The sequence below is a fragment of the Rhinoderma darwinii genome, unplaced genomic scaffold (assembly GCF_050947455.1).
Source record: "Rhinoderma darwinii isolate aRhiDar2 unplaced genomic scaffold, aRhiDar2.hap1 Scaffold_130, whole genome shotgun sequence".
In the NCBI taxonomy this organism is placed as follows: domain Eukaryota; kingdom Metazoa; phylum Chordata; class Amphibia; order Anura; family Rhinodermatidae; genus Rhinoderma; species Rhinoderma darwinii.
The window spans coordinates 563,515-635,603 of NW_027461962.1; the positions used below are offsets into that span (position 1 = coordinate 563,515).

General features: G+C 43.0%; 1 long non-coding RNA gene across 1 annotated transcript; it reads left to right on the forward strand.

The window, feature by feature from the left end:
* Positions 1–13,301: 13,301 nt before the first annotated feature.
* On the forward strand, positions 13,302–20,892 carry LOC142699112 (uncharacterized). The gene is made up of 3 exons (XR_012865998.1): positions 13,302–13,626; positions 20,446–20,566; positions 20,705–20,892. It is a non-coding gene; the product is annotated as an uncharacterized LOC142699112 (long non-coding RNA).
* The last annotated feature ends 51,197 nt before the right edge of the window (positions 20,893–72,089 follow it).

The following is a 72,089-nucleotide window of genomic DNA, read 5'->3' on the forward strand; positions in this document are numbered from 1 at the left end:
GAGTGCAGGTAGGTATATAATGGATGAGTGTAATATAATGAGTGCAGGTAGGTATATAATGAATGAGTGTAATATAGTGAGTGCAGGTAGGTATATAATATATGAGTGTAATATAGTGAGTGCAGGTAGGTATATAATGTATGAGTGTAATATAATGAGTACAGGTAGGTATATAATGGATGAGTGTAATATAATGAGTGCAGGTAGGTATATAATGTATGAGTGTAATATAGTGAGTGCAGGTAGGTATATAATGGATGAGTGTAATATAATGAGTGCAGGTAGGTATATAATATATGAGTGTAATATAGTGAGTGCAGGTAGGTATATAATGTATGAGTGTAATATAATGAGTGCAGGTAGGTATATAATGGATGAGTGTAATATAATGAGTGCAGGTAGGTATATAATGTATGAGTGTAATACAGTGAGTGCAGGTAGGTATATAATGTATGAGTGTAATATAATGAGTTCAGGTAGGTATATAATGAATGAGTGTAATATAGTGAGTGCAGGTAGGTATATAATGTATGAGTGTAATATAGTGAGTGCAGGTAGGTATATAATGTATGAGTGTAATACAGTGAGTGCAGGTAGGTATATAATGTATGAGTGTAATATAATGAGTGCAGGTAGGTATATAATGGATGAGTGTAATATAATGAGTGCAGGTAGGTATATAATGTATGAGTGTAATATAGTGAGTGCAGGTAGGTATATAATGGATGAGTGTAATATAATGAGTGCAGGTAGGTATATAATGGATGAGTGTAATATAATGAGTGAAGGTAGGTATATAATGTATGAGTGTAATATAATGAGTGCAGGTAGGTATATAATGTATGAGTGTAATACAGTGAGTGCAGGTAGGTATATAATGTATGAGTGTAATATAATGAGTGCAGGTAGGTATATAATGGATGAGTGTAATATAATTAGTGCAGGTAGGTATATAATGGATGAGTGTAATATAATGAGTGCAGGTGGGTATATAATGGATGAGTGTAATATAATGAGTGCAGGTAGGTATATAATGTATGAGTGTAATATAATGAGTGCAGGTAGGTATATAATGGATGAGTGTGATATAATGAGTGCAGGTAGGTATATAATGGATGAGTGTAATATAGTGAGTGCAGGTAGGTATATAATGTATGAGTGTAATATAGTGAGTGCAGGTATGGTTTGCTGTCTCCCTGGTGCCAGGGTTCGGCATGTGGTGGAACGGGTGGACAAATTGCTGGGAGGGGCTGGTGATGATCCAGCTGTTGTGGTCCATGTCGGTACCAACGACAGAATAAATGGTAGGTGGAGGAGCCTTAAGAATAATTTTAAAGAACTAGGCTACAAGCTGAAGGGAAGGACCTCCAAAGTAGTATTCTCAGGAATACTGCCTGTGCCATGCGCATCACAGGAAAGACAGCGGGAGCTCAGGGAGTTAAATGCATGGCTGAAGTCTTGGTGTAGAGGAGAAGGATTTGGGTTCCTAGAGCATTGGGCTGACTTTTCATTGGGGTACAAACTGTATTCTGCAGATGATTTGCACCTAAATGGAAGGGGGTCCGCTGTGCTGGGGGAGAGAATTCTAGCTGGGGTGGCGGAGTGCTTAAACTAGGGCTGAGGAGGGAGGTCAATGTAGAAAAAAAAGGGGTAGCCAGGTTAGAGAGGGGTCAGACTATATTGGTGGGGGGAGAAACAGAATGTGGGGAGAGGACTAGACAACAAGATAAGGAGATCCTTTTGTTACAAAACATCAGTGTAAATAAAAAGGCCCGATTAATGTCAAATCACATTTCTAATAATAAAAGTGAAAAACTGACAGGCAAGTTAAAGTGTATGTTCACAAATGCCAGAAGTCTAGCAAGCAAAATGGGGGAGCTGGAGGCCTTGATACTGGAAGAAAATATAGATATAGTTGGTGTTGCTGAAACATGGCTGGACTCTTCACATGACTGGGCTGTAAATCTACAGGGTTTTACACTTTTTCGTAAAGACAGGACAAATAGGAAAGGTGGTGGTGTATGTCTGTATGTGAGAAATGATATGAAGGCGAGTGTGAAAGAGACAATAGTGGGTGAATACTGTGAGGAGGTTGAAACCTTGTGGGTGGAACTAGAAAGGGAGGTAAACACTGAAAAAATTACTTTTGGTGTAATCTATAGACCCCCCAATATAACTGAGGAGATGGAAGTTCAGCTATATAAACAGATGGAGCGGGCTGCACAGGCGGGTACTGTAGTGATAATGGGAGATTTTAATTTCCGGGATATTAATTGGTGTCATGGTTCGGCTTCAACTGCAAAGGGGAGACATTTCCTCAACCTGTTGCAGGAAAATTTTATGGGCCAGTTTGTGGAAGACCCGACTAGAGGTGAAGCTCTGTTGGATCTGGTCATTTCTAATAATGCAGATCTTGTTGGGAATGTCAATGTTCGTGAAAACCTCGGTAACAGTGATCATAATATAGTTACATTTTACCTATACTGTAAAAAACAAACGCAGGCTGGGAGGGCAAAAACATTTAATTTTAAGAAAGCCAATTTCCCCAGGATGAGGGCGGCAATTCAGGATATAGACTGGGAAGAACTAATGTCAAATAATGGTACAAATTATAAATGGGAGATTTTCAAATCTACTTTGAGTTATTATAGTGCAAAATTTATTCCTATAGGTAACAAGTATAAACGACTCAAATTAAACCCCACATGGCTTACACCTTCTGTGAAAGGGACAATACATGACAAAAAAAGGGCATTTAAAAAATACAAATCTGAGGGTACAGCTGTAGCCTTTGTAAAATATAAAGAGCTTAATAAAATCTGTAAAAATGTAATAAAATTAGCAAAAATACAAAATGAAAGGCAGGTGGCCAGGGATAGTAAAACAAATCCCAAAAAATTCTTCAAGCATATAAATGCAAAAAAGCCCAGGTCTGAACATGTAGGATCCCTAGATAATGGTAATGGGGAGTTGATCACAGGGGATCAAGAGAAGGCAGAGTTACTAAATGGGTTCTTTAGCTCTGTATATACAACTGAAGAAGGAGCAGCTGATGTAGCTGGTGCCAGTGCTGTTAATATATCAGTTGATATACTGAATTGGATGAATGTAGAGATGGTCCAAGCTAAATTAAATAAAATAAATGTGCACAAGGCCCCGGGACCAGATGGGATACACCCTAGAATTCTTAAAGAGCTTAGTTCAGTTATTTCTGTCCCCCTTTTCATAATATTCAGAGAATCTCTAGTGACTGGTATAGTGCCAAGGGACTGGCGCAGGGCAAATGTGGTGCCTATTTTCAAAAAGGGCTCTAGGTCTTCCCCGGGTAATTATAGACCAGTAAGCTTAACATCCATCGTGGGGAAAATGTTTGAGGGGCTATTGAGGGACTATATACAGGATTATGTGACAATAAATAGCATTATAAGTGACAGCCAGCACGGTTTTACTAAGGACAGAAGTTGTCAAACTAACCTAATCTGTTTTTATGAAGAGGTGAGCAGAAGTCTAGACAGAGGGGCCGCTGTGGATTTAGTGTTTTTGGACTTTGCAAAGGCATTTGACACTGTCCCCCATAGACGCCTAATGGGTAAATTAAGGACTATAGGTTTAGAAAATATAGTTTGTAATTGGATTGAGCATTGGCTCAAGGACCGTATCCAGAGAGTTGTGGTCAATGATTCCTTCTCTGAATGGTCACCGGTTATAAGTGGTGTACCCCAGGGTTCAGTGCTGGGACCACTATTATTCAATTTATTAATTAATGATATAGAGGATGGGATTAATAGCACGATTTCTATTTTTGCAGATGACACCAAGCTATGTAATATAGTTCAGACTATGGAAGATGTTCATGAATTACAGGCAGATTTAAACAAACTAAGTGTTTGGGCGTCCACTTGGCAGATGAAGTTTAATGTAGATAAATGTAAAGTTATGCATCTGGGTACCAACAACCTGCATGCATCATATGTCCTAGGGGGAGCTACACTGGCGGATTCACTTGTTGAGAAGGATCTGGGTGTACTTGTAAATCATAAACTCAATAACAGCATGCAGTGTCAGTCAGCTGCTTCAAAGGCCAGCAGGATATTGTCGTGTATTAAAAGAGGCATGGACTCGCGGGACAGGGATGTAATATTACCACTTTACAAAGCATTAGTGAGGCCTCATCTAGAATATGCAGTTCAGTTCTGGGCTCCAGTTCATAGAAAGGATGCCCTGGAGTTGGAAAAAATACAAAGAAGAGCAACGAAGCTAATAAGGGGCAAGGAGAATTTAAGTTATGAGGAAAGATTGAAAGAATTAAACCTATTTAGCCTTGAAAAAAGACGACTAAGGGGGGACATGATTAACTTATATAAATATATTAATGGCACATACAAAAAATATGGTGAAATCCTGTTCCTTGTAAAACCCCCTCAAAAAACAAGGGGGCACTCCCTCCGTCTGGAGAAAAAAAGGTTCAAGCTGCAGAGGCGACAAGGCTTCTTTACAGTAAGAACGGTGAATTTATGGAATAGTCTACCGCAGGAGCTGGTCACAGCAGGGACAGTAGATGGCTTTAAAAAAGGGTTAGATAATTTCCTAGAACAAAAAAATATTAGCTCCTATGTGTAGAAATTTTTCCTTCCCTTTTCCCTTCCCTTGGTTGAACTTGATGGACATGTGTCTTTTTTCAGCCGTACTAACTATGTAACTATGTAACTATGTAACTATGTAACTATGTAGGTATATAATGGATGAGTGTAATATAATGAGTGCAGGTAGGTATATAATGTATGAGTGTAATATAATGAGTGCAGGTATGTATATAATGGATGTGTGTAATATAGTGAGTGCAGGTAGGTATATAATGGATGAGTGTAATATAATGAGTGCAGGTAGGTAAATAATGTATGAGTGTAATATAGTGAGTGCAGGTAGGTATATAATGGATGAGTGTAATATAATGAGTGCAGGTAGGTATATAATGAATGAGTGTAATATAGTGAGTGCAGGTAGGTATATAATGTATGAGTGTAATATAATGAGTGCAGGTAGGTATATAATGGATGAGTGTAATATAATGAGTGCAGGTAGGTATATAATGAATGAGTGTAATATAGTGAGTGCAGGTAGGTATATAATGTATGAGTGTAATATAGTGAGTGCAGATAGGTATATAATGGATGAGTGTAATATAATGAGTGCAGGTAGGTATATAATATATGAGTGTAATATAGTGAGTGCAGGTAGGTATATAATGTATGAGTGTAATATAATGAGTGCAGGTAGGTATATAATGAATGAGTGTAATATAGTGAGTGCAGGTAGGTATATAATATATGAGTGTAATATAGTGAGTGCAGGTAGGTATATAATGTATGAGTGTAATATAATGAGTGCAGGTAGGTATATAATGTATGAGTGTAATATAGTGAGTGCAGGTAGGTATATAATGGATGAGTGTAATATAATGAGTGCAGGTAGGTATATAATGGATGAGTGTAAAATAGTGAGTGAAGGTAGGTATATAATGTATGAGTGTAATATAATGAGTGCAGGTAGGTATATAATGTATGAGTGTAATATAATAAGTGCAGGTAGGTATATAATGTATGAGTGTAATATAGTGAGTGCACGTAGGTATATAATGTATGAGTGTAATATATTGAGTGCAGGTAGGTATATAATGTATGAGTGTAATATAATGAGTGCAGGTAGGTATATAATATATGAGTGTAATATAGTGAGTGCAGGTAGGTATATAATGTATGAGTGTAATATAATGAGTGCAGGTAGGTATATAATGAATGAGTGTAATATAGTGAGTGCAGGTAGGTATATAATATATGAGTGTAATATAGTGAGTGCAGGTAGGTATATAATGGATGAGTGTAATATAATGAGTGCAGGTAGGTATATAATGGATGAGTGTAATATAATTAGTGCAGGTAGGTATATAATGTATGAGTGTAATATAATGAGTGCAGGTAGGTATATAATGTATGAGTGTAATATAATGAGTGCAGGTAGGTATATAATGTATGAGTGTAATACAGTGAGTGCAGGTAGGTATATAATGTATGAGTGTAATATAATGAGTGCAGGTAGGTATATAATAGATGAGTGTAATATAATGAGTGCAGGTAGGTATATAATGGATGAGTGTAATATAATGAGTGCAGGTAGGTATATAATGTATGAGTGTAATATAATGAGTGCAGGTAGGTATATAATGTATGAGTGTAATACAGTGAGTGCAGGTAGGTATATAATGTATGAGTGTAATATAATGAGTTCAGGTAGGTATATAATAAATTAGTGTAATATAGTGAGTGCAGGTAGGTATATAATGTATGAGTGTAATACAATGAGTGCAGGTAGGTATATAATGAATGAGTGTAATATAGTGAGTGCAGGTAGGTATATAATGTATGAGTCTAATATAATGAGTGCAGGTAGGTATATAATGTATGAGTGTAATATAGTGAGTGCAGGTAGGTATATAATGGATGAGTGTAATATAATGAGAGCAGGTAGGTATATAATGGATGAGTGTAATATAATGAGTGCAGGTAGGTATATAATGTATGAGTGTAATACAGTGAGTGCAGGTAGGTATATAATGTATGAGTGTAATATAATGAGTTCAGGTAGGTATATAATGAATGAGTGTAATATAGTGAGTGCAGGTAGGTATATAATGTATGAGTGTAATATAGTGAGTGCAGGTAGGTATATAATGTATGAGTGTAATACAGTGAGTGCAGGTAGGTATATAATGTATGAGTGTAATATAATGAGTGCAGGTAGGTATATAATGGATGGGTGTAATATAATGAGTGCAGGTAGGTAAATAATGGATGAGTGTAATATAATGAGTGCAGGTAGGTATATAATGGATGAGTGTAATATAATGAGTGCAGGCAGGAACTAGAAAGGGAGGTAAACACTGAAAAAATTACTTTTGGTGTAATCTATAGACCCCCCAATATAACTGAGGAGATGGAAGTTCAGCTATATAAACAGATGGAGCGGGCTGCACAGGCGGGTACTGTAGTGATAATGGGAGATTTTAATTTCCGGGATATTAATTGGTGTCATGGTTCGGCTTCAACTGCAAAGGGGAGACATTTCCTCAACCTGTTGCAGGAAAATTTTATGGGCCAGTTTGTGGAAGACCCGACTAGAGGTGAAGCTCTGTTGGATCTGGTCATTTCTAATAATGCAGATCTTGTTGGGAATGTCAATGTTCGTGAAAACCTCGGTAACAGTGATCATAATATAGTTACATTTTACCTATACTGTAAAAAACAAACGCAGGCTGGGAGGGCAAAAACATTTAATTTTAAGAAAGCCAATTTCCCCAGGATGAGGGCGGCAATTCAGGATATAGACTGGGAAGAACTAATGTCAAATAATGGAACAAATGATAAATGGGAGATTTTCAAATCTACTTTGAGTTATTATAGTGCAAAATTTATTCCTATAGGTAACAAGTATAAACAACTCAAATTAAACCCCACATGGCTTACACCTTCTGTGAAAGGGACAATACATGACAAAAAAAGGGCATTTAAAAAATACAAATCTGAGGGTACAGCTGTAGCCTTTGTAAAATATAAAGAGCTTAATAAAATCTGTAAAAATGTAATAAAATTAGCAAAAATACAAAATGAAAGGCAGGTGGCCAGGGATAGTAAAACAAATCCCAAAAAATTCTTCAAGCATATAAATGCAAAAAAGCCCAGGTCTGAACATGTAGGATCCCTAGATAATGGTAATGGGGAGTTGATCACAGGGGATCAAGAGAAGGCAGAGTTACTAAATGGGTTCTTTAGCTCTGTATATACAACTGAAGAAGGAGCAGCTGATGTAGCTGGTGCCAGTGCTGTTAATATATCAGTTGATATACTGAATTGGATGAATGTAGAGATGGTCCAAGCTAAATTAAATAAAATAAATGTGCACAAGGCCCCGGGACCAGATGGGATACACCCTAGAATTCTTAAAGAGCTTAGTTCAGTTATTTCTGTCCCCCTTTTCATAATATTCAGAGAATCTCTAGTGACTGGTATAGTGCCAAGGGACTGGCGCAGGGCAAATGTGGTGCCTATTTTCAAAAAGGGCTCTAGGTCTTCCCCGGGTAATTATAGACCAGTAAGCTTAACATCCATCGTGGGGAAAATGTTTGAGGGGCTATTGAGGGACTATATACAGGATTATGTGACAATAAATAGCATTATAAGTGACAGCCAGCACGGTTTTACTAAGGACAGAAGTTGTCAAACTAACCTAATCTGTTTTTATGAAGAGGTGAGCAGAAGTCTAGACAGAGGGGCCGCTGTGGATTTAGTGTTTTTGGACTTTGCAAAGGCATTTGACACTGTCCCCCATAGACGCCTAATGGGTAAATTAAGGACTATAGGTTTAGAAAGTATAGTTTGTAATTGGATTGAGAATTGGCTCAAGGACCGTATCCAGAGAGTTGTGGTCAATGATTCCTTCTCTGAATGGTCACCGGTTATAAGTGGCAGTGGCGGATTATAATATAGGCGTTTCGGGCGGCCGCCCGGGGCCCAAGCTTTTAGGGGGCCCATCGCAACCCGAAACGCACATCATTTTAAATCCGGTCGGACTCACTAATGGCCGTTCACAAGAAGCGCCGCTAATGGCCGTTGAGAGGGAGGGGCGGGCGGACTGCAGCAGAGGGCAGCGCAGTGCTGATGAGGAGGAGGGGGATGGATATCAATGTCTGGATAGGACTAGCAGACGTGCGTCTGCTAGTCGTGGTAGAACACGCCCCTCTGACGCTTCACGTACCGCCAGTGAGGAACAGACGAGAAGGGCGGTGGTCGAGCAACGAGGAGGTTAGTGTTCATGTTCGTCTCCATCTTAATTTACATCTAAGTGACTCCAGAGGACTCCATGAAGGGGGGAATAACCCCCCATCCCATCCCCCATAGAGCTCTCAGGATTTCAGTATTTATTATACAGCAGGGGGGGTTTGAGCGGTGTAACTCACTGCAGAGGACTCTATGGGGGGACAATAATTTCCCTCCATAGACACTCAGCAGTGAGTTACACGCTCAAATCTCCCTGCTGTATAATAAATACTGAAATACTGAGGGCTCTATGGGGGATGGGATGGGGGGGTTATTCCCCCCTTCATGGAGTCCTCTGGAGTCACTTAGATGGTTAGAACCCCCCTCCCCCATTCAGTATAATCCCCCCTTCTCATAGAGCCCTCACTAGTTACTAATATATTACAAGGGTAAGTCAAATTGTCTGACTTCTGGGGGCTGTATAGGGGGGTCTGAGCGACGGGCTCTATGGGGGGGGGGGCTACCCCCCCCCCCCACAGAGATGTCAGAATCAGACACTCAGACCTCCCTATAGAGCCCCCAGAAGTCAGACAAACTCACCTCCCCTTGCAATATAATCCCCCCATACAGCCCTCAGTTTTCCCATAAGAAAAATGTATGACATATCCACCATCCGTAAGTCCCATAAAACTGAATGATGGTTACGGAAGCAGTGTCTCTCGCCGACTCCCTCTGATCACTAAAAGTAAGCGGCGGAAGCACTCGTGTGAGCGCTGAGCCACTTGGTTTCTGTTTCCGGAAAGCTGAGCAGCTTATGTACGGTCTCATAGAAAGTCAATGAGCCCGTACACCGCTACTTTGGCTTTCCGGAAAAAGCCAAACAGAAATGAAGTGGCTCTTTGCTCACATGAGCGCTTCTGCCGCTTAGTCTCCGCACCCGGACCCCCACCCATCAAAAGTTCTGACATGTCACTATGACATGTTAGAAGTTTGTTAAAAATTGACTTACCCTTTAGGCCTCATTTACACGAGCGTGTGCGTTTTGCTCACGCAAAAACTGCGGCGTTTTCCGTGCGCAAAAAGCACTTAACGGCTCCATGTGTCATCAGTGTATGATGCGCGGCTGCGAGATTTTCGCGCAGCCGCCATCATTATGACTAGAGATGAGCGAACTTCTGAAAAGTTCGGTTCGGCTAGTTCGCCGAATTTCACGAAAAAGTTTGTTTCGGACCGAACCTGTAATTTCCGTGCGCCGAGCATGGTACTGTCCAGGGTGCTGATAGAGTTAATGGGCTGCACTAACTCTTTCAACAACCTTGACAGTACATGCTCGGCGCACGGAAAATACAATTTTAATGTAATAAAAAAAAAAAAAAAATACGTTCATACTTACATTCCTCCTGTCCGGCCTCCAGCGGTGACGTGTCATCCATGTCGCCGCTGCAGCCAATCACAGGCTGTAGTGGCGGTCACGCACGTCAGGATGACGTCAGAAGGCCGGCCTCCAGGGATGACGCTTCATCCCACGTGACCGCCTCTGCAGCCAATCACAGGCTGCAGCGGCCTCTGCAACCAATCACAGGCTGCAGCGGCCTCTGCAACCAATCTCAGGCTGCAGCGGCCTCTGCAGCCAATCACAGGCTCCTCTCCTGAAATACTCTGTGCTGCCTTAAACTCTGTGGACAGGTCAGGATCCTGTTTCTTTTAAATGCTGCTGGGGAACCCGCTCGATCCATTATATAAGGCTGCGCTACAGTGCAGCATTTAAAAAAAAACAGGATCCTGACCTGTCCACAGAGTTTAAGGCAGCACAGAGTATTTCAGGAGATGAGCGTGCAGATTCAGTGCTGCTGTAAACTCTGCTCTTACCATTACGTAGCTCAGTCTGTTACCACTCCTCCACTCCTGTCCTCAATAACACCTTCAAATGATTGGCAAGTCACCACGTAATGGTAAGAGCAGAGTTCACAGCAGCACAGAGTATTTCAGGAGAGGAGCGTGCAGATTCTGTGCTGCTGTGAACTCTGTGTGAGGGGGGCCCAAGTTGTATCAACAGCCCAGGGCCCATGGTACACTTAATCCGCCACTGATAAGTGGTGTACCCCATGGTTCAGTGCTGGGACCACTATTATTCAATTTATTAATTAATGATATAGAGGATGGGATTAATAGCACGATTTCTATTTTTGCAGATGACACCAAGCTATGTAATATAGTTCAGACTATGGAAGATGTTCATGAATTACAGGCAGATTTAAACAAACTAAGTGTTTGGGCGTCCACTTGGCAGATGAAGTTTAATGTAGATAAATGTAAAGTTATGCATCTGGGTACGAACAACCTGCATGCATCATATGTCCTAGGGGGAGCTACACTGGCGGATTCACTTGTTGAGAAGGATCTGGGTGTACTTGTAAATCATAAACTCAATAACAGCATGCAGTGTCAATCAGCTGCTTCAAAGGCCAGCAAGATATTGTCGTGTATTAAAAGAGGCATGGACTCGCGGGACAGGGATGTAATAATGCCACTTTACAAAGCATTAGTGAGGCCTCATCTAGAATATGCAGTTCAGTTCTGGGCTCCAGTTCATAGAAAGGATGCCCTGGAGTTGGAAAAAATACAAAGAAGAGCAACGAAGCTAATAAGGGGCAAGGAGAATTTAAGTTATGAGGAAAGATTGAAAGAATTAAACCTATTTAGCCTTGAAAAAAGACGACTAAGGGGGGACATGATTAACTTATATAAATATATTAATGGCACATACAAAAAATATGGTGAAATCCTGTTCCTTGTAAAACCCCCTCAAAAAACAAGGGGGCACTCCCTCCGTCTGGAGAAAAAAAGGTTCAAGCTGCAGAGGCGACAAGGCTTCTTTACAGTAAGAACGGTGAATTTATGGAATAGCCTACCGCAGGAGCTGGTCACAGCAGGGACAGTAGATGGCTTTAAAAAAGGGTTAGATAATTTCCTAGAACAAAAAAATATTAGCTCCTATGTGTAGAAATTTTTCCTTCCCTTTTCCCTTCCCTTGGTTGAACTTGATGGACATGTGTCTTTTTTCAGCCGTACTAACTATGTAACTATGTAACTATGTAGGTATATAATGGATGAGTGTAATATAATGAGTGCAGGTAGGTATATAATGTATGAGTGTAATATAATGAGTGCAGGTAGGTATATAATGTATGAGTGTCATATAATGAGTGCAGGTAGGTATATAATGGATGAGTGTAATATAATAAGTGCAGGTATGTATATAATGGATGTGTGTAATATAGTGAGTGCAGGTAGGTATATAATGTATGAGTGTAATATAGTGAGTGCAGGTAGGTATATAATGTATGAGTGTAATATAGTGAGTGCAGGTAGGTATATAATGGATGAGTGTAATATAATGAGTGCAGGTAGGTATATAATGAATGAGTGTAATATAGTGAGTGCAGGTAGGTATATAATGTATGAGTGTAATATAATGAGTGCAGGTAGGTATATAATGGATGAGTGTAATATAATGAGTGCAGGTAGGTATATAATGAATGAGTGTAATATAGTGAGTGCAGGTAGGTATATAATGTATGAGTGTAATATAGTGAGTGCAGATAGGTATATAATGGATGAGTGTAATATAATGAGTGCAGGTAGGTATATAATGGATGAGTGTAATATAGTGAGTGCAGGTAGGTATATAATGTATGAGTGTAATATAATGAGTACAGGTAGGTATATAATGTATGAGTGTAATATAATGAGTACAGGTAGGTATATAATGGATGAGTGTAATATAATGAGTGCAGGTAGGTATATAATGGATGAGTGTAATATAATGAGTGCAGGTAGGTATATAATGGATGAGTGTAATATAATGAGTGCAGGTAGGTATATAATGGATGAGTGTAATATAATAAGTGCAGGTAGGTATATAATGGATGAGTGTAATATAATGAGTGCAGGTAGGTATATAATGGATGAGTGTAGTATAGTAAGTGCAGGTAGGTATATAATGGATGAGTGTAATATAGTGAGTGCAGGTAGGTATATAATGGATGAGTGTAATATAGTGAGTGCAGGTAGGTATAAAATGGATGAGTGTAATATAATGAGTGCAGGTAGGTATATAATGGATGAGTGTAATATAATGAGTGCAGGTAGGTATATAATGGATGAGTGTAATATAATAAGTGCAGGTAGGTATATAATGGATGAGTGTAATATAATGAGTGCAGGTAGGTATATAATGGATGAGTGTAGTATAGTAAGTGCAGGTAGGTATATAATGGATGAGTGTAATATAGTGAGTGCAGGTAGGTATATAATGGATGAGTGTAATATAGTGAGTGCAGGTAGGTATATAATGGATGAGTGTAATATAGTGAGTGCAGGTAGGTATATAATGGATGAGTGTAATATAGTGAGTGCAGGTAGGTAGGTATATCAGTAATACACTGCAGAATTAATGCAGCATGTGATCAAGATTTTTATAAATATTATTCTCTTGTATTAAATAGATTTCTACTACATGTAAACATAAAGGTTTTCTATATTTTCTTTGCTATCTTTTCTCTACCCCACATGGCCACTCTATGGTGATGCAGGTGGGGGCGCTATTTCACTGTTTACCTCCGGCAGCAGAAGGGCGAGGTGCAGCCCTGCCACACAACAACAATCCTGGTTCCGCAGTAGAATGTTCAGTTTTTTTGGTGTAAACTTTTTGCATAGATTTTCATTGTAGGATCTGTACAAAGTGGAGCTGCCAGGAGATCGGAGACTTGATGAGATGGACGCATGCAGCTCCCGTCAGGAACATACTGGTTAGGTGAGTCGTCCCACCTCATAATATCCATGAAAATGGAACTAAATAGGTTTTGGACAAATATTAAACTATCACTGCCAGGCAAAAGACTTTAAAACCTAATTTTTAATAAATATTAACTGTAAAAAAAATAATCAAATACCAATTTAATTTTACTACAAAACACATGTCACCTCGATCAGTGGTACAAGCATCTTTGGCACTGGCGTAGCTATAGGGGTCGCAGCGGTCGCAATTGCGACCGGGCCCCGAAGCCAGGGGGGCCCACGGCCCCCCGCACCACATCAATAAAAAGTTACTATAGTAACTCGGGCCGCGGGCCCCTGTTACTATAGTAACATACTTTACTTACCTTCCTGGTTCCGGATCGCAGCGGAGGTGCTGACGTCAAGCGCTGTGCGCAGCGCATGACGTCACAGCGCTATGCCGCCGCGCACAGCATCGAGACGACAGAACTCCCGCCGCGGCCGAAGAGAAAGGTAAGGTTATCCCTGACTGGCGGGGTCTGACTCCCGGGACCCGCCAATCAGCTGTTTTGAAGGGGCCGCAGCACTCGTACGAGAGCTGCTCCCCTTCATTCCTGTCACTTCATTCCGGTCACACTGTGAATCGGTGTCGGCGATTCACAGTGTGAGCGAGTAGTGAAATGAAGGGGAAGCAGCTCTCGTACGAGTGCTGCGGCCCCTTCAAAACAGCTGATTGGCGGGTCCCGGGCGACACATCAGCTATTGATGGCCTATCCTGTGGATAGGCCATCAATGTTTAGGGACTGCACAACCCCTAAGCATACGATGTAGCAGGCTTAGGGGGCCCATGAGACAGGATCACAGATTGTGTGATCCTGTCTGCTGGGCCCTGTATCTAAGCCAATCACATGGTAGGCTTAGATACATGGCCCATGCGTGATCCTGTCTGCTGGGCCCTGTATCTAAGCCTACCACACTGTAGGTTTAGATACAGGGCCCCAGCACTCAGTAATCTTATACTGTATAAGATTACTGTCTGCTGGACCCTGTATCTAAGCCTACCTTGTGGTAGGCTTAGATACAGGGTCCCACAGACAGTATCACACATGGGCCCTGTATCTAAGCCTTAGGGTATGTTCACACGGCCTATTTACGGACGTAAATCGGACGTTTTTGCCCCGAATTACGCCCGAAAATAGCGCCTCAATAGCGCTGACAAACATCTGCCCATTGAAAGCAATGGGCAGACGTTTGTCTGTTCACACGAGGCGTATATTTACGCGCTGCTGTCAAATGACGGCGCGTAAATAGACGCCCGCGTAGAAGAAGTGACCTGTCACTTCTTTGGCCGTAATTGGAGCCGCTATTCATTGACTCCAATGAATAGCAGCGCTAATTACGGCCGTAATTGACGCGGCGTTCAAGCGCCTGCACATGCCGGTACGGCTGAAATTACGGGGATGTTTTCAGGCTGAAACATCCCCGTAATTTCAGCCGTTACGGACGCCCTCGTGTGAACATACCCTTAGGGTATGTGCACAGACACTAATTACGTCCGTAATTGACGGACGTATTTCGGCCGCAAGTACCGGACCGAACACAGTGCAGGGAGCCGGGCTCCTAGCATCATACTTATGTACGACGCTAGGAGTCCCTGCCTCGCTGCAGGACAACTGTCCCGTACTGTAAACATGTTTTCAGTACGGGACAGTTGTCCGGCAGGGGCTCCTAGCATCGTACATAACTATGATGCTAGGAGCCCGGCTCCCTGCACTGTGTTCGGTCCGGTACTTGCGGCCGAAATACGTCCGTCAATTACAGACGTAATTAGTGTGTGTGCACATACCCTAACACATGTGTTACTAATCATTTTTTGTGTGTTTTCTTACAGGTTCGGTCGTTGGACTACGGCGGATTCCAGGACTACTTCGATGACAGCTTTTTTTTTTTATTAATAAAATGGTTAATGAGGGCTGTGTGGGTTTTTTTTTTATTTCAATAAAATATTTTTTCTATGTCTTTGTGTTTTTTTTTTTAAACTATATTACTACCGCCTTAGTAATGGCCGCCGGCTGATTGACAGCATCCATTGCTAAGGCGGGGCTTAGTGTTAGCGGATGCAGAGGCTAACACTAACCCCCTTTATTACCCCTGTACCCACCGCCACCAGGGGTGCTGGGAAGAGCCGGGTACGATCCAGTACCTGACCATCTGTAGTGATGGTCGGCCACTGGGGTGGCCGCAGGCTGGTATTATCAGGAGGGGAAAGGCCAAAAACAGTGGCCCTTCCCATCCTGGTAATGCTGCCTGCTGCTGCTTTATTGTATCTGGCTGGTTATGAAAATGGGGGGGACCCCACGTCATTTAAAAAAAAATAAAATAAAAAATAATTGGAAAGAACGATGTCGGGTCCCCCCCAATTTTCATAACCAGCCAGATGCAACACAGCAGCAGCAGGCAGCATTACAAGGGTGGGAAGGGCCACTGTTTTTGGCCTTCCCCAGCCTAATACTACCAGCCTGCGGCCACCCCGGTGCCTGCCCGTCACTACAGATGGTCGGGTACTGGTTTGTACCCGGCTCTTCCCAGTACCCCTGGTGGCGGTGGGTACCGGGGTAATAATGGGGGTTAGTGTAGCCTCTGCACCGGCTAACATTAAGCCCCGCCTTAGTAATGGAGGTTGTCAATCAGCCAGCGGCCATTACTAAGGCGGTGATAATAAAGTTTAAAAAGATACAAGCACATAGAAAAAATATTTTATTTAAATAAAAAAACACAACCCTCATTAATCATTTTATTGAGAATAAAAAAAACGCCGTCATTGAAGTCCTCGTATCCGAAGTCCAACAACCGAACCTGTAAAAAAAACACAAACACAAAAATAATCAGTAACACATAAAGAAGCAAAATTATTATTCTTACCTATCCTGGGTCCAGCGCTGGAGACGCAATGTCAGCGAGCTGGGCCCTGTATCTAATCCTATCATGTGTGATACAGTCTGCTGAGCTGTGTATCTAATCCAATCATGTATGATACTGTCTGCTGGGCCCTATATCTAATCCGATCATGTGTGATACTGTCTGCTGAGCCACTGTATCTAATCCTATCATGTGTGATACTGTGCTGAGCTGTGTATCTAATCCTATCATGTGTGATACTGTCTGCTGAGCCACTGTATCTAATCCTATGTGTGATACTGTCTGCTAAGCCACTGTATCTAATCCTATCATGTGTGATACTGTCTGCTGAGCCACTGTATCTAATCCTATCATGTGTGGTACTGTCTGCTGAGCCACTGTATCTAATCCTATCATGTGTGATACTGTCTGCTGAGCCACTGTATCTAATCCTATCATGTGTGGTACTGTCTGCTGAGCCACTGTATCTAATCCTATCATGTGTGATACTGTCTGCTGAGCCACTGTATCTAATCCTATCATGTGTGGTACTGTCTGCTGAGCCACTGTATCTAATCCTATCATGTGTGGTACTGTCTGCTGAGCCACTGTATCTAATCCTATCATGTGTGATACTGTCTGCTGGGCCACTGTATCTAATCCTATCATGTGTGATACTGTCTGCTGAGCTGTGTATCTAATCCTATCATGTGTGATACTGCCTTCTGAGCCACTGTATCTAATCCTATCATGTGTGATACTGTCTGCTCAGCCACTGTATCTAATCCTATCCATAGTTTATAGGGTCGTAGTGCTATAGATATGCTGTGCTGTCTCATATACACACTTTTTTTTGGGGGCGGACACATATGTATTGGGGCTATTTCCCGGACATTTTAAGCCCTGAGGGTATGTTCACAAGGCAGCGTCTGTTACGGCTGAGACTACGGTGCTGTTTTCAGGAGAAAACAGCACAGTAATTTCAGCCGTAATGGCATGTGCAGGCGTCTTTCGCTGCGTCCATTACGGAAGTAACTGAAGCTGGTTTTCCATGGAGTCCATGGAAAACGGCTCCATTTACGTCTGAAGAAGTGACAGGCACTTTTTTACGCGCCGCCTTTTGACAGCGACGCGTAAAAAAAATGACCGTCGGCACAGAACATCGTAAGACCCATTCAAATGAATGGGCAGATGTTTGCCGACGCTTTTGAGCCGCATTTTCGGACGTAATTCAATGCTAAAACGCCCGAATTACGTCCGTAAATAGTGTGTGTGAACCCAGCCTTAGTGACGCCCCGGCTGCTAGTGCTGCATTGTTGGGTCACTTAGGAGACCCAGAGATGCAGCTGAAAGCGGACCGTCGGCCATGAGAAGTTTGCGGGGGGGGGGGGGGGCCCAGTAAGAATTTTTGCATCGGGGCCCATGAGCCTCTAGCTACGCCCCTGATCTTTGGGGTACTCCAGCGGGTAAAGTTCATAGAACAGGGTATAATACTAGTAATACCAGTTCAGTATCAGGGCATAATAAATGAGTAGTCCCACCTCCCCTTTCTCATCCATATTAGGCTCTGTTCACATCTGCATTGGGGTCCCGTTCTGACGTTCCGTTAGAGGTTTCCGTCAGAACGGGACCCTGAGCAGGCACTGACGAAAACCAGGGGTTTCCGTTTCCATCACCATTGATTTCAATGGTGACGGAGCCGGTGCCCGTGGTTTCCGTTTGTCTCTTTTGTGCACCGGACCCGTCGTTTTGCCGGAAGCAATAGCTTAGTCGACTACTGAAATCAATGATGATGAAAACGGAAACCCCTGGTTTCCGTCTGGGTCAGTTTGTGTCTGCTCTGGGTCCTGTTCTGGCGGAAACCTCTGACGGAACGTCAGAACGGGACCCCAATGCAGATGTGAACAGAGCCTTAGGGCATGACCAGACGTGGCGGAATTGCTCTGGAATTCCGCTGCAGAAAGTCCGCAGCAGAAATCCGCAGCGTACACGTTTCTCCATTGCTTTCCACAGCTTTTTAGTTGGGTTCGTTTACACGTTGCGGACAATTCGCTGCGGAGCATAGGCTGCGGTGCAGAATTTGGTGTCCGCAGCATGCACTGACTGTTGTGGACGTGTAGCGGACTTGTTGCGGACTCATTGCAGAATTTCTAAATTGACTTCAATGGAGAGTCAAAATTCCGCAATGAAGTCCGCAGATGTTATGTGTGCTGCGGAGCCTGCTGGTTTTACTAACATGATAGTTCTTCATTCTGGCTGGACCTATGTATCTCTAGGTCTACAGCCAGACTGAGGAAGTCAATGGGGCTCCCGTAATTACGGGTGACTACGTGTGTGCACCCGTAATTACGGGAGCGTTGCTAGGCGACGTCAGTAAATAGTCACTGTCCAGGGTGCTGAAAGAGTTCAACGATCGGCAGTAACTGTTTCAGCACCCTGGACAGTGATTCCAATAACAATATAGAGCAACCTGTAGAAAAAAAATAGAAGTTCCTAATTACCGAGAACTCCCTGCTTCTTCCTCCAGTCCGGCCTCCCGGGATGACGTTTCAGTGCAAGTGACAGCTGCTGCCAATCACAGGCTGCAGCGGTCACATGGACTGCCGCATCATCCAGGGAGGTCGGGCTGGATGTCAATGGGAGGTCAGAGACGGAAACGCTTGAAGAAAGGGCTTGACGCTGCTTTTTCCTGTGAGTGTTTTTTTCTCGTGGGAAAAACGCCTCTGCATCCCATTGAAATCAATAAGATTAGTTTTCGGAAGTTTTTTGATGCAATTTTCGAATCGGTTTACACGTCAAAAAACGCTCCAAAAAACTCTGTGTGAACTAGGCCTAATATTTCTCCATATATTACATGTGGCTTTTGCAGCATATTTGGCTGTGCATCCTTTGCATTACAATCTACTGCAGATTGTTACTGCTGCAAGTTTATGCCGTTTTCTAGAACCCTATTCACATTCATACTTTATGTGTCAATTTGACCATGGAAATCTGCAATAAATATGTAACATGTGAACATAGACTTAGGAGCTACACGTGATGTTTCAGGCTACATTTACACACTGCAACCAGGTTACATCACACTTGTCTTCTCTCCCAGATTGTCCTGGAGACTTCCAAACTAGGGAAGATCTTACATGATGTAGCTGCATAAAGGAAGGCACTCTGCTGGGACTATTTGTGAGGGGGAACTCTGCTTGTAGTGCTTATTGGGGGCAGTCTGCTGGCACTAATTATTGGAGGCACTTTGCTGGCAATATGGTTTATTGAGGGGTCTCTGCTGGTAGTGTTGTTTATGAGGGGGCAGTATACTGGCACTGTTTAAGGGACAATACTCTGCTGGCACTGTATGGGGGCACTCTGCTTACTCTGAGGCTGGGTTCACACGACCACATTAACGTCCGTAATGGACTGACGTATTTCGGCCGGAAGTTCCGGACCGAACTCAGTGCAGGGAGCCGGGCTCCTAGCATCATAGTTATGTACGATGCTAGGAGTCACTGCCTCGCTGCAAGACAACTGTCCCGTACTGTAATCATGTTTTCAGTACGGGACAGTAGTTCCACGGAGAGGCAGGGACTCCTAGCATCGTACATAACTATGATGCTAGGAGCCCGGCTCCCTGCACTGAGTTCGGCCCGGAACTTCCGGCCGAAATACGTCCGTCCATTACGGACGTTAATGTGGTCGTGTGAACCCACCCTAATTATGGGGTCGCTCGCTGATAACTGAGGCTTCTTAGCTGTCCTTATCGGTGGCGTTTACATAGGAAAGAAATTCTCAAACCATATCTCAAATCTCCCTGTAGTTGATTCTAAAAACAGACAAGTATGGCTCAGAAAAACGGCTGCAAACAAATAACCATTGATGTGAATGGAAATGAACAAAATGTTTTTCGCTTTCTGCGATTATTATTGACATGTTTTATAAGACATGTTACATCTCGTGTTATACACAGCAGGAGGCAACAGCACACGTCTTATCACACAGGAAGAGGAAATACATCAGAAAGGGAAACGGGAAGAGGAAGAGCAGCCATGTCATACAGGAAATACCGGGAAGTGACATCATCACAGGAGGTAACGTATATCCTGTGTGCGGGACCCCAGAAATATGATGACACTGACGTATCAGGGCTGATACATAGTAATGTTATGTTAATGTTATGTTATTATATATCATTACGTGTGTGCTTAGGCTGTGCTTATATATGTTAGTAGGTCGGACCAGAAGGATCGCGTGTTCTGTATACAAGCTCCAGATAAGAAGAACATGGATCAGCACATCAACACCAGCGCTCCTGGGACTGCGCTCCAACCACACAGCATTTCATCCGGAGGATCGACTGTTCCGTAGTCCAAAACGTCACTTCTCGGGTTCTTTTCCTACAATGGAGGAAAAAGTCAATTACATATTTTCAGTAATTATTGTTACAATATCTCCATTAAGGAAATCTCTTGTATGGAATATTTTTTTGTATCACCTTAACTTCTGGTTACACCTGAAATGCCCTATAAGGGTATTTAGATATCATAGAGGGGGTATCACGCTGGAGACCCTCTCTAAGACCCAAATGGAAGCTCTGCGCCACCTCTGTTCAGAGGCTGTGTGTGGTATTGCAGCTTTTCTGTATTGAAATGTATAGGGCTAAGCTGTCCACACACCGCACATCACCTGTGGACAGGTGTGGCTCTGTTTTTGGAAGACGTCAGCTCTATTTTTCTAATTATGTACAACCCCTTTAATGAAATAATCTCTTTAGAGGGGTTTCTCCATCTCAGACGTTTATGTGATATCCACCTGTGCGCATGCACGCAGCTCTCTCCGTTCTGTACTATGGGAGTTACACAAATAGTTCAACAGCGCTCAGCTGTTTCCGAAACTTCCATAGAACAGAATAGAGAGAGGGACGTGCGAGGCCTTTCCCAAGTCATTCTCCACCTGGAATCAGCAGCCATTAGACGGGACAGGGATGTGGGAAAAAAGCAGGACAGGGTCAGGGAGAGACCTCCGTTTTCCACATAGGTGTGAGTCCCAGAGAAATAGTAAGATGGGAGTACCCCTTTAAATAAAACTTCTTGGTGATGATCCATTTTCTTAAGGTGTTTAATTAAACTATGGACAGTGGGGTCGAAGAACCGGCACCCAAAATATCTATACTGGAGTGACATGCCTGTTACTAACGCTGTATACAAGCTCCCCACGTATAACAGACAGGGCCCTCACTGAGACTTTGTAGGGGCTCCTAGAGACAAATATATATTGATGTACAGACATTTTCCCCTCCGTTATTGTGCAGCACGACCTCCCCACATATAACAGGCAGGACCCTCACTGACCCCCTGGACAGACACATAGGCCTGAATATATTTATATCTTTATATTTTCCATTATTCACCTGCAGGAAATGTTATTTTTAGAAATGGGGAGAAATACTTGGAATTGTGTTTTTTAGTTTCTGATGTTATTTTTGTTACTTCTCAGGTATGAGGAGAAAAGTATCCGGCACATACAAGATGAGACGTGGATGAAGATGTGCGGAGGACTGTACCCCACCGGGAAAGAGCGGGCTGTCACTGGTATTACCATGGGGCAGATTTACTAAGGCCTCATGCACACGACCATAGTGAGGTGCATTGACCGTGACTTACGGCTCGTACGTCCGCGGAGTGTCACCCACGGCCGCCCTCAAATCGCGGGCCGTGCATATGACCGCGTGCATTATTTTCTATGAGCCTGTACCGCAAAACACGACCGTAATAAGACATGTCCGTTGTTTTTGCGGTCCCGGTTCCTGGGCAATGCACGGACCGTGGAAACCACGGTCGTGTGCATGGGCCCATTGAAATGAATGGGGCCGCAATTCACCTGCAGATTTGTGGGTGAATTGCGGCTGCAAAAATACGTTCGTGTGCATGGGGCCTAAAACTATCTGAGTTTTACACAGTGTAAACTGATACAAGGAAGTCAGAAATTGCGCCAAATTTATCACAGTGGTGCACGATGTATGATAGATTTTACTAGACATGTTAGACACTTTTCTCTTCCTTATACCACCTCTTGGTTGACTTAGTTTAAGACACGCCCCTTTATTATAGGCCACGCCCCTTGTCAAGCACGCCACAAAATGTGGCTAAAACTATTAACCCCTTGCGTACCTTTGACGTAATAGTACGTCGCTAGCCGCTTATTCCAGCGTACCTACGACGTACTATTACGGCGCAGGAATAAACTGTCACTATGTGAAATCACATAGTGACAGAACAGCGGCGGCAGCTGTCATTGACAGCTAACCGTCTCTGCTACCGGCCTGGGGACCAATTAGCAGTCCCCAATGCCGGCGATTGCTGTGATTGGTCAGTCTCTGAAGACTGACCAATCACAGCCGTCTGTGACGTCGTCTGCAGGAGAAAGCTCCTGTCACTTTCTCTGATCTCCTCACTTCTGTGAGATACGTGAGGAGATCAGAGAAAGCGGTGTAAAAAAAAAACAAACACTTTTTATTAACCCCTTCCCGAAAATGGGCGTATAGTAACGCCCTGAGGATGAAGCGGGCACAGGAGCTGTGCTCGCTCCATCTTCATCGGATGTCGGCTGTAATATACAGCCGACATCCCACTGCAACTACAGCGATCACTGTCCTCTCCGATCGCTGTAGTTTAACCCCTTAAATTCCGCTGTCAATAGCGACAGCGGCATTTAAGTGATTGATACAGAGGGAGGGGGCTCCCTCTGCACCCCATTGCCCCCCCCCGCGAAAAATCGCGGGGTTCTGATGGTTGCAATGGCAACCAGGAAGCCTAGCAACGGCTTCCTGGTTGCCAGGTACGGGAGCCTATTAGGTCCTGCCCAAGGCAGGACGTAATAGGCTCAACTGTCAGTTGTAAAGTGACAGTTACAATACACTGCACTACACAAGTACATACAGAAGTAGTGCAGTGTATTGTGCAGGGGATCAGAAGATCAGATCTTCCAGTCCCCTAGTATGTGTAAAATAAAAAGTGAAAAAAAAGTAAAAAAAAAAGTTTTAGATAAAAAAATAAATACAAGTTTTACGTAATAAAAACAATAAATGCCTTGTTTCCCCATTCAAGCCCTTTATAATTAGAAAAAAAATGAAAAAAAAGACAAAAACTAGACATAATAGGTATCGCCGCGTTCGTATCGGCCTGACCTAAAAAAATATCATATTATTTATCCTGCACGGTGAACACCGTAAAAAAAATACCATAAAAAACAATGGCAGAATTTCCTTTTTTGGTCACGTTGTTTCCAAAAAAATGGAATAAAAAGTGATCAAAAAGTCGCGCGTAGCCAAACATGGTACCAATAAAAACGACAGTGTGTCACGCAAAAAATGTATGTACTCCGCACAGATTACATATGCCCCCACATTATAAACTGAGACACCAGTAAAACACTAAACAAAACTACCAAGCAAAATCTGCGCTCCAAAAGCCAAATGGCGCTCCTTCTGGGCCTGGCAGTGTGCCCAAACAGCGGTTTATGACCACATATGGGGTATTACCGTACTCTGGAGAACTGCTGAACAATTTATGGGGCGTATGTCTCCGGTGGTACCAGCTGGGCCCAACGCATTGGGCACTGAAATAGCATATATGTGGAAAATGTCAATTTTCAATCTGCAACATCCACTGTGCACTAATTTCTGCAAAACTTTTGGGGGTCAAAATGCTCACTACACTTCTAGATGAATTCCTTGAGGGGTGTAGTTTCCTAAATGGGGTCACTTCTCGGGAGTTTTCACTGTACTGGTACCTCAGCGCAATGCAACATGGCGTCAAAAACAAATTTTGTAAAATCTCCACTCCAAAAACGAAATTGCACTTTTTCCATTTAGACCCTTGCCGTATGTCCAAATAGCCGTTTACAACCACATATGGGGTATTTCCGTAATCAGGAGAAATTGTGTAACACATTTTGGGGTGTCTTTTCTCCTGTATTCCTTGTGGAAATGAAAAATTCTGAGCTAAAGCTACAGGTTATTGGAAAAAAAAAATGTTTTCATTTTCACGGACCAATTCTAATAAAATCTATAAAACACATGAGGGCTCAAAATGCTCACTACACCTCTAATTTAATTCTTTCAGGGGTATAGTCTCCAAATTGGGATCACATCTGGGGAATTTCTACTGTACTGGTACTTCAGGGACTCTGCAAATGCGACATGGCCCCCAGAAACCAATTCAGCAAAATCTGAGCTGCAAAATCCAAATGGTGCTCCGTCCCTTCTGAGCCCTGCCGTGGGTCAAAACAGCAGTTTATTACCACATATGGGGTATTTCCGTAATCGCGAGAAATTGCTTTACAAATGTTGGGGTGCTTTCTCTCCTTTATTTCTTGCAAAAATTAGAAATGTTTACGTTTTTCCAGAAAAAAAGTAGATTTTCATTTTCACAGACTAACTCCAGAAAATATAGCAAAATACCCGTGGGGTCAAAATGCTAACTATACCCCTAGATAAATTCCCTGAGGGGTGTAGTTTAAAAAATGGGGGTCACTTTTGGGGGTTTCCACTGTTTTGGCACCACAAGACCTCTTCAAACCTGCCATGGTGCCTAAAATATATTCTGAAAAAAGGAGGCCCCAAAATCCAAGAGGTGCTCCTTTGCTTCTGAGGCCTGTGTTTCAGTCCATTATCACACTAGGGCCACATGTGGGATATTTCTAAAAACTGCAGAATCTGGGCAATAAATATTGAGTTGCGTTTCTCAGGTAAAACCTTCTGTGGTACAGAAGAAAATGTATTACATATGAATTTTGTAAAAAAAAATGAAATTTGAAAATTTCAGCTCTACTTTCCTTCAATTCCTGTAAAACGCCTAAAGAGTTGAAACACTTTCTGAATGCTGTTTTGGATACTTTGAGGGGTGCAGTTTTCAAAATGGGGTGTTTTATGGGGGTTTCTAATATATAGGGCACTCAAAACCACTTCAGAACTGAACCCGTCCCTGAAAAAATCGCTTTTTGAAATTTTCTTAAAAATATGAGAAATTGCTGCCAAAGTTCTAAGCCTTGTGAGGTCATAGAAAAATAAAAGGATGTTCAAAAAACGATGCAAACATAAAGTAGACATATGGGAGATGTTAATTGGTAACTATTTTGTGTGGTATTACTATCTGTTTTACAAGCAGATACATTTAAAATGGGAAAAATCATAATTTCTTCATATTTTCGCTAAATGTTGGTGTTTTTCACAAATAAGCAATGAATTTATCGACCAAATTTTTGCACTAAACTAAAGTACAATATGTCACGAGAAAACAATCTCAGAATCAATTGGATAGGTAAAAGCATTCCGGAGTTATTACCACATAAAGTGATACATGTCAGATTTGAAAAAATGGGTCTGGTCCTCAAGGCCAAAATGAGCTGGGTACTCAAGGGGTTAATAAATATGGCGCACAACGTGTACGCCATAATTCTGGCTCAATTTGAATAGTAAATCTGCCCTACTATAAATGTAATATAAATTTGGGGTTAGTATTCAGGGCATATTCCCTATTTAAAGAATTGATAAGAGTCGGGAATCCTTCAGCTTAGTCCATTCTCTCTACTATCAGTCAGTACAGGGAGTAGTAGTACATATAAAACATTACATGGTCACCATGTCAGCTTTATTCTGCCTGCACTGACAGCACAAAGTCTTCATGGTGACTGCAGGACTGGAAGTCAAGGACCACCTCTATGATGTCCGCGGGACCTAATAGGGATATGGCGCTTTTTCCATTTATTTGTTGTTGTACTGTAATGAGAATATTATTTACATGCAGTATTTATTGCTAGGGGAATTTTTTTTCTGAAAATTCTATAAAGAGCAAGTGGCGTAGGATTGGATAAGACTGGTGACATCAAGACACAAATGTGACCTCAAGAATTCGTCAATGAGCTGATAATCCCGGTGCCAATTCTGGCTGCAAGTAATATGTAAAGGGGCACACCTACCTCAAGTACTGGCACAGTATAAGGTCATCAGGGTGACTGCAGGACTGGAATTAACGCTCTTTTATGAAAAGGGTGTTTTGCAATGTTCAGCACATGGCAGCTTTGTGTATACAGTAGTATATAGACCCTACTGCACTGATTCTTCATACTATACCCTAATATAGCATAGTTGACAATATTTGGAATTTCTTTCTAGGGACACTTTAGTTTCAGATGGATTTAGACAGGACTTGACAGGGCGTACCTTTGACAGAACGTGGTTCATTGGGCATGGCTTGTCATGGGGCAGGTTCAGTGAGAATACGCTTTGTGTACCAGATATTCCCTGTATTCTATCCTCACTATAAAAACATTGCAGTAAGGAGAGTATAGAGGGAGGGTATCGCCTGCAGAAGTGATCTAAGTAAGTATGGCACGTGACCACTGTGGCCAGTGATTGACTAGTGCGATCATGTGCCGATACGGGACATCACTGGTGCAGCCTGTGTAAACAGGCCGGCAGGCGGATTGTGAACCGCCGGCACTGGAGCCGCAGAGAATTAGAAGGTGGGTATTTGCTAAATGGTGCAATTTTCAGTTTGAATTACAATTTTTATAAAGCCTGGAAAACCCCTTTAATAACAAACCCTAAAATGTATTCAGACCCCGGACAAATCCCCTTTATGTACTTTCCGCTCCTTCAGCAGCTCTGGGTCCCATTCGGCTCCGGACCCCACCTCTGCTGGCTGAGCCAGGAGCTGTTAGTGATATTGGCCTTTACATATTGGAGTAATCCAATAGATAAAAGCTAATTTTTTTAATTAAATGTTGCGATGTAGTTTGGGTGGGCACTGCGCCTTTGATTGCATGACACATTTTTCTTGGAGTTCCCCTTCAAAAATAGATAAGCGGCGGGTAACACAAATACTTCACACGGGGACAGTAAAGTAAAGCCCATTTTATTTTGACTGTGTTTCTGGACTGGACTGGTCCGGGACTAAACTTGACTGATCCCTTCGTCAGTTTAACACCAGATAAAGGGACCAGTCGTGCCAGAAACGGGTATTTAAATAAAATTCTACCATTGCTTGGCGCCCTATCTGTCCCCGTTTTTAAACATTTCTGTTAACCGCATCTTAAAGTTGAGCAGATTTACTTGTGAATTTATTTAACTTAGTTGAACATAGAACGCACTATCTACCTACCTGGCAGACAAAGGGTCTTGGTGTGGGTCACGGGGAATATCTTCAAGAGAGCAACTCTTCACTAGGACATTTTATTTATTCTTGTTTCAGAACTGAAGGGAATGTACCGTACAACATCAGCAGGAGGAAGCCCTGGTGTCGGGAACGTCAGCCATGGAAAGGGATGTGCCAGATCAAGGCCTGAAAGCTAAAGAGGCAGCAGATATGAACCACTAATGTCCATCTAAGAATGCCGTAACGTCATCCGTCCACACCTCCTCCTTCCCATCCCCCACTGTCCAGAAGGGGTTTTTAAGATCCATCCAATTAAAAGACAACTGTCGAGAAGTCTTTGAAAATGAAGCCTTGTCCATGATTCGCAGGGCTGCGGTGAAGTACAATGGTTTTGGGTGTTTAATGGCAAGTCTCTTCAGATGCCCGGCAATGGACTGCCTCCCCTCGTCCTGTTTGGTAGGGTCTCTGCACTCCCTTTCCTGTAGAAAAGCTGCCCCTACAGATTCCCAAGGCCTTCTATATTTTTTTTCCTGTCTGGCTGATAGCAACACATGTCAATAAAAACATATCTCAATGTATTTATTGTATTTCTAATAAAAATGGATAGACAAATACATAAAAATAATTTGTTTTAATTCCAAAGAACTATCATGAAATCTATATTATACATGTGTAATCAATTGTGGACATGGTCACTGATTCATTGAAGAATGAGTAGGCTGGGTAACCCGTGGAGTAACATCTAAACAAGAAAGACATCCTGCTACAAAAACAGGTCATAATCAGGACGAACGTACACCACCATACAACAAAGTCCAGCAAAGAGATCCCCCAGCCTGAGACATACTGTACTCCGTGTCAGAAGAACAAGAATCTACAAAAAGAGAGACAACTGCATCCAGTCGATGTTCTTATCAACCAAGAGGTTCACAAGGTGAGAAGACTAGTTTACATTTTTTTTCAAGGTATTACCCTAGGGAGCGCTCCAGTTAACATCTTTTTCTCACACTGTATTTTCCTAAGGTACTGTATACATTTCACTCATTAATGCCGACCTAGCCAAGTGAGCACACAACAAAGTAAGCCTGCGCACCCAAATAGAGTACCAACCATCTACATATCATGCCAATAAAGGAGTTTTGCCTTTGCATAGTGCTCCAAGGGGAGCACAATACAACTTCAATGCTACAAATACCTAACCTGAACGTCACATCTGCACCTTCCTCTTCTCTTTTGAAGATGTTAGTGTACAGAGTAGTAGGGGAATTGACCAGACATGATGTGCTACCTCGTGGACTGTCCTATATTTCCAGAGCGAAGGAAAGATAGGTGGTCTGGCCAGTTGTAGACTTCATCCCTAACATCTGACACAGACCAAAATAAGTATTTGGCACTCAAAGCTAAAGTTTTAAGAAATCTCAAGTGCGCCAACTACAGTGGTCAGCCGCCATTCGGAACGAAGCGCCAACTACTGGATGTACCAGCAACCAGAACGGCACAGTGCCTGATGAAGGTCATGTAATGACCGAAGCGTCGCACTAAGGCTGGGTTCACACGAGCGTGTTACGTCCGTAATGGACGGAAAGTATTTCGGCCGCAAGTCCCAGACCGAACACTCTGTAGGGAACCGGGCTCCTAGTATCATAGTTATGTATGATGCTAGGAGTCCCTGCCTCTCCGTGGAACTACTGTCCCATACTGAAAACATGATTACAGTACGGGACAGTTGTCCTGCAGCGAGGCAGGGACTCCTAGCATCGTACATAACTATGATGCCAGGAGCCCGGCTCTCTGCAGTGTGTTCGGTCCGGGACTTGCGGCCGAAATACTTTCCGTCTATTACGGACGTAACATGCTCGTGTGAATCCAGCCTTAGCCTCTGGCATCTACAACCACTTGAAATAAAATCAAGATTTATTCTTTAAACCTCAGCTTTGTGTGCCGAATACTTATTTTGACTACGATTGGGTTGGGACCCTATTCGTGCACCTACATCGTCCAGTGCGTTCTGAACCACTACTTATCTGACACAGACCATCCTGGAGCTGAATGTCTCTGAGGCTGCTCTTTCAAAGTTGCTAATGTAGCTCATCTGGGCTCCATAGACCCAACCTTTATATATGACTCCTAGAGAAATGGGTTAGTGAAAGAAAAATGTATAATTCAGATCCTGGAGGCCATAGAGTATGTCAACCTTTGGACCTTGATTGGCACCTACAACATATTTTCAGAGTAATCCATCAGATGTCTCAAGAAGAACATTTTATGAGGAAAGGACAATGTTGATGAGATTGCAGGTCCTCCTGTTTCTAACTCACATAATTATTACCCAGCATCCAGGTAAATAGTGCATACAAAGTCCAGAAAAATAACCAGGCGACTGTCCAGATAAACATTGGATACAGCACCCAGAAATGGTGCATTGTGCCCCGATAAATATTTCCTTAAAAGGATTGTCCGAGAAATGAAACTAGTTGCATGGAATGTTTTGAAATGAAAAAACAGCCATTACTCTCCTGTTAAATCCCCTGCGCCCATGATCTGGTGGTCAACCCGATGGGTTGATTGAAGAGACTACCCTACGTGGATCGACACCAGCTACAAAATTCTCACCCAAAAATTAAGATATGGAATATGTTACCCCCTTCTATGGCAGATCCAATAGCCGTAATTAAAATGATAGTATTACCCCAGTTGTTGTATCCACTGATTAACAGTCCCATGTGGATAGGAGAAAAGACATAGAAATTTTAATGAGGGAGCTAATTTGGAGAGGAAGGAAACCCAGGGTAAAGTTAAAATACTTGATGGATAGAGGAGAAGAGGGTGGACTGGCAGTACCTGACTTGAGAATATATTTTTTGTCAGGACAGTGGAGAAATATTTTGAGTGGGAAACAATCTCCATTTATACAAAATATTACTAAGTCTAGTAGGGGCCATCTTCAGAATATACTTGAGGTAATGGAGTCCGGGCAATTGAGAAATTGTAAGGAGTATCCAACAATATATATGATGCATGAAATTGGGGTTAAATTAAGAAAAATGTTTCATTTAAATGGAGCATTGAGTTTCACAACATTAATTGGCAACTTTAATATATTAGAGGTTAATAAAATAACTGATAACTGGAGTGGATGGTCCAAATATGGATTCAGGTTGGTTAGACATTTTATTTTTTTTCTCTGTGGGAGCTGGAGGCCTTGGTACTGGAAGAAAATATAGATATAGTTGGTGTTGCTGAAACATGGCTGGACTCTTCACATGACTGGGCTGTAAATCTACAGGGTTTTACACTTTTTCGGAAAGACAGGATAAATAGGAAAGGCGGTGGTGTATGTCTGTATGTGAGAAGTGATATGAAGGCGAGCGTGAAAGAGACAATAGTGGGTGAATACTGTGAGGAGGTTGAAACCTTGTGGGTGGAACTAGAAAGGGAGGTAAACACTGAAAAAATTACTTTTGGTGTAATCTATAGACCCCCCAATATAACTGAGGAGATGGAAGGTCAACTATATAAACAGATGGAGCGGGCTGCACAGGCGGGTACTGTAGTGATAATGGGAGATTTTAATTTCCGGGATATTAATTGGTGTCATGGTTCGGCTTCATCTGCAAAGGGGAGACATTTCCTCAACCTGTTGCAGGAAAATTTTATGGGCCAGTTTGTGGAAGACCCGACTAGAGGTGAAGCTCTGTTGGATCTGGTCATTTCTAATAATGCAGATCTTGTTGGGAATGTCAATGTTCGTGAAAACCTTGGTAACAGTGATCACAATATAGTTACATTTTACCTATACTGTAAAAAACAAACGCAGGCTGGGAGGGCAAAAACATTTACTTTTAAGAAAGCCAATTTCCCCAGGATGAGGGCTGCAATTCAGGATATAGACTGGGAAGAACTAATGTCAAATAATGGGACAAATGATAAATGGGAGATTTTCAAATCTACTTTGGGTAATTATAGTGCAAAATGTATTCCTATAGGTAACAAGTATAAACGACTAAAACTAAATCCCACATGGCTTACACCTTCTGTGTAAGGGGCAATACATGACAAAAAAAGGGCATTTAAAAAATACAAATCTGAGGGTACATCTGCAGCCTTTGTAAAATATAAAGAGCTTAATAAAATCTGTAAAAATGTAATAAAATTAGCAAAAATACAAAATGAAAGGCAGGTGGCCAAGGATAGTAAAACATAGTAAAAAATTCTTCAAGTATATAAATGCTAAAAAGCCAAGGTCTGAACATGTAGGACCCCTAGATTATGGTAATGGGAAGTTGGTCACAGGGGATCAAGAGAAGGCAGAGTTACTAAATGGGTTCTTTAGCTCTGTATATACAACAGAAGAAAGAGCAGCTGATGTAGCCGGTGCCAGTGCTGTTAATATATCAGTTGATATACTGAATTGGATGAATGTAGATATGGTCCAAGCTAAATTAAACAAAATAAATGTGCACAAGGCCCCGGGACCAGATGAAATACACCCTAGAGTTCTTAAGGAGCTTAGTTCAGTTATTTCTGTCCCCCTTTTCATAATATTCAGAGAATCTCTAGTGACTGGAATAGTGCCAAGGGACTGGCGCAGGGCAAATGTGATGCCTGTTTTCAAAAAGGGCTCTAGGTCTTTCCCGGGTAATTATAGACCAGTAAGCTTAACATCTATCGTGGGGAAAATGTTTGAGGGGCTATTGAGGGACTATATAGAGGATTATGTGAAAAAAATAGTATTATAAGTGACAGCCAGCACAGTTTTACTAAGGACAGAAGTTGTCAAACTAACCTAATCTGTTTTTATGAGGTGAGCAGAAGCCTAGACAGAGGGGCCGCTGTGGATTTAGTGTTTTTGGACTTTGCAAAGGCATTTGACACTGTCCCCCATAGAAGCCTAATGGGTAAATTAAGGACTATAGGTTTAGAAAATATAGTTTGTAATTGGATTGATAATTGGCTCAAGGACCGTATCCAGAGAGTTGTGGTCAATGATTCCTACTCTGAATGATCCCCGGTTATAAGTGGTGTACCCCAGGGTTCAGTGCTGGGACCACTATTATTCAACTTATTTATTAATGATATAGAGGATGGGATTAATAGCACTATTTCTATTTTTGCAGATGACACCAAGCTATGTAATATAGTTCAGTCTATGGAAGATGTTCGTGAATTGCAAGCGGATATAAACAAACTAAGTGTTTGGGCATCCAGTTGGCAGATGAAGTTTAATGTACATAAATGTAAAATTATGCATCTGGGTACCAACAACCTGCATGCATCATATGTCCTAGGGGGAGCTACACTGGCGGATTCACTTGATGAGAAGGATCTGGGTGTACTTGTAAATCATAAACTAAATAACAGCATGCAGTGTCAATCAGCTGCTTCAAAGGCCAGCAGGATATTGTCATGTATTAAAAGAGGCATGGACTCGCGGGACAGGGATGTAATATTGCCACTTTACAAAGCATTAGTGAGGCCTCATCTAGAATATGCAGTTCAGTTCTGGGCTCCAGTTCATAGAAAGGATGCCCTGGAGTTGGAAAAAATACAAAGAAGAGCAACGAAGCTAATTAGGGGCATGGAGAATCTAAGTTATGAGGAAAGATTAAAATAATTAAACCTATTTAGCCTTGAAAAAAGACGACTAAGGGGGGACATGATTAATTTATATAAATATATTAATGGCACATACAAAAAATATGGTGAAATCCTGTTCCATGTAAAACCCCCTGAAAAAACAAGGGGGCACTCCCTCCGTCTGGAGAAAAAAAGGTTAAACCTGCAGAGACGACAAGCCTTCTTTACCGTGAGAACTGTGAATCTATGGAATAGCCTACCGCAGGAGCTGGTCACAGCAGGGACAGTAGATGGCTTTAAAAAAGGGTTAGATAATTTCCTAGAACAAAAAAGTATTAGCTCCTATGTGTTGAAATTTTTTTCTGACCCTTTTCCCGTCCCTTGGTTGAACTTGATGGACATGTGTCTTTTTTTAGCCGTACTAACTATGTAACTATGTAACTATGAGAAAGGTTATCTTGGATGGCGGATAGAGAATTAAAGGGGTCACAGACTGCCAGGAGCACATCATCAGCCTAAAGACCAATTTTATGAGCCTTAGATCGTACTTTAATGCCCTGAACTTTTGAATTAAGTCGTATTCGTTCTGCGAGGGGTTCCATCGCTAAGGCAAACACAATGGGAGAGAATGGGCAACCCTGAGGCGTACCGTTCTTTATTATAAAAGGGTCAGACAAAAACCCCGAAGAGAAAACTCTAGCAGAGGGAAATGGGTATAATGCAAGAATGGAGGATTTTATACGACCCTTAAATCCAAAATATTCAAGAAGCTGAGACAGATAGCCCCAATGTACTCTATCGAACGCCTTCTCTGCGTTCAAAGCAAGAAGCAGAGAAGGCGTCCGAGAGGTCTCTGCACACTGAACCAAGTCCATAAACTGCCGAGTTCCATCAGGGGCCTGACGTCCCGCCACAAACCCAACTTGATCTGATTTAACCAGTTGAGGAATAATATGATACAACCTAGTCGAGAGGATTTTTGCATATATTTTAATAGCTGAGTTTAACAGAGAAATAGGACGAAAATTAGCTGGGGACGTGGGATCCTTATCTGGTTTAGGAGGGGTGACTACCATATTGTAAAGGGCACTATAATAAGATTGGAACTGTTCGGCTGTCGGCCTAGGATCTATAACTTTATTACCCTTTTTATCCAAGAGATACACAATGCGGGAGCGTGGCGAGGACTGTTTTTTATTTTTTTAGCCAAAAAAGCACCGGCTCTATTATTATGTGCATAGGTAGTCATTTGCATGCGTTTGAGATAAATGTCATACTGAGACGCAAGCAATGACTGTAATGTCAAACGCAAGGTCCTCAATTCTGAAGGGTAAGCAGGTGTGGGCGTAGCTTTATTTTTTAAATCTATAACTGCTATCTGATTAGTGATATTAAAAATCTCCTTTTCCCTCTTTCTCTAAGGGCTCATTTACACGAGCGTGTTATACGTCCGTGCAGCGCTCGTGATTTTCACGCACGTCGCACAGACCTATAATAGTCTATGGTGCCGTGCAGATAGGTGCGTGATTTTTACGCAGCGTGAGTCCGCTGTGAAAAACTCACGACCTGTTCTATATTTGTGCGCTGTTCGCGCATCACGCACCCATTGAAGTCAATGGGTGCGTGAAAACCACGCATGTCACATGGAAGCACTTCCATGGGACAAGCGTGATTCGCACAACAGCACTGAAAAGGATGAATGAAAACAGAAAAGCACGTTTACAAACATCCAAACGGAGTGTCATAATGATGGCGGCTGCGCGAAATTAACGCAGCCGTGCATCATATTCTGATGCCACACGGAGCTGTTAAGTGCCTTTTGCGCACGCAAAACTGCACTTTTTTTGTGTGCTCGTGTAAACCTGGCCTTAGCCTGAGAACAAGCTTTAATCAATAACCCTCTCATAAATGCTTTATGCGCATTCGACAAAATGTAAGGACATGAAACAGAACCCACATTGTCTGAAAAATAATGCTTCAATTCTTGTAGCAAGGTTGGGGCATGATCAGAGTGATGGAGTATGTAATCATTCAAACGCCATTGTGAAGGAAGAGAAGACGACATTTTCTCATTTATGGAAAGCGAGATTGGAGCGTGATCAGACCAGGTTATCTGTCCAATTACAGAAGATTGTGACTGTAGGAGTGCCCTGTTATTAACCAGAAACAAATCGATCCTAGAATAAGAAACATGAAAGAAAGTATAATCCCTCTCACGCCCATGTTGGCATCTCCACACGTCATACAGGCCTCCCTCTAACAAAGACGATGCAAAAGGAGAAGACTGTCTAGTTCTAGCAGTGGAGTCTATATCTGGGTCAATAGTCATATTAAAGTCTCCACCTACAACTAGCATACCTTGTGTTAACGCCTTGATTTTCGGGAGTAGGGAATTCAAGTAATGATGTTGCAGTTTATTGGGGAAATACACATTAAAGATAGTATACAGTATGTTATTGATTTCACACAAAAATCCCAAGAATCTTCCTTGGGGATCTTTAATAAGAGATTTAAAAGTGAAAACTACCGAGTTTTTAATAGCAATCATAACCCCCTTACGTTTAGCCGGGCACGAAGAGGTGAAAATATGTGGGAAAAATTTATTCGAGAATTTAGGAATTTTCTCCACATGAAAATGTGTTTCCTACACCAATAGAACGTCACATTTTAAAGCCTTGGCCTCACGCCAGAGCAAGCTTCTTTTAAAGGGGCTTTTAAGTCCTCTGACGTTAATTGAGGAAAAGCACAGTACCATACTTAACCCCTTAAGGACGCAGCCTAGTTTTGGCCTTAAAGGAACAGTGTCATCGCAAATAATTTTTTGATATGTTAAAGATGTTAGTGCTTTAATAAAAACGTTTATATTCATTTGTGTGTTTGTGCTTTACTGTTTCTTATTTTTACACTTTTTCTTCCCTATGGGGGCTGCCATTTTTTGTTCCATTTCTGTGTGTGTCGATTAACGACACACACAGACATGGAATACGGCAGCCACAGTCCCATAGGGACTGCGAACGGCTCCCGTCCCATTGACTGCCGTGTACGGCGTCTGTGTGGGAACTGCGCATGCGCCGCTCCCACACAGTCCTATTCGAAATTGGCGCCGTCCGGCGCCATTTTCCTGTGGACCGGAAGTCGCGGCCGGACAGTAATATTACTACTTCCGGTCGCGGCTTCCGGACTTGTGCACATGGAACAGCGGCAGCAAACGGAGCGGACGGGCCGGAGGGAGCCGCGGCGGCAGGAGCAGGTAAGAGATTTCAATGTATGTTAGTGTTTGTGTGTGTTTACTACTGTATGTAAACCTACTACACTGTGGGTTACCTCAAAAAATTGCGACACACAGTGTAGGAGGTTAAACCTTTCAAACCCCTCGTTTATCCCGGCACTAGCCAGGATAAAGGAGGGGGGGATGCTGAGAGCTCACTAGAGCGAGGGCTTTTAACCCAATGTTGCAATGCTGCAATTTGGGAACAGCCCCATCTAGTGGCCAAAAATGGGTATTATTATAAATTAGAAATAATTTATAATATTTCCTGGCTCGTGCCAAAAAAAAATAAAAAATTTGAACAATGTTTAATCACCCACACACTAAATGTTTAATTTTTAAAAAAAAAACATGTTTTTCTGGCAACACATTCCCTTTAAGGCTCAGAGCCCATTTTTCAAATCTAACATATTTCACTTTATGTGGTAATAACGTCGGAATGCTTAAACCTACCCAAGCGATTCTGAGATTGTTTTCTCGTGACACATTGGGCTTCATGTTTGTGGTAAAATTTGGTCGATATATTCAGTGTTTATTGGTGAAAAATTGCAAAATGTAGAGAAAATTTTGAAAAAATTGCATTTTTCAGAATTTAAATGCATCTGCTTGTAAAACAGACGGTTATAACACCCAAATTAGTTACTAGTTCACATTTCCCATATGTATACTTTAGATTGGCATCGTTTTTTGAACATTCTTTTATTTTTCTTGGACGTTACGAGGCTTAGAACATAAACAGCAATTTCTCATATTTTTAAGAAAATTTCAAAAGCCTTTTTTTTAAGGTACCTCTTGAGTTCTGAAGTGGCTTTGTGGGGCCTATCTATTAGAAACCCTGATAAAACACCCCATTTTAAAAACTAGACCCCTCAAAGTATTCAAAACAGCAGTTAGAAAGTTTTTTAACCCTTCAGGCATTTCACAGGAATTAAAGCAAAGTGGAGGTGAAATTTGCAAATTTCATTTTTCTTGCTGAATTTCAATTTTATTCATTTTTTTTTCTGTAACACAGAAGGTTTTACCAGAGAAACACTACTAAATATGTATTGTCCAGATTCTGCAGTTTTTAGAAATGTCCCACATGTGGCCCTACTGCGCTCATGGACTAAAACACAAGCCCTAGAAGCAAAGAAGCACCTAGTGCATTTTGAGTCCTCTTTTTTATTAGAATATATTTTAGGCAGCATGCCAGGTTTGAAGAAGTGTTGAGGTGTCAAAACAGTAGGAATCCCCCAATAGTGACCCCATTTTGGAAACTACACCCCTCAAGGAATTAATTTAGGGTTGTTGTTACCATTTTGACCGCACAGTTTTTTCACAGCACGTATTTGAATTGGGCTCTGAAATGAAAAAAATTTCATTTTTTCCAATAAAATGTCATTTGTGATCAAAATTTCTTATTTTCACAGGGTCCTTAGTGTGGCAATACCCCATTTGTGGTGATAAACTGCCATTTGGGCCCATGGGAGGGCTCAGAAGGAAAGGAGCGCTATATGTTTTTTGGAGTCCAGATTTTGTTGGATTGGTTTTCGGGTGCCATGTCGCATTTGCAGAGCCTCAGAGGTATCAAAGCAATGGAAACCCACCAAAAGTGACCCCATTTTGGAAACTACACCCCTCAAGGAATTAATTTATAGGTAATTTGACCATTTAGACTCCATAGTTTCTTCACAGAACTTATTTGAATTGGGCTGGGAATTAAAAAAATATATATTTTTTCCAATAATATGTCATTTTAGCTCAAAAATTCTTATTTTCATAAGAAATAAAATACTCCATTTTGTTGCCCAATTTGTCCTGAGTGCGGCAATACCCCATTTGTGGTGATATACTGCCGTTTGGGCCCATGGGAGGGCTCAGAAGGAAAGGAGCGCTGTGTGTCCTTTGGAGTAAAGATTTTGCTGGATTGGTTTTCGGGTGCCATGTCGCATTTGCAGTGCCCCAGAGGTATCAAAGCAATAGAAACCCACCACAAATGACCCCATTTTGGAAACTACACCCCTCAAGGAATTCATTTATGGGTGTTGTGACCATTTTGACCCCATAGTTTTTTCACAGAACTTATTTGAATTGGGCTGGGAATGAAAACAAAATAATTTTTTTCAAATAATATGTAGTTTTGGCTGAAAATTTCTTATTTTCACAAGAAACAAAATACCCCATTCTGTTGCGCAATTTGTTCTGAGTGCCGCAATACCCCATTTGTTGTGATAAACTGCCGTTTGGGCCCATGGGAGGGCTCAGAAGGAAAGGACCACCATTTGGCCTACTGGGGATTTTCTAGTGCGAAGTCATGTATGCAGAAGCCCCTGAGGTACCAGTACAGTTGAAACCCGCAAGAAGTGACCCCGTTTTAAAAACGACACCCTTAAGGCCAAGGGATGTATGATAAATTTTAAAACACTTTCATACAAAGCTCTGGTTATTCGGGACACGTGTCACATTGATATATTGTGTCATCCATTATCGTCCTCTTATAGCAGACTTTGCACCTCTTTTGACTTTTTCCCTTCTTGCCAGTTTGGGAAACTTCTCCTGGAAAGTGTTACCCTGGTACGATGCGTGTGGGCTCGCTTCCAGAAGTACTGGGTGCCCCCCCTTCTTGGTCCCTAAAGATTAGGTTCTTGATAATCACCTCTTGAAATTCCAGGAAAGTTCCCGTCTGGCCTGCACATCGACGTAGCATGTACGCATTGTACAATGTCATCTGTATGATGTGCCCGGCCAGCTTCTTATACCACACCGCATGGCGCTGTAGGGCTTCAGGGCTTGATCTTACAAGTCCATCCCTCCCATGTACCTATTGTAGTCCAGGATGCAGTCTGGTTTGGGGGTGGCCTTTCCTTCATCTATCCTAAACCTGTAGGTATACCCTGATGCACTTTCACAGCTTATACATCTTCACGCCATACCTTGCCCTTTTACCCGGCAGGTACTGGCGGAATTGAACCCTCCCTTTAAAATGTACCAGGGACTCATCAATAGAAATACACTTCTCGGGGGTGTATGCTTGGGAAAACCGGGCACTGAAACGGTCTAATAGGGGTCTCCGTTTATACAAACGGTCAAAACTGGGGTCATCTCGGGGTGGGCACGGCTCATTATCAGTATAATGTAAGAAGCGAAGTATTGCCTCATTTATTTATTTTTTTAGGTTCCAGTTCAGTTCTGAAGTTGCTTTGAGGGGCCCATATATTAGAAACCCCTATCAAATACCCCATTTTAGAAACTAGACCCCTCAAAGTATTCACAACAGCATTTAGAACTATTATGAACCCTTTAGGTGTTTCACAAAAATTTAGAGCAAAGTAGAGGTGAAATTTAAAATTTTTTTTGTCAGAAAATCCTCTTTATACCATTTTTTTTATAACACAAAAGGATTTATCAGAGAAACGCAACTTAATACGTATTGCCCAGATTCTGCAGTTTTGAGAAATATCCCACATGTGGCCCTAGTGCGGTAATGGACTGAAGCACCGGCCTCCGAAGCAAAGGAGCACCTAGTGGATTTTGAAGCCTCTTTTTTATTAGGCACCATGTCCGGTTTGAAGAGGTCTTGTGGTGCCAAAACATTGGGAACCCCCTAAAAGTGACCCCAATTTGGAAACTAGACCCCTTGAGGAATCCATTGTAGTTTTCTTGGGGTGCATGCGGCTTTTTGATCAGTTTTTATTCTATTTTTAGGTGGCGTGGTGACTAAAAAACAGCAATTGTACGATTGTTTTTTCTTTCTTTTTTTTTTACAGCGTTCACCGTGCGCTATAAATGACATATTCACTTTATTCTGCGGGGCGATACGATTACGTCGATACCAGATGTTTATAGTTTTTTTTTATGTCTTATGGCGTTTGCACAATAAAATACGTTTTGTAAACAATCATTCAGTTTTTATGTTACCTTATTCTAAGAGCCATAACGTTTTGATTTTTCAATCAATAAAGCCGTGCGAGGACTTATTTTTTTGCGTAACGAACTGTAGTTTCGATCAGTACCATTTTAGGTACATGCGACTTTTTGATCTCTTTTTATTCCATTTTTTGGGAGGTGAAGTGACCAAAGAATTGTGATTGTGGTTCGGTTTATTATTATTTTATTTTACGGCGTTCACCGTGCGGGATAAATAATGAAATAATTTTGTAGTTCAGGCCGTTACGGACGCGGCGATACCAATTATGTATAGTTTATTTGTTTGTTTATATATTTTTATTAATAATAAAGGACTGATAAGGGAAAAAGGGGGATTTTTACTTTTAATACTTTTAAATCTTTTATTTTCTTATTTTTACACATCTTTTTTTAACTTTTTTTTAACTTTATTACTTTGTCCCACTAGGGGACATGAGGGCAGGAGGCCCTGATCCCTATTCTAATACACTGCACTACATGCGTAGTGCAGTGTATTAGAACTGTCAGCTACTCACTGACAGCAAGCATAGTGGGTCCTGACGTTGTCAGGACCCACTAGGCTTCCGTCTATGGCATAGCCGGACGCCATTGTTTGGTGTCCGGTTGCCATAGTCACCATCGCCGGCCGCTATCGCGTAGCAGGCCGGGCGATGGCAGCTTAACCCCTAAAAAGCCGCGATCTCTATAGAACGCGGCTTTTAAGGGGTTAATCAGCGGGGACACAGCGATCGGTCCCCGCTGTAGGAGCTGTGACAGCTGCTGAACAAGACAGCAGCGTCACAGCTCCTGTATGTGTCGGGAGGACGGCCGAAACGGCCGTTACTCCCGAGACGTACTATTACGGCATGGAGCGCGAACGATACAGCTGCCATGACGTAATAGTACGTCAAGGAGCGGGATGGGGTTAATAATCCGAAAGCAGAAGCCATCAAACGTGTGGAGATACCAACATGGTAATGCGACAGCAAAACCCATCATTCTAAGAAAAGCCTTGATGACCAACACAATCTGAGGTAAAAAATTCAGAGCAGCCAAATGACATAAAAAACAAACTTTTTCCACAATTGTTTTTTGGGTTTCGTTTTTACGGCTTTCACCGTGCGGTACAAACGACAACTTATCTTTATTCTGTGACTCAATACGATTACGGTGATACCAATTTTATATACGTTTTTTTAAATATTTTACTACTTTTATTGATAATAAGCGTTTAGTTCAAATAAAAATGTTTTGTGTCGCCACATTCTAAGAGTCATAACTTTTTCTTTTTTGACTGATTGAGCAGTGTGAGGGATTATTTTTTGCGGGTTGAGCTGTAGTTTTTATTGGTAGCAGTTTTTGGTACGTAGAAATTTCTGATCACTTTTCATTCAAAATTTTTTAGAGCTAAGTTGACCAAGAAACAGCGATTTTGGCGTTTTACATTTTTTACAGTATTCACCTTGCACATTAAATAACGCTATATTGTAATAGTTCAGACTTTTACGCATGCAGCAATACCAATTTTGTTTACTTCTTTTATTTTTTACAATACTTTAGGGGGAAAATGGGAAAAAATTTCTTTAACTATTTGTCTTTTATTTTTTTCACTACTAAAAACTTTTTTTCACTTTTTTTACACACTTTATTAGCCTCCCTAGGGGATTTGAACCAGCGATCATACTAACGTATTGCAGTATATTGTCATTTTTACAGGCTTAAGTTAAGTGAAGGCAGCTCTGGGTGCCATCATTAGGCCCATGAGCTGCCATTACAATCATTGTCACCCCCTGATCTAACTGGGGGGGTGATGAAATGTCAGAGGGGGCCGCCCCCCTTTTTTCAATGCCTCAGATGCTCGCGATTGACCGCAGCATTTGAGGGGTTAAACAGCTAGGAGCAGCACGATCACTGCTCCCGACTGTTAGTCCCGGGTGTCCACTGTAAAACACAGCCGACACACGCAGCATATGGAGCGCAACAAACATCACCACTCGCAACCGGATGTAATAGCACGTCACGGTGCACAAAGGGGTTAATGTTCTCTTTTCCGCAAAAATAATAATTGCAAGAAATTGGATGGCTGGTAAATCCCCAATTGTTATGGATTGGTTGAAGTTGGATAAGACAATTAAAGAATATGAGAAAATAAGAGCAGACAAGAAAAATTGTATAAAAAAGTGGGAGGAAATATTGGGGATATGGAATTGATTGGTGTTCTATAGGAAGGTATAATTATTATTTTATCATAAAAAGGTTATAATTTTATGGTACTTAATGATCTTTGGGGTGGGAGGGGGATGGGATTGGGGAGATATATGTTGCCTGATGTAAATTGTGCAGATAAATTGTTGAGCATTATGATATTTATAATCACTGGATATTGAAATGTGTGATTTGATGTGATGTTGATTTGATGTGTGTTAGAATGTAAGGTAAGTGTGAGGTCATCAGTGATGTCATAATTCACCTTCTCTATAAAAGCTGCAGATCAGTCACATTCCGTTGAGCCGCTATAGACCAATAGTTTCTTGCTTTTTGGTACGTCGCTCTCACTTGACTTTTTCTTGAGTCCTGTGACTTCTAGAAATCTTGCTTTATCCAGAAGCTTCAGATCCACGATTCAGAGGTAAGAGGAGAACATGTAGAATGTTTCTTGTGAAGTATTGCAGCGAGTTCCATGTGCTGCCACTGTAAGAATGTTTCTCTTTCACCCTCTTACTGGGTTAGATTCTAAGGTCAGGCGCAATAAATGAAATACAAGATTGAGTGTATGAAAATGTATATTGTATAAAGAGTGAAATGACTGTTAGTTATTCTGAGACTTCTATGGAGATTTGTACATAGCGACAGCCATAAACAAGGAACTTTACAGAGACACTTTTTCCTTATCATCAATAATTACATGGCAGGTTATAGTTACCATCCATGGTCTCCCCACACTCCAGGAAGTCTCCTTTCCAGTATGTCCCTCCTCAAGTGGCCTCCCAAGTGGCTGCCCTCATGTCATGCTTGGGTCTTTTATGCCCCCTTGTCTGCCCCTCTTAGAGACAAATAGTGTGACCTCCTGATAAAAACAACTTCCCCCCTCATGTAACATGCGGATATAGAATACTGGTGCCACTTATCAGCCACCTTTAGCATTTATGACCTCCTGAGTTTGTGCATGGGTAAGACTGGGTTCACACTACTGGTTAGCTCCTGTAAGAGATACCTGTGAACGTCGGGGTCATTTATTGTGAGAATCAGGGTAAACAATAGGAATCTTGCAAACGGATGAGACACATTTCATTAAGAAACGCAACTATACCCATCTTTGATTTACCCAAATAAAATACCCTATATAATATTACATATAATCTTATATGTGGCTTTCATTTTCTGAAACCTTTAAATTCTTACACCACCAGAGGGCGCAGTGGTAGAGGAGTGCCGCTGTCTCCTCTGGCTGCACTGTCCTGTCTCTGCCTTGGGAGGGCGCTCTTCATGCAGTTATCACATGTTTATTGGGGAGGGGGCTGATAATTGAGGACAGAGAAGTCTAGAATCTATTTTCTTTTTGGAAGATGATTTAGAAACAAGTAACCACACAATGATTTCTCGCCTCAGCAGATTTGTGGATATGAAGATCATGAATAGAAAACATCAGACATTCTGTGTGGACACAAATCAAGAGCTCAGAAATGCTTTGGACACCTGGAATTTGGTGGAAGAAGACGTCTTAGGAGCCTGTGTCCCTTATTTCATCCAGGAGAAGGTGGCTGAAGATCTCCTCACTTATACGGATGTGTTTCAGAAAGCCATTCTGAGTAGCCTGTTACCATCTCAATACAACGCCGCCATGTGCCGCTTCTTCATCAGAGTCATTCAGTACAGAAGAGACGCGGCACACTACCTGAAGGAATATATAATCAATGTGCTATGTGAGCACTTGAAGGTGGAGTACATGAAGGGACAATACTATTCCTACGCCATGACTAAGAAGGTTATTGTCTGGCTGAGCATCCTCCATCTTGAAGCGGTGGTCGGGGAACTGAGATACAACATCGTTTATGAGGATTTCAATGCTGCCATTGTCGACACTTTGACAGAAGTGACATCTCTGTGTGCCACAGTCATCATGCCACACATCTTGGACATGCTGCCAGTGCTGGGCCAAGTGGTCAAAAATGCTCCTGACCAACTATCTAAGGAGACGTTGTGCTATGCTATAAGACGTTTATGCGGCAGCATCCAAGAATATATTGCGAAGGGTGGCAGCTGCAAAGTGCAACTTATGAAGGCCATAAGCAACATGAAGGCCAACATTTCCACCTGGTTGCCTGATGTCCATGCTGAGCTTCAAGACTCCACCAAAGTTGCCCTGGAATTCTTTACTGTACCCGAATCATCGGAGAACCAGCCGACCGAGCCAGTCAATGACGAGTTACAGACCCTTCCTCACGCGGAGCTCCTAGAAAAGTACAGGGAGCAAGTTGCGGCGGAGAATAAGGAACTGGAAGATACAGAGAAGCAGCGTATTGGGATGAACATGCTTGTGACATCTCTGGTATCTGGCAGGAAAAAAACAAAAGATTTCCTTCAGTTTCTGCTCAATGCCCTGAAGAATGCGGACCCAAAGGCCAAAATGACAGCAGCTATGTTCTTCAATGAGGCTTTGAAGCATCCAAGACTTATAAAGCAGAAATACCAGGAGTGCGCAATCCAACATCTGCTGAAGATCATAGAAGAGGACGATAACATCTTGTGCAGCATCGCCATGGAGGCACTGGGGAATGCCACCACCGGAGCTACAAGACTGATGGAGAGCTACAAGAATAAGATCATTGCCCACATGGAGTTTAGACTATCAAAAACCAGCAGCATCAAGATCATCATGGCGGCACTGAGGGCGCTGTCCTCCATTATCAGACGCCTGAAGCTTTCTGTCCTCAGTAGACAATTCATTAAAATATCCCGGGAGCATATGGACTATCCGGATGGAGAAGTCCAGATTGCGGCCATAAACCTGTTAAGGGATCTGACAGAGAGCTGCCGCCTTCTGCTATTTGGATATTTTACAGACAAAGTCAGGAGCTGTATACCAACTTTACTCCTGAAATTACATAGTGACAACCAGGAGATAGTAGCAGCCAGTACTTCATCTCTGCAGAGCTGCCTCTCCTACATCAAAGGAGCCAACATTCGGGGATTTTTCCGGACGGAAATCTCTCCAAACATCAATGACCTGAAATCCATCTACAGCTGTCTGGCTCATAACCACCCAAAATTGATGAAGACCGTGCACCTCCAGATCCCAAGCTATCTGGTCAACTCAGAGGACAAGGAGGCTGTAGTCAAACATGTTGAATTTCTTAAAGATGCCATCAACCATGATCATGTAAGACCTGGACTTATATAGTCTCAGCCTAGCTCTGGCCACACTGCACAGTGAAGGCTTCTCATGTAATATCAGAAAAGCCACTGAAAGGGCCATCTCCATCCTGGACACCAAATGGTTTTACATCGGCAGTGCCAACAAATAAAATGCATTTATCAGGGATGAACCGCTGAGGACAGAGACATCAAGGTTGTAGATCACTTCCCCATGTACTATCCAATGGTTGTGGACATCAATATCAGCTGTCAAGACCTGAACGTCAATATTAACATCTAGGGGGCAGAGCTAGCAGTCTGACTTGCGAACGAGCCTCAGGCCTACATCGAGGAGTGTGAACAAGGCGCGGACTCACTGGCCGGTGGAGTCCAGCGATGCCAGTTATCCATCAACATTAGATGACGGAGACCAAGGACTTAGCTGGCGAGACAGACTATACAGTCAGTGTATGGGCAGCATGGTGGTGCAGTTTGGGGAATATGCCCGTCATCAGATCATAGAGACGGTGTATAATGACAACTCCACATATAATATACAGATGTAATGACACATCAAAAAATAAAAGTCTACTCTGTTTTATATTGAAATGAATGGGTGTGCAGCCTGCAAGTGACTGAAGCTAATAAAAAGTATAGAGCACTCATTGTTTTTTTTATTGTAGACTAGATTCTTGAATTTTTTACACTGAGATTCATATCCTAAAAGGTTTTTAAGCGGGTCACAAATGGTACAAAAGGTACACCTTAATATAATTTATCTTTATATTGGGGAATGTCAGGTCTAATAATTCCACTGGCCATCTAAGTATGAACAACAATGAAGAATAATGATGCTGGGATCCTGTTACTGCCGGGTGATGCCTAATAGGCCAGAATTAATGACAGAACTGACTATAATACAACTGAAATGACTTGATAATGGTTCTGTTTCTGAACAGAAGTGAGAAGTCAATGCTTGAATGAAAATGATTCAAAACAAGAAATTATTTTCCTTTCTAATGAGAAAATTCCTAATGCCGTAGTTCACACACTGAAGTGGGGCTGCCACTGGCTGCAGATTCCAGGCTGGAACTAGTGAACAGGAGGCCGTTGCCCCCTGTCTATTAGTTTCCATCTGGAATCTGTGGCCAATTGGCGCCTCACCAGTTGGGAATAACTCTTTAGACGGCCATTGAAGCCTATGGGTACGTTTTTGACGGATCCGTTGCCAAGCAACGGCAGGGCGTGCCAAAGTTCCCAGCATTCAAGAGACAAGATGGATGTGAAGAAATTGATCAGCCTGGTGCATGACCACCCAGAACTATGAGCAGGGGTGAACCAAGCCCCTCTGCTGTCTGAGGCGAACTATAAAAAGATGTTCCCCCATTTATCAGTTTTCTCATTACTAGCTTTACACAACAAACACGCAGCATTTACATTTTTTTAACCTCTTAACGCCGAAGGATGGATATATCCGTCCTCTGCAGCTGCTAGTTCGCGCAAGAGGACGGATATATCCGTCCTGTGATGGCGTGGGTACTGAGACTGTAGCCACGCGATCAGCGGCAGGAGCACGGCTGTTATACACAGCCTGGCTCCTGCTGCAACTGCCGGAATCAAAGCGTGCTCCGATTCCGGCAGTTTAACCCATTAAATGCTGCTGTCAATAGTGACAGCGGCATCTAATGTGTTTGACAGAGGGAGGGAGCTCCCTCTGTCATCCCATCGGCGCCCCCGCAAACAAATCGCGGGTCGCTGTCAGGTTTCCTTGGCAGCCGGGGGGTCTAACAAAGACCCCCAGGTCTGCCTTCAGCATCTGCCTGTTAGGCGATGCCGGAGGCATGACCTAACAGATTGCCTGTCAGTTTTACACTGACAGGCAATAATGCTTTGGTGTACTAAGTATACCAAAGCATTATATATGCGATCAGCAGATCGCATAGGGAAGTCCCCTGGTGGTACAAAAAAAAAAATGTAAATCAGTATAAAGTTGGTGAAAAAAAATAATAATAATTACAGTGAAAATCAAATAAAACCCAAAAAGTGGTTTTATTTAGTAAAAGTGTCAAAACAAATCACACATACACATATATGGTATCCCCGCAATCATAATGACTTGAAAAATAAAATGAACACATTAATTAAACCGCCGGATGAACGGCGTCCAAAAAAACCGCAAATAACAACGGCAAAATTCTCTCTTTTCTCCCATTCCCCCATAAAAAAATAAATAAAAATTAATCTATAAGTCCTATGTACCCCAAAATAGTACTAATGAAAACTACACATTGGCCCGCAAAAATCAAGCCCCCATACGGCCACATTGAAGGAAAAATAAAAACGTTACGGCTCTTGGAATGCGGCGATGCAAAAACAAGTATTTTTTTTCTAAAAGGCTTTTTATTGTGCAAACGTAGGAAAACATATAAAACCCTTACATATTTGGTATCCCCGTAATCGTGCCGACCCATAGAATAAAGTGAACATGTTATTTACGCTGCATAGTAAACGGCGTACATTTTTAACGTGAAAATCAATGCTGGAATAGCTGCTTATTTTCAATTCTCTCCTAAAATAAAGTTAATAAAAGTTAATCGATATATTATAAGCATCTAAAAATGGTACAATTACAAAATACTACTCGTCCCGCAAAAACAAGCCCTTATACGGCTATATAGACGGAATACAAAAACAGTTACGACTCTTGGAATGCAACTATGAAAAAGCAAAAAATAATCCTTGGTCATTAACGTGCAAAATGGCCCGGTCATTAAGGGGTTAAATAGGAAAACATTTGTTGTTTATTTGCTAAAGTGCTGTTTGAGGTATAGAAAAGATTTTAAGAATTCTACTTACTGTGTTACTTTAGTATCATAGATCAACAACGCAGCAAAAGGAGGATCAGGGCAAATTGTGGCAAATTTAAGTTTTTTTAAATGTTATACTGCTAACTTTTTTTTGGTAGGTTCCGCTGGACCGTTTGGACTACGTCGTAGATTCATTGGACTACTTCAATGATCTACTTTTAAAAAAAATAAAAAAAATTGTGAAAGAGGGTTGCATGGGGGAGTTTTCATTTCAATAAAAAAAATTTCTTATGGCTGTTTTTTTAATACTTTATTATGGCCTTAGTAATGGCTGCTGTCTGATTGACAGCATTCAATTACTAAGGCTGGGGCTTAGCATTAGCCAGTAACAAGGCTATCACTAACCCCTATTATTACCCCAATTCCCACTGCCGCCAGGGATACCAGAAAGAGTCGAGTTCAATTCAGTGCCTGACCATCTGAAACGACGGTTAGGCCGCAGGCTGGTATTATGAGGCTGGGAAGGGTCAAAAAACGTGGCCCTTCCCACCCTGGTGATGCTAGGCTGCAGCTGCTTTATTTTATCTGCCCATCATTGGTCCTTAAAGGACGAGTGTCGCAAAAAAAATGTTTTTATATCAATTTGCTTTTAGTGTTTTATTAAAAAATGTTTTATTTATTTGTGTGTTTGTGTTTTACTTTTTTTTATTTTTTAACTTTTTCTTGTCTATGGGGGCTGCGATTTTTTTTTCCATCTCTGTATGTGTCGATTAACGACACATACAGACATGGAATACGGCACATACAGCCCCATAGTGAATGCGAACGGGACCCGTACCATCCACTATGCTGTACGCCGTCTGTGTGGGAACGGCGCATGCGCCACTCCCACACAGTCCAAATTGAAGGTCTTTGGTCGAGCGACATCCGGCGCCATTTTCTTGTGGACCGGAAGCCGCGGTCGGACAGTAAGATTACTACTTCCGGTCGCGGCTTCCAGACTTGTGTTCTGAAGCAAGCACTTGGAGCGGAGGGAGCAGACGGAGCGGACGGACCGGAGGGAGCGGCGGCGGCAGGAACAGGTAAGTTAGGTCTGTGTATGTACATGTTTTAGTGTGTGATTACTACTGTATGTAAACCTACTACACTGTGCGTTAGCTCAAAAAATGGCGACACACAGTGTAGGTGTAATGATGGGGGTAGGGAAACGGACAAGTGAGCCCTAATCTGCCCACCACTCTGTCCCTGCCTACTTGCAACGACCCGCCCTAGGCGACGGGGTACGACTGGGCGGCGGTCCCTACGCTCAGTAAGTGCACGAGACAAACAGACAAGGGTACACAAAGCTAAGGGAAAAGGGGCAGTTGCCCACGGCAACACCGTGAGCAACAAGAGTGGTGAACGAGCCGAGTCAAACCAGGAGAGAACGAGGTACCAAACGCAGAGCAGGAGAGTAGTCAGTAGGCCAGGGTCAGTATGGAGCAGGATCAAATAGTAGAAGCTGTAGCTGGGCCAGGAAACCACACGAGCAGAATCACAAGCAAAGGAGGAACAGGAAAGGCAGGTATAATTAGACAGAGGGCGGGAGCTAGCTCCGTCTGGCCAGGCTGCGATAGGCTCTCCCACTCCTAAGCCTGCCATCCTGAGTGGTGGGAGCTGGAGTCAGTCTCAGAGACATAGACTCAGGTGCAGACTGATTACCTATGGGCGTATACACAGAAGTTGTGCCTGGCAGATCCTTTACAGTACCCCCCCCTTTATGAGGGGCCACCGGACCCTTTCTAAGTGGACCTGGTTTATTGGGGAAACAAAGGTGGAACCTCCTGACCAATACCCCAGCGTGAACATCCCGGGCGGGTACCCAAGTCCTCTCCTCAGGCCCGTATCCTCTCCAATGGACCAGGTACTGGAGGGAGCCTTGGACCATCTTGCTGTCCACAATCTTGGCCACCTCGAATTCCATCCCCTCAGGGGTGAGAACGGGAACAGGAGGTTTCCTCGAGGGAGCCAAGGACGGGGAGCAGCGTTTAAGGAGGGAGGCATGAAACACGTCGTGTATCCGAAACGATGGGGGCAACTCCAGTCGGAAGGAGACAGGATTGAGGACTTCAATCACCTTATACGGCACAATAAACCGGGGAGCAAACTTCTTGGACGGGACCTTAAGGCGCAAGTTCCTAGATGATAACCACACTAGATCCCCGACCATAAACAAGGGGTTAGCAGAACGTCTTCTATCAGCCTGAGTTTTTTGTACGCTCTGGGACGCCTCTAGGTTCTTCTGAACCTGGGCCCAGACTGTGCACAGTTCCCGATGAACGACCTCTACCTCGGGATTGTTGGAACTATCAGGTGAAGCGGAGGAGAACCGTGGATTAAACCAAAAATTACAGAAAAAGGGGGAGACCCTTGGCGAATTACTGACCCGGTTATTAAGGGAAAATTCGGCGAGGGGAATGAATGAGACCCAATCATATTGACAGTCAGTGATAAAACACCTTAAATATTGTTCTAGAGACTGATTAGTCCCCTCCGTTTGGCCATTAGTTTCAGGATGGAAGGCAGGGGAGAAGGACAGATCAATCTCCAACTTTTTACAGAAGGCTCTCCAAAACAATGAAACAAATTGTACCCCTCTGTCCGAAACAATATTGACAGGGACCCCATGGAGACGCAGGATGTGTTTGACGAACAAGGTAGCTAACGTCTTGGCATTAGGTAGTTTCTTGAGGGGCACAAAGTGGCACATCTTACTGAAGCGGTCTACTACAACCCACACCACCGACTTGCCTTGAGATGGAGGCAAATCGGTGATAAAATCCATGGAGATATGTGTCCAAGGTCTCTGGGGAATGGGCAAAGAACGTAGTAAGCCCGCTGGTCGGGACCTGGGAGTCTTGGACCTAGCACAAACCTCACAAGCGGCAACATAGGCCTTAACGTCTTTAGGCAACCCAGGCCACCAATAGTTTCTGGCAATGAGGTGTTTGGTACCCAGGACGTCTGGATGACCAGATAGTGCGGAGTCATAACTTTCCCTAAGTACCCTTAGCCGGAATTGCAGGGGAACAAACAGCTTGTCCTCAGGAAAGTTCCCGGGAGCTGAACCTTGATCAGCCGCAATTTCCGAGACTAAATCAGAATCAATAGAAGAAATGATTATACCAGGAGGCAAAATACAAGCAGGATCTTCCTCCGAAGGAGGGCTGCCCATGAAGCTACGCGACAGTGCATCGGCCTTAATATTTTTAGACCCAGCCCTATAGGTAACCAAAAAGTTGAATCTGGTAAAAAATAGCGCCCATCGAGCTTGTCTCGGGTTTAGCCTCCGGGCAGATTCTAGGAAAACCAGATTCTTGTGGTCGGTAAGGACCGTTACCTGGTGCCTAGCCCCCTCCAGGAAGTGGTGCCACTCTTCAAATGCCCATTTAATGGCTAAGAGTTCGCGGTTGCCAATATCATAGTTACTCTCAGTGGGCGAAAACTTCCTGGAGAAGTAGGCACAGGGGCGGAGATGGGTGAGGGACCTGGTACCCTGGGACAAGACAGCCCCCACTCCCACCTCGGATGCGTCAACTTCCACGATAAATGGCTACATTTGGTTGGGCTGAACCAGCACCGGGGCCGAGATAAAACACTTCTTAAGGACCTCAAAAGCCTGGACAGCCTCTGGAGGCCAGTGGAGGAGATCAGCACCTTTGCGAGTGAGGTCCGTAAGAGGCTTAGCGATGACCGAGAAGTTAGCAATAAATCTCCTGTAATAATTAGCGAACCCCAAGAAACACTGTAACGCCTTCAGGGAGGCAGGTTGGACCCATTCCGCCACAGCCTGGACCTTGGCGGGGTCCATGCGGAATTCATGAGGAGTGAGGATTTGACCCAAAAATGGTATCTCCTGTACCCCAAACACACATTTTTCGGTTTTAGCAAAGAGTTTGTTTTCCCGAAGGACCTGGAGCACCTTCCTGACATGCTCAATGTGGGAGAAGGTACCCCCAGGTAATCTCTTAAAATCTCATTTATGAAATTCTGGAAGACCGCAGGAGCATTACACAACCCAAAGGGCATGACGAGGTATTTGAAGTGACCTTCGGGCGTGTTAAACGCAGTCTTCCACTCATCCCCCTCTTTGATGCGGATAAGGTTATACGCCCCCCGTAGATCAAACTTAGAGAACCATTGGGCCCCCTGAACCTGATTAAAGAGATCAGGAATCAAAGGAAGGGGATACTGGTTCCTTACAGTGACCTTATTCAAGTTACGGTAGTCAATGCATGGCCTAAGACCACCATCCTTCTTCCCTACTAAGAAGAAGTCAGCACCCACCAGAGAAGTAGAGGGGCGAATGTAACCCTTGGCCAGGCATTCCTGGATATACTCTCTCATGGCTTCACGTTCGGGACAAGAAAGATTAAATATCCTACCCTTAGGGAGCTTAGCTCCTGGTACCAATTCGATAGCGCAATCGTATTCTCTATGAGGAGGTAACACTTCGGAGGCCTCCTTAGAGAAAACATCAGCGAAGTCCTGAACAAACTCAGGTAGCGTGTTCACCTCCTCAGGGGGAGAAATAGAATTAACAGAAAAACATGACGTCAAGCATTCATTACCCCATTTGGTAAGCTCCCCAGTATTCCAGTCAAACGTGGGATTATGCAACCTCAACCAGGGAAGGCCTAAAACCAAATCAGACGATAATCCCTGCATCAACAGTACAGAGCACTGCTTCAAAAGCATGGAGCCAACAAGGAGTTCAAAAACAGGGGTATACTGTGTAAAATAACCATTAGCAAGAGGAGTGGAGTCGATACCCACTACCGGGACAGGTTTAGGCAAATCAATCAAAGGCATGGCTTAGAGACATAGCAAATTCCACAGACATGATATTAGCAGAAGACCCTGAATCCACGAAGGCACTGCCAGTAGCAGACCTACCACCAAAAGAGACCTGAAAGGGAAGCAAGATTTTATTACGTTTCATATTTACGGGAAATATCTGTGCGCCCAAGTGACCTCCCCGATGATCACTTAGGCGCGGAAGTTTTCCGGCTGCTTATTCTTACGCCTAGGACAGGTGTTCACTTGATGTTTGTGATCCCCACAATAGAAGCAGAGACCATTCTTCCTGCGGAACTCTCTACGTTGTCTAGGGGACACGGAGGCCCCGAGTTGCATAGGTACCTCCGAGTCTTCCGTGGAAGAGCGAAGCAACGGGACCTCGGGAGGCATCATGGGGGAGTCAGAGGGGAAAACACAAAACCGTTCAAGTTGTCGTTCCCTGAGACGTCGGTCAAGTCGTACCGCTAAAGCCATAACCTGGTCTAAGGAGTCAGAACAGGGATAGCTAACTAGCAGGTCTTTCAGGGCGTTCGACAGACCCAACCTAAACTGGCACCTTAAGGCAGGGTCATTCCACCGAGAAGCTACGCACCACTTCCTAAAGTCAGAGCAATACTCCTCCACAGGTCTCTTACCCTGACGTAAGGTCACCAGCTGACTCTCGGCAAAGGCAGTCCTGTCAGTCTCGTCATAAATGAGTCCGAGAGCAGAAAAGAAACGGTCAACGGAGGAAAGTTCAGGGGCGTCAGGAGCCAGGGAGAAGGCCCATTCTTGGGGCCCTTCCTGGAGCCGGGACATAATTATACCCACCCGCTGGCTCTCAGAACCTGAGGAGTGGGGCTTTAAGCGAAAGTAGAGCTTACAACTCTCCCGAAAGGAGAGAAAAGTCCTCCGGTCCCCTGAGAACCGGTCAGGCAACTTGAGGTGGGGTTCAAGAGGTGAGGTGAGGGGTAATACCATGGCAGCGTCAGGATGGTTGACCCTCTGAGCCAGGACCTGGACCTGTTGGGAGAGACCCTGAATTTGCTGGGTCAGGGTCTCAAGGGGGTTCATAGTAGTGTCAGGGACCAGGGTAGACTAGGTATATGGGCTTGTGATTATGTAATGATGGGGGTAGGGAAACGGACAAGTGAGCCCTAATCTACCCGCCACTCTGTCCCTGCCTACTTGCAACGATCCGCCCTAGGCGACGGGGTACGACTGGGCGGCAGTCCCTATGCTCAGTAAGTGCACGAGACAAACAGACAAGGGTACACAAAGCTAAGGGAAAAGGGGCAGTTGCCCACAGCAACACTGTGAGCAACAAGAGTGGTGAACGAGCCGAGTCAAACCAGGAGAGAACGAGGTACCAAACGCAGAGCAGGAGAGTAGTCAGTAAGCCAGGGTCAGTATGGAGCAGGATCAAATAGTAGAAGCTGTAGCTGGGCCAGGAAACCACACGAGAAGAATCACAAGCAAAGGAGGAACAGGAAAGGCAGGTATAAATACTAGCTAGCTAGCTCCGTCTGGCCAGGCTGTGATAGGCTCTCCCACTCCTAAGCCTGCCATCCTGAGTGGTGGAAGATGGAGTCAGTCTCAGAGACATAGACTCAGGTGCAGACTGATTACCTATGGGCGTATACACAGAAGTTGTGCCTGGCAGATCCTTTACAGTAGGAGGTTTGACCGTTCAATCCCCTCCTTTCTCCTGGCACTAGCCAGTAGAGATGAGCGAACTTATGAAAAGTTCGGTTCGGCTGGTTCGCCGAATTTCATGAAAAAGTTCGATTCGGACCGAACTAGTTCTGACCGAACCTGTAATTCAAGAAAGCCCCTAAAAACTGTGTATAACACTGTTTAAAAGCCCTAGAAGCCCTGTATAACACTCTTAGGTCACCCATGAGTGTATCCAAGTACTTTTGAGCTGTCTTTAAGGCAAAGATAGTGTCAAAGTTACGCCAACATGTATGGCTATAGGAAAACGGATGGGACACGGTGATAACTAACAGAAACCACTGCACTTGTGAATGTTATATGCTTAATGCATTGTTAAAAAAGATACAAAAATTAACCATTTTTGGCGGCAGATGCCTGCCAGGGTTCATACAAATAAGGTGGTAAAAGAAGAAGCAATGGCTTTTGACAAGCCCTCAAAAAATTTACCCTTTATTGTGGCAGATGCCTGCCGGGGCTCATCCATACATGGATGTAAAAGCAACAAGCAATGGCTTTTCACAAGCCCTCCAAAAATGTACTCTTTTTATGGCAGATGCCTGCCGGGGTTCATCCATACATGGATGTAAAAGCAACAAGCAATGGCTTTTCACAAGCCCTCCAAAAATGTACTCTTTTTATTGGCAGATGCCTGCCGGGGTTCATCCATACATGGATGTAAAAGCAACAAGCAATGGCTTTTCACAAGCCCTCCAAAAATTTACTCTTTTTATTGGCAGATGCCTGTCGGGGTTCATCCATACATGGATGTAAAAGCAACAAGCAATGGCTTTTCACAAGCCCTCCAAAAATGTACTCTTTTTATTGGCAGATGCCTGCCGGGGTTCATCCATACATGGATGTAAAAGCAACAAGCAATGGCTTTTCACAAGCCCTCCAAAAATTTACTCTTTTTATTGGCAGATGCCTGCCGGGGTTCATCCATACATGGATGTAAAAGCAACAAGCAATGGCTTTTCACAAGCCCTCCAAAAATTTACTCTTTTTATTGGCAGATGCCTGCCGGGGTTCATCCATACATGGATGTAAAAGCAACAAGCAATGGCTTTTCACAAGCCCTCCAAAAATGTACTCTTTTTATTGGCAGATGCCTGCCGGGGTTCATCCATACATGGATGTAAAAGCAACAAGCAATGGCTTTTCACAAGCCCTCCAAAAATGTACTCTTTTTATTGGCAGATGCCTGCCGGGGTTCATCCATACATGGATGTAAAAGCAACAAGCAATGGCTTTTCACAAGCCCTCCAAAAATTTACTCTTTTTATTGGCAGATGCCTGCCGGGGTTCATCCATACATGGATGTAAAAGGAACAAGCAATGGCTTTTGACAAACCCTCCAAAAATGTACCCTTTTTATTGGCAGATGCCTGCCGGGGTTCATCCATACATGGATGTAAAAGCAACAAGCAATGGCTTTTCTCAAGCCCTCCAAAAATGTACCCTTTTTATTGGCAGATGCCTGCCGGGGTTCATCCATACATGGATGTAAAAGCAACAAGCAATGGCTTTTCACAAGCCGTCCAAAAATGTACCCTTTTTATTGGCAGATGCCTGCCGGGGTTCATCCATACATGGATGTAAAAGCAACAAGCAATGGCTTTTCACAAGCCCTACAAAAATTTACTCTTTTTATTGGCAGATGCCTGCCGGGGTTCATCCATACATGGATGTAAAAGCAACAAGCAATGGCTTTTGACAAGCCCTCCAAAAATTTACCCTTTTTATTGGCAGATGCCTGCCGGGGTTCATCCATACATGGATGTAAAAGCAACAAGCAATGGCTTTTCACAAGCCCTACAAAAATTTACTCTTTTTATTGGCAGATGCCTGCCGGGGTTCATCCATACATGGATGTAAAAGCAACAAGCAATGGCTTTTCACAAGCCCTACAAAAATTTACTCTTTTTATTGGCAGATGCCTGCCGGGGTTCATCCATACATGGATGTAAAAGCAACAAGCAATGGCTTTTCACAAGCCCTACAAAAATTTACTCTTTTTATTGGCAGATGCCTGCCGGGGTTCATCCATACATGGATGTAAAAGCAACAAGCAATGGCTTTTGACAAGCCCTCCAAAAATTTACCCTTTTTATTGGCAGATGCCTGCCGGGGTTCATCCATACATGGATGTAAAAGCAACAAGCAATGGCTTTTCACAAGCCGTCCAAAAATGTACCCTTTTTATTGGCAGATGCCTGCCGGGGTTCATCCATACATGGATGTAAAAGAAACAAGCAATGGCTTTTGACAAGCCCTCCAAAAATTTACCCTTTTTATTGGCAGATGCCTGCCGGGGTTCTTCCATACATGGATGTAAAAGCAACAAGCAATGGCTTTTCACAAGCCCTCCAAAAATGTACCCTTTTTATTGGCAGATGCCTGCCGGGGTTCATCCATACATGGATGTAAAAGCAACAAGCAATGGCTTTTCACAAGCCCTCCAAAAATTGGAGGTGTATTGGTGGTAGTAGAGGTAGCCAACGGACAGCACGGGTGGTGCTAGTAGTAGTAGTAGCAGCACATTAAAAGACACTGGACAGTCACAGGACAAAGCCCTGTGGTGGGGCAGGCCTCAGGCCTGCTTGTAGCAGACGGCAGTGTTGGTGTATTGGTGGTACTAGAGGTAGCTAACAGACAGCAAGGGTGGTGGTAGTAGTAGTAGTAGCAGCACATTAAAACAGACTGGACAGTCACAGGACAAAGCCCTGTGGTGGGGCAGGCCTCAGGCCTGCTTGTAGCAGACGGCAGTGGAGGTGTATTGGTGGTAGTAGAGGTAGCCAACGGACAGCAAGGGTGGTGGTAGTAGTAGCAGCACATTAAAAGACACTGGACAGTCACAGAACAAAGCCCTGTGGTGGGGCAGGCCTGCTTGTAGCAGACGGCACAGCGGGTGGATTGGTGGTAGAAGTAGTAGCAGCACCAACAGCGGCACATTAAAAAAAGAGTGGACAGGACAGAATCCCGTAGTAGCAGGCGGCAGCAACAGGCGGCAGCAGCAGCAGCAATGTCAGATCACCGTGCGGTACAAATGACAACTTATCTCTATTCTGTGACTCAATACGATTACGGTGAATACCAAATTTATATACTTTTTTTTTTATATTTTACTACTTTTATTGATAATAAATGTTTAGTTAAAATAAAAATGTTTTGTGTCGCCACATTCTAAGAGCCATAACTTTTTATTTTTTGACTGATTGAGCAGTGTGAGGGATTAATTTTTGCGGGTTGAGCTGTAGTTTTTATTGGTAGCAGTTTTCGGTACGTAGAAATTTTTGCTCACTTTTCATGAAAAAATTTTTGGAGCTAGGTTGAACAAGAAACAGCGATTTTGACGTTTTACATTTTCTATTTTTTACAGTATTCACCTTGCACATTAAATAACGCTATAATGTAATAGTTCAGACTTTTACGCATGCATCAATACCAATTTTATTAAACTTTTTTATTTTTTACATTACTTTAGGGGGAAAATGGGAAAAGTTTTTTTTTAACTATTTGTTTTTAATTTTTTTCACTACTAAAAACTTTTTTTCACTGTTTTTACACACTTTATTAGCCTCCCTAGGGGATTTGAACCAGCGATCATACTACTTTAGGGGGAAAATGGGAAAAGTTTTTTTTTAACTATTTGTTTTTAATTTTTTTCACTACTAAAAACTTTTTTTCACTGTTTTTACACACTTTATTAGCCTCCCTAGGGGATTTGAACCAGCGATCATACTAACGTATTGCAGTATATTGTCATTTTTACAGGCTTAAGTTAAGTGAAGGCAGCTCTGGGTGCCATCATTAGGCCCATGAGCTGCCATTACAATCATTGTCACCCCCTGATCTAACTGGGGGGGTGATGAACTGTCAGAGGGGGCCGCCCCCCTTTTTTCAATGCCTCAGATGCTCGCGATTGACCGCAGCATTTGAGGGGTTAAACAGCTAGGAGCAGCACGATCACTGCTCCCGACTGTTAGTCCCGGGTGTCCACTGTAAAACACAGCCGACACACGCAGCATATGGAGCGCACTCCAAACATCACCACCCGCACCCGGATGTAACAGCACGTCACGGTGCACAAAGGGGTTAATGTTCTCTTTTACTCAAAAATAATAATTGCAAGAAATTGGATGGCTGGTAAATCCCCAATTTTTTATGGATTGGTTGAAGTTGGTTAAGACAATTAAAGAATATGAGAAAATAAGAGCAGACAAGAAAAATTGTATAAAAAAGTGGGAGGAAATATTGGGGATATGGAATTGATTGGTGTTTTATAGGAAGGTATAATTATTATTTTATCATAAAAAGGTTATAATTTTATGGTACTTAATGATCTTTGGGGTGGGAGGGGGATGGGATTGGGGAGATATATGTTGCCTGATGTAAATTGTGCAGATAAATTGTTGAGCATTATGATATTTATAATCACTGGATATTGAAATGTGTGATTTGATGTGATGTTGATTTGATGTGTGTTAGAATGTAAGGTAAGTGTGAGGTCATCAGTGATGTCATAATTCACCTTCTCTATAAAAGCTGCAGATCAGTCACATTCCGTTGAGCCGCTATAGACCAATAGTTTCTTGCTTTTTGGTACGTCGCTCTCACTTGACTTTTTCTTGAGTCCTGTGACTTCTAGAAATCTTGCTTTATCCAGAAGCTTCAGATCCACGATTCAGAGGTAAGAGGAGAACATGTAGAATGTTTCTTGTGAAGTATTGCAGCGAGTTCCATGTGCTGCCACTGTAAGAATGTTTCTCTTTCACCCTCTTACTGGGTTAGATTCTAAGGTCAGGCGCAATAAATGAAATACAAGATTGAGTGTATGAAAATGTATATTGTATAAAGAGTGAAATGACTGTTAGTTATTCTGAGACTTCTATGGAGATTTGTACATAGCGACAGCCATAAACAAGGAACTTTACAGAGACACTTTTTCCTTATCATCAACAATTACATGACAGGTTATAGTTACCATCCATGGTCTCCCCACACTCCAGGAAGTCTCCTTTCCAGTATGTCCCTCCTCAAGTGGCCTACCAAGTGGCTGCCCTCATGTCATGCTTGGGTCTTTTATGCCCCCTTGTCTGCCCCTCTTAGAGACAAATAGTGTGACCTCCTGATAAAAAGAACTCCCCCCTCATGTAACATGCGGATATAGAATACTGGTGCCACTTATCAACCACCTTTAGCATTTATGACATCCTGAGTTTGTCCATGGGTAAGACTGGGTTCACACTACTGGTTAGCACCTGTAAGAGATACCTGTGAACGTCGGGGTCATTTATTGTGAGAATCAGGGTAAACAATAGGAATCTTGTAAACGGATGAGACGCATTTCATTAAGAAACGCAACTATACCCATCTTTGATTTACCCAAATAAAATATCCTATATAATATTACATATAATCTTATATGTGGCTTTCATTTTCTGAAACCTTTAAATTCTTACACCACCAGAGGGCGCAGTGTAGAGGAGTGCCGCTGTCTCCTCTGGCTGCACTGTCCTGTCTCTGCCTTGGGAGGGCGCTCTTCATGCAGTTATCACATGTTTATTGGGGAGGGGGCTGATAATTGAGGACAGAGAAGTCTAGAATCTATTTTCTTTTTGGAAGATGATTTAGAAACAAGTAACCACACAATGATTTCTCGCCTCAGCAGATTTGTGGATATGAAGATCATGAATAGAAAACATCAGACATTCTGTGTGGACACAAATCAAGAGCTCAGAAATGCTTTGGACACCTGGAATTTGGTGGAAGAAGACGTCTTAGGAGCCTGTGTCCCTTATTTCATCCAGGAGAAGGTGGCTGAAGATCTCCTCACTTATACGGATGTGTTTCAGAAAGCCATTCTGAGTAGCCTGTTACCATCTCAATACAACGCTGCCATGTGCCGCTTCTTCATCAGAGTCATTCAGTACAGAAGAGACGCGGCACACTACCTGAAAGAATATATAATCAATGTGCTATGTGAGCACTTGAAGGTGGAGTACATGAAGGGACAATACTATTCCTACGCCATGACTAAGAAGGTTATTGTCTGGCTGAGCATCCTCCATCTTGAAGCGGTGGTCGGGGAACTGAGATACAACATCGTTTATGAGGATTTCAATGCTGCCATTGTCGACACTTTGACAGAAGTGACATCTCTGTGTGCTACAGTCATCATGCCACACATCTTGGACATGCTGCTAGTGCTGGGCCAAGTGGTCAAAAATGCTCCTGACCAACTATCTAAGGAGACGTTGTGCTATGCTATAAGACGTTTATGCGGCAGCATCCAAGAATATATTGTGAAGGGTGGCAGCTGCAAAGTGCAACTTATGAAGGCCATAAGCAACATGAAGGCCAACATTTCAACCTGGTTGCCTGATGTCCATGCTGAGCTTCAAGACTCCACCAAAGTTGCCCTGGAATTCTTTACTGTACCCGAATCATCGGAGAACCAGCCGACCGAGCCAGTCAATGACGAGTTACAGACCCTTCCTCACGCCGAGCTCCTAGAAAAGTACAGGGAGCAAGTTGCGGCAGAGAATAAGGAACTGGAAGATACAGAGAAGCAGCGTATTGGGATGAACATGCTTGTGACATCTCTGGTATCTGGCAGGAAAATAACAAAAGATTTCCTTCAGTTTCTGCTCAATGCCCTGAAGAATGCGGACCCAAAGGCCAAAATGACAGCAGCTATGTTCTTCAATGAGGCTTTGAAGCATCCAAGACTTATAAAGCAGAAATACCAAGAGTGTGCAATCCAACATCTGCTGAAGATCATAGAAGAGGACGATAACATCTTGTGCAGCATCGCCATGGAGGCACTGGGGAATGCCACCACCGGAGCTACAAGACTGGTGGAGAGCTACAAGAATAAGATCATTGCCCACATGGAGTTTAGACTATCAAAAACCAGCAGCATCAAGATCATCATGACGGCACTGAGGGCGCTGTCCTCCATTATCAGACGCCTGAAGCTTTCTGTCCTCAGTAGACAATTCATTAAAATATCCCGGGAGCATATGGACTATCCGGATGGAGAAGTCCAGATTGCTTCCATAAACCTGTTAAGGGATCTGACAGAGAGCTGCCGCCTTCCGCTATTTGGATATTTTACAGACAAAGTCAGGAGCTGTATACCAACTTTACTCCTGAAATTACATAGTGACAACCAGGAGATAGTAGCAGCCAGTACTTCATCTCTGCAGAGCTGCCTCTCCTACATCAAAGGAGCCAACATTCGGGGATTTTTCCGGACGGAAATCTCTCCAAACATCAATGACCTGAAATCCATCTACAGCTGTCTGGCTCATAACCACCCAAAATTGATGAAGACGGGCACCTCCAGATCCCAAGCTATCTGGTCAACTCAGAGGACAAGGAGGCTGTAGTCAGACATGTTGAATTTCTTAAAGATGCCATCAACCATGATGTCATGTAAGACCTGGACTTATATAGTCTCAGCCTAGCTCTGGCCACACTGCACTGCGAAGGCTTCTCATGTAATATCAGAAAAGCCACTGAAAGAGCCATCTCCATCCTGGCCACCAAGTGGCTTTACATCGGCAGTGGCAACAAATAAAATGCATTTATCAGGGATGAAACGCTGAGGACAGAGACATCAAGGTTGTAGATCACTTCCCCATGTACTATCCAATGGTTGTGGACATCAATATCAGCTGTCAAGACCTGAACATCAATATTAACATCTAGGGGGCAGAGCTAGCAGTCTGACTTGCGAACGAGCCTCAGGCCTACATCGAGGAGTGTGAACAAGGCGCGGACTCACCGGCCGGTGGAGTCCAGCGATGCCAGTTATCCGTCAACATTAGATGACGGAGACCAAGGACTTAGCTGGCGAGACAGACTATACAGTCAGTGTATGGGCAGCATGGTGGTGCAGTTTGGGGAATATGCCCGTCATCAGATCATAGAGACGGTGTATAATGACAACTCCACATATAATATACAGATGTAATGACACATCAAAAAATAAAAGTCTACTCTGTTTTATATTGAAATTAATGGGTGTGCAGCCTGCAAGTGACTGAAGCTAATAAAAAGTATAATGCACTCATTGTTTTTTATTGTAGACTAGATTCTTGAATTTTTTACACTGAGATTCATATCCTAAAAGGTTTTTAAGCGGGTCACAAATGGTACAAAAGGTACACCTTAATATCATTTATCTTTATATTGGGGAATGTCAGGTCTAATAATTCCACTGGCCATCTAAGTATGAACAACAATGAAGAATAATGATGCTGGGATCCTGTTACTGCCGGGTGATGCCTAATAGGCCAGAATTAATGACGGAACTGACTATAATACTACTTAAATGACTTGATAATGGTTCTGTTTCTGAACAGAAGTGAGAAGTCAATGCTTGAATGAAAATTATTGAAAACAAGAAATTTATTTCCTTTCTAATGAGAAAATTCCTAATGCCGTAGTTCACACACTGAAGTGGGGCTGCCACTGGCTGCAGATTCCAGGCTGGAACTAGTGAACAGGAGGCCGTTGCCCCCTGTCTGCTAGTTTCCATTTGGAATCTGTGGCCAATGGGCGCCTCACCAGTTGGGAATAACTCTTTAGACGGCCATTGAAGCCTATGGGTAAGTTTTTGACGAATCCGTTGCCAAGCAATGGCAGGGCGTGCCAAAGTTCCCAGCAAGATGGATGTGGAGAAATTGATCAGCCTGGTGCATGACCACCCAGAACTATGAGCAGGGGTGAACCAAGCCCCTCTGCTGCCTGAGGCGAACTATAAAAAGACGCCCCCCCCCCCATTTATCAGAGTTTTCTCATTACTAGCTTTACACAACAAACACGCAGCATTTAATTTTTTTAACCTCTTAACGCCGAAGGACGGATATATCCGTCCTCTGCAGCTGCTAGTTCGCGCAGGAGGACGGATATATCCGTCCTGTGATGGCGCGGGTACTGAGACTGTACCCACGCGATCAGCGGCAAGAGCACGGCTGTTATACAAAGCCTGGCTCCTGCTGCAACTGCCGGAATCGAAGCGCGCTCAGATTCCGGCAGCTTAACCCATTAAATGCCGCTGTCAATAGTGACAGCGGCATCTAATGTGTTTGACAGAGGGAGGGAGCTCCCTCTGTCATCCCATCGGCGCCCCCGCAAACAAATCGCGGGTCGCCGTCGGGTTTCCATGGCAGCGGGGGGCCTAACAAAGACCCCCAGGTCTGCCTTCAGCATCTGCCTGTTAGGCGATGCCGGAGGCATGACCTAACAGATTGCCTGTCAGTTTTACTCTGACAGGCAATAATGCTTTGGTGTACTAAGTATACCAAAGCATTATATATGCGATCAGCAGATCGCATAGGGAAGTCCCCTGGTGGTACAAAAAAAAAAATGTAAATCAGTATAAAGTTGGTGAAAAAAAATAATAATAATTACAGTGAAAATCAAATAAAACCCAAAAAGTGGTTTTATTTAGTAAAAGTGTCAAAACAAATCACACATACACATATATGGTATCCCCGCAATCATAACGACTTGAAAAATAAAATGAACACATTAATTAAACCGCCGGATGAACGGCGTCCAAAAAAAACGCAAATAACAACGGCAAAATTCTCTCTTTTCTCCCATTCCCCCATAAAAAAATAAATAAAAATTAATCTATAAGTCCTATGTACCCCAAAATAGTACTAATGAAAACTACACATTGGCCAGCAAAAATCAACCCCCCATACGGCCACATTGACGGAAAAATAAAAACGTTACGGCTCTTGGAATGCGGCGATGCAAAAACAAGTATTTTTTTTCTAAAAGGCTTTTTATTGTGTAAACGTAGGAAAACATATAAAACCCTTACATATTTGGTATCCCCGTAATCGTGCCGACCCATAGAATAAAGTGAACATGTTATTTACGCTGCATAGTAAACGGCGTAAATTTGTAACGTGAAAATCAATGCTGGAATAGCTGCTTATTTTCAATTCTCTCCTAAAATAAAGTTCATAAAAGTTAATCGATATATTATAAGCATCTAAAAATGGTACAATTACAAAATACAACTCGTCCCGCAAAAAACAAGCCCTTATACGGCTATATAGACGGAATACAAAAACAGTTACGACTCTTGGAATGCAACTATGAAAAAGCAAAAAATAATCCTTGGTCATTAACGTGCAAAATGGCCCGGTCATTAAGGGGTTAAATAGGAAAACATTTTTTGTTTATTTGCTAAAGTGCTGTTTGAGGTATAGAAAAGTTTTTAAGAATTCTACTTACTGTGTTACTTTAGTATCATAGATCAACAACGCAGCAAAAGGAGGATCAGGGCAAATTGGGGCAAATTTAAGTTTTTTTAAATGTTATACTGCTAACTTTTTTTTGGTAGGTTCCGCTGGACCGTTTGGACTACGTCGTAGATTCATTGGACTACTTCAATGATCTACTTTTAAAAAAAAAAAAAAAAATTGTGAAAGAGGGTTGCATGGGGGAGTTTTCATTTCAATAAAAAAAAATTCTTATGGCTGTTTTTTTTAATACTTTATTATGGCCTTAGTAATGGCTGCTGTCTGATTGACAGCATTCAATTACTAAGGCTGGGGCTTAGCATTAGCCAGTAACAAGGCTATCACTAACCCCTATTATTACCCCAATCCCACTGCCGCCAGGGATACCAGAAAGAGTCGAGTTCAATTCAGTGCCTGACCATCTGAAACGACGGTTAGGCCGCAGGCTGGTATTATGAGGCTGGGAAGGGTCAAAAAACGTGGCCCTTCCCACCCTGGTGATGCTAGGCTGCAGCTGCTTTATTTTATCTGCCCATCATTGGTCCTTAAAGGACGAGTGTCGCAAAAAAAATGTTTTTATATCAATTTGCTTTTAGTGTTTTATTAAAAAATGTTTTATTTATTTGTGTGTTTGTGTTTTACTTTTTTTTATTTTTTAACTTTTTCTTGTCTATGGGGGCTGCGATTTTTTTTTCCATCTCTGTATGTGTCGATTAACGACACATACAGACATGGAATACGGCACATACAGCCCCATAGTGAATGCGAACGGGACCCGTTCCATCCACTATGCTGTACGCCGTCTGTGTGGGAACGGCGCATGCGCCACTCCCACACAGTCCAAATTGAAGGTCTTCGGCCGAGCGACATCCGGCGCCATTTTCTTGTGGACCGGAAGCCGCGGTCGGACAGTAAGATTACTACTTCCGGTCGCGGCTTCCGGACTTGTGTTCTGAAGCAAGCACTTGGAGCGGAGGGAGCAGACGGAGCGGACGGACCGGAGGGAGCGGCGGCGGCAGGAACAGGTAAGTTAGGTCTGTGTATGTACATGTTTTAGTGTGTGATTACTACTGTATGTAAACCTACTACACTGTGTGTTAGCTCAAAAAATGGCGACACACAGTGTAGGAGGTTTGACCATTCAATCCCTTCCTTTCTCCTGGCACTAGCCAGTAGAGATGAGCGAACTTATGAAAAGTTCGGTTCGGCTGGTTCGCCGAATTTCATGAAAAAGTTCGATTCGGACCGAACTAGTTCTGACCGAACCTGTAATTCAAGAAAGCCCCTAAAAACTGTGTATAACACTGTTTAAAAGCCCTAGAAGCCCTGTATAACACTCTTAGGTCACCCATGAGTGTATCCAAGTACTTTTGAGCTGCCTTTAAGGCAAAGTTAGTGTCAAAATTACGCCAACATGTATGGCTATAGGAAAACGGATGGGACACGGTGATAACTAACAGAAACCACTGCACTTGTGCATGTTGTATGCTTAATGCATTGTTAAAAAAGATACAAAAATTAACCATTTTTGGCGGCAGATGCCTGCCAGGGTTCATACAAATAAGGTGGTAAAAGAAGAAGCAATGGCTTTTGACAAGCCCTCAAAAAATGTACCCTTTATGGTGGCAGATGCCTGCTGGGGTTCATCCATACATGGATGTAAAAGCAACAAGCAATGGCTTTTGACAAGCCCTCCAAAAACTTACCCTTTTTATTGGCAGATGCCTGCCGGGGTTCATCCATACATGGATGTAAAAGCAACAAGCAATGGCTTTTCACAAGCCCTCCAAAAATTTACCCTTTTTATTGGCAGATGCCTGCCGGGGTTCATCCATACATGGATGTAAAAGCAACAAGCAATGGCTTTTCACAAGCCCTCCAGGCCTGCTTGTAGCAGACGGCAGTGGAGGTGAATTGGTGGTAGTAGAGGTAGCCAACGGACAGCACGGGTGGTGGTAGTAGTAGTAGTAGTAGCAGCAGCACATTAAAAGAGACTGGACAGTCACAGGACAAAGCCCTGTGTTGGGGTAGGCCTCAGGCCTGCTTGTAGCAGATGGCAGTGGAGGTGTATTGGTGGTAGTAGAGGTAGCCAACGGACAGCACGGGTGGTGCTAGTAGTAGTAGTAGCAGCACATTAAAAGACACTGGACAGTCACAGGACAAAGCCCTGTGGTGGGGCAGGCCTCAGGCCTGCTTGTAGCAGACGGCAGTGGAGGTGTATTGGTGGTAGTAGAGGTAGCCAACGGACAGCAAGGGTGGTGGTAGTAGTAGCAGCACATTAAAAGACACTGGACAGTCACAGGACAAAGCCCTGTGGTGGGGCAGGCCTCAGGCCTGCTTGTAGCAGACGGCAGTGGAGGTGTATTGGTGGTAGTAGAGGTAGCCAACGGACAGCTAGGGTGGTGGTAGTAGTAGTAGTTGCAGCACATTAAAACAGACTGGACAGTCACAGGACAAAGCCCTGTGGTGGGGCTGGCCTCAGGCCTGCTTGTAGCAGACGGCAGTGGAGGTGTATTGGTGGTAGTAGAGGTAGCCAACTAACAGCAAGGGTGGTGGTAGTAGTAGTAGATGCACATTAAAAGAGACTGGACAGTCACAGGACAAAGCCCTGTGGTGGTAGATTCTACCCATCTAATTAGAGAACTGTACAAATTACAAACCGCCCACGATTTTACGGATCTATGGTTTTTAACTGTAGATGTGACATCGCTTTATACGAATATCCCACATGATCTTGGCATGCAAGCGTCTTTAACCTATTTAACCTCTAACCCTCTTTTCCCGAATAATCAGATCAATTTTCTGATGGACTGTATTGATTTTATACTTAAACGCAATGTGTTTACTTTTGAGGGCAAATTTTATAGACAGGTAAAGGGTTGTGCGATGGGGTCAAGGTTTGCCCCGTCGTACGCTAACCTGTACATGGGGGCCTTTGAAGACTTTTATATATACGGTGACCATAATTTTAAGGATAATATTATTTTTTACAAACGCTATATAGATGACCTTTTTTTCATCATTAAAGGAGATGCAACTGTAATTTTTGATTGGGTTAGCCACCTTAATAACAACAATTTTGGTATTTCATTCACGCATACATCATCCGTTGAACGAATAGACTTTTTAGACTTAACAATTGAAAAAAATGGCCGCTTTTTAAGTACCAAGACACATTTTAAAGGAGTTGACGTTAACAGCTATCTAAATTTTAAAAGTGCACATTATCGTCCATGGCTTAAGAATGTACCTTTTGGCCAATTCAAACGAATAAGAAAAAATTGTACTAGCGATAAAGATTTCTCCATTGAATGTAATATTTAGAAAAAAAGATTTAAACAAAAAAACTTTCCAACTAGTTTGATTAAGGGAGCAGAGTCTAGAGCAAAGGCATTAACGCATTCTGAGTGTATCAACCCCAAAGCGCAAGCTGCTGTGAAACCGACCGATTTTAACTGTAATTTTATCACTACTTTTAATAAAGGGAGTAAACTAATTAATGCTATACTTCTGAAGCATTGGCACATTCTAAAAAATGACCAATTCATGAAAAGTATCCTTCCCATCAGGCCTAAGATCACATATAGAAGGGCAAAAACGCTAAGAAATATGATAGCGCCGAGCAAACTGCATAAAATTACTCAAGACCCTCCAAAAACATCATTAATTATTAATGGGTCGTATCGTTGTGGCAAATCTAGATGTCTTTGTTGTCTAAATATTGCAAATAAAAAAACGCACTTCACTTCCATGATTACGAATGAAAGTTTTCCGATAAAAAGTTTTCTCAACTGTGGTAGTGACTACGTCATCTACCTGTTACAATGCACGTGCGATCGACAATATGTGGGTCGTACCACCCAAACCCTTAGATGTAGGGTTAACAAACATAGATTCAATGTTAGTACAGTGTTTGAAAAACATAGCGTGTCCCGTCACTGTGCTACTGAACATAAGTGCAATTTTGACTCTATCACTGTGACTCCCATTGAAAAAATACCCCTTGATATATCTAATAGATTTATTAGATTAAAGCAAAGAGAAAATTTTTGGATATATAAACTGGTGACCTTATACCCCAATGGCCTTAATGACATTGCAGAGTCCGCGTTGGACTAATGTCAATACTCCTCATTACAGTTTCAACCATTTAATTTAATTTCATTTATTATAATGTATTAATTTTATTTATTAATTTTATTGATACGTTGCATTTTAATGTCTATACTAATCTAATTTTATTAATGTTTATGCACTAATTTCAATTTCATTGATATATTATATTTTAATGTCTACATCTAGTTATTTATATTTACTAATATTTCCAGATCTGTCCGATGCTGAGGGTATACATATATCCTCACAACTAAGTGTTATTTTTATTATATAATTTTTATTTTTTATACATTTATACTGCATATACAATTGCATTTTTGTCTAATAGCTTTAATTATGATATAATTATGCGATATGCTCCGGCAAGCTGCCCATTTGACTCATGTTATATTTCCCTGCATTGAACCTGTTCGGCCACTGTAGCTGTTAGTGTTCGTCATGACCACTTTATTTACAATACCTTACTATTTGACATAGTCTTTATAGTAGTTTTGTTACACTTATAATAAACACATACCCTGCTGCTTCTATTTTGCCATTTATGACTGATTAAAAACGAAGACTGGCTCATTAGCCTTTTTGTAAAACTTCCCCCCTGCGCGCTTTGCGCTTCACTATGCGTTCCAACATAGTTTCCCTTCTCTTCCGGTATGTCTGTGTTTACAGGTTACCATGACAACGCGCTACTATGCGCTGTATTAAGATCTCGTACATTATTTTGACAACATACTTTCTCACCATCCCCTTGAGAACTCCACATCATCTATCCCTTCCACATACTACATATAAAACACTTGTATGAACAACATAACGTTTGTATTGAGTGCCGCAATTCCCTGTGGTTCTTTGACTGAACGGATCATTATGTTTATTTATTAACTGAATTAAATGTGGCCTTTAATATCAATTATTATCTGTTAGCAACCCATTTGTGACTTTATTCACCCCATTTTTACAGTTTACTATGTTTTTTATTTTTTGACATTGCTGAACTTTGACCTGCTGTTTTTGGCTGTTTTTCTGGCCAGGAGGCTGGTCTGAACTGGCCCAATGAACTTGCTTTCAATTTTGTACATTTGTGTATATATATATGTGTCTTTTTGTACTATCCCCTTGATATGCCTGATGAAGATGCCGGTCCGGTATCGAAACGCGTAGCAATTATCGTTATTAAATCATTTACCTTAAGCAGCGCCGTGTATCCCGTTTTTTCCTCCTGTATTTCTTCTGGCAGGCCTGCTTGTAGCAAACGGCAGTGGAGGTGTATTGGTGGTAGTAGAGGTAGCCAACGGACAGCAAGGGTGGTGGTGGTAGTAGTAGCAGCACATTAAAAGACACTGGACAGTCACAGGACAAAGCCCTGTGGTGGGGCAGGCCTGCTTGTAGCAGACGGCACTTGAGGTGGATTGGTGGTAGAAGTAGTAGCAGCACCAACAGCGGCACATTAAAAAAAGAGTGGACAGGACAGAATCCCGTAGTAGCAGGCGGCAGTGTCAGATCTAATCAGTGGCATCAGGCACAGGAGTTTTAAAATCCTCACCGATCCACGCTTGATTCATTTTCAGAAACGTGAGATTTTCCAAGCTGTTGGCAGACAATCTTGTTCGCTTAGGGGTGACGAAGCCCCCTGCCGCGCTGAATACCCTCTCTGACACTACACTGGAGGGTGGGCAAGACAGTACACCCATGGCAAACTGGGCCAGTTCTTGCCAATGATCCAATCTGCTGACACAGAAGTCCATGGGGTCTGGGATCAGGATTTCTGACGGAGAAAGGGCACAGTCTAGGTATGAGTGAACCTGGTTGTTTAGGTGCTGGTGATGGTGAACATCCCTTTGGTGACTACGATGTGTGTCAGGTCGGGGTATTGGATGTAAAAATGTTGTCATCATATTTTCCAAACTGAATTGGCTGCTGCTGCTGCTGCCGCTGCCTATTGCAGAGGTAGCTCTGCCAGAGGCGGTGGAACGATGAGACAGAAGAGGCTGGACGCAGCCTGCAGGGCTTCAGAGGGAAGCCTCCATGACGGGACCTAGTAGGGAAAGAGTTAACTGTGAGGGAGAGGTAGTGGGAGGTGGATGGGAGGCAGGGAGGAGTTAGGGGCCGTTACTGGTCTTCCCGCTGCTTTCGGCATTGAGCCGGAAGCAGCGGGAGGAGTAACACAAAAATTCTTAAGCTCCCTGCGTTGTTCCGCTCTGTGCCCTGTAATGTCGGATGCCGACATACTCGAGCGGCTGCATGCTGCAGCTGTTCACCACGGTCCCGGCTGGTTGGAGGAGACCGTGGCGGCACTTACCAGGATCCCGGAGGCCGAAGCATCGCCACGTCAGGCCCGGCACCCGAGGTCTGTTGCACATGGGGACAGGCTCCCCTCCCCCGGCCCCCTCCATATTAGTAATATGGCGGCGGGGGGGGAGTCGGCAACACCCGCTCCTGCTCAGAGGAGGCAGAGAGCGTCTCCAGGGGCGACGGTGGCTCAGGCCGGGTCTCCCCGTCGCTCCTGGCGGTCCCGCCCTCCAGAACGCCTCAGCCCTGAGGTGGTCCCGCGGACACGGCGTCGCAGGGGGAGCCCTACAAAGGACGCTGCAGGCCAGGCAGCTGGGAGGGCCGCCTCTTCCCAGGCCCTGCGTCCTGGCAGGAATCCC